Source organism: Antechinus flavipes, chromosome 6 (genome assembly GCF_016432865.1).
Source record: "Antechinus flavipes isolate AdamAnt ecotype Samford, QLD, Australia chromosome 6, AdamAnt_v2, whole genome shotgun sequence".
Classification (NCBI taxonomy): Eukaryota; Metazoa; Chordata; class Mammalia; order Dasyuromorphia; family Dasyuridae; genus Antechinus; species Antechinus flavipes.
The window spans coordinates 230,711,604-230,781,249 of NC_067403.1; the positions used below are offsets into that span (position 1 = coordinate 230,711,604).

Consider the following 69,646-nt stretch of genomic DNA (forward strand, 5'->3'; position numbering starts at 1 on the left):
ATGATGTTAAGTGTCTGAGGACAGATTTGAACTCAGGTCCTTCCGACTTCAGGGCTGATACTCTATCCACTGTTGCCCCTTATTTTTTAAATTATTTTTTTAATGCTTTTTATTTTCAAAACATATGGATAGATAATTTTTCAATATTGACCCTTGCATAGCCTTGTGTTCCAAATTTTCCCCTCCTTTCCCCTGCTCCCTCCCTTAGATGGCAAGCAATCCAGTATATGTTATGCATGTTAAAATATATGTTAAATCCAATATAAAGTGGGATTTTAAATGGTACTTGAAGGAAGCCAGGGAAACAAAGAATGGAGAGCTTTGGGGAGAGATTCCACGCCTGGTGGACAGCCAGTGAAAATTCCTGGAGTCTAAAAATGGAGGCGAGTCTCTGGATCACAAAATCCGTGGGGGGGAGAGGGGGGTTAGAGTGGGAGGAGGGATAATTAAGGTTAAGAATGCAATGCTATGGAGGGAGCGCGTGTTATGAAGGGCTTTGGATGCCAAACTGAGGATCTTGTATTTGGTCCTAGAGGTGATAAGGAGCTGCTGGAGTTAATTGAGTAGGGAGGTGACATGGGTGACTCTGTGCTTTAATAAGGGTGGACTAGAATGGGGAGGGACATGTGGAAGGAAATCCCCCCCCCACACACACAATATCCCAATAATCTAGGCATCTGGCTGTGGTAATGTCCATGAAGGGTACATTCAAGAGAGATGATGCAGAAGCAAAATGGCGGACCTTGTCAAGAGACTGGCTATGGAGGATGAGAGTGAAACGTAAAAGAGAATATCCAGGTTATGAGACTTGGTGGTGGGGGAATGGGGGTGCCCTCAACTGTGATAAGGAAGTTTGAAAGGGATAAATTTGGGAGAGAATGAATTCAATCTTGGACAAGTTGAGTAGAAGTTGTCCACCAGTACCCAGTTGGAGAGATCCAAGAAATATACTGGAGGTCAGTAAAGAAGTTAGGGCTGGATAAGTAGATTTGGGGATCTCTAGAATGGGGATGATCGTGGAATCATGGCAGTTGATAAGATTATTAAGTACTATGGAAGAAGAGGAAGAGGACCCAGGCTGTGGCTCACCCTGTTAGTGGGTCTGACCTGAATAAAGAACCAATCAAAGGGACTGAGACAGTAAGGGAAGGCAAAGGAGTAAACATTTATGTACTGTAGTTCCTACTATGTGCAAGGTAACACACTCGGCATTTTTCCTTTTATTAAAGCTTTTTATTTTCAAAATAGATGCATGGATAATTTTCAACATTCACCCTTGCAAAACCTTGTGTTCCAAATTTTCTCCTCCTTTCCCCTCACCTTCTCCCCTAGATAGTAAGTTATGTAATATAAGTAAAACATGTACAATTCTTTTATATCTATTTCTACAAATATGTTGCACAAGAAAAATCACATCAAAAAGGGAAAAAATGAGAAAGAAAATAAAATACAAGCAAACAACAACAAAAAGAATGAAAATGCTATGTTGTGATCCACACTCAGTTCCCAGTCTTCTCTCTGGGTGCAGATGGCTCTCTTCATTACTCTACTTCATTACTAACTGATTATTCATATATAGTAGTATAGTCCTTTGGAACTGGCCTGAATCACTTTGCTATTGAAAAGAGCCACATCCATCAGAATTGATCTTTGTATAATTTGTTGTTGCCGTGTATAATGATCTTCTGGTTCTGCCCATTTCACTCAGCATCAGTTCATGTAAGTCTCTCCAGGCCTCTCTGAAATCATACGGTTGGTCATTTCTTACCGAATAATAATATTCCATAATATTCATATACCACAATTTATCAGCCTTTCTCCAATTGATGGGCATCCACTCAGTTTCCAGTTTCTGGCCACTAAAAGAGGGCTGCCACAAACATTCTTGTACATGTGGGTCCCTTTCCCTCCTTTAGGATCTCTTTGGGATATAAGTCCAGTAGTAGCACTGCTGGATCAAAAGGCATGCACAGTTTGATAATTGCTCTCCAGAATGGTTGGATCTGTTCACAATTCCACCAATAATGTATCAGTGTCCCAGTTTTCCCACATCCCCTCCAACATTCTTCGTTATCTTTTCCTGTCATCTTAGCCAATCTGAGAAGTGTGTAGTGGTATCTCAGAGTACCTCATTTTTCATTTCTCTTATCAATAGTGATTTGGAGCACCTTTTCATATGAGTACAAATGTTTTCAGTTTCTTCGTCTGAAAATTGTCTGTTCATATCTTCTGACCATTTATTAATTGGAAAATGGCTTGAATTCTTATAATTTTGAGTCAATTCTCTATATATTTTAGAAATGAGGCTTTTTTTCAGAATCCTTGAATGAAAAATTTTCTCCCCAGTTTTTGCACTGGTTTTGTTTGTTTTTAACTTAATATAATCAGTATCTATTTTGTGATCAATAATGATCTCCAGTTCTTCTTTGTCACAAATTCTTTCCTCCTCCATAGGTCTGAGATAAACTATCCCATGTTCTTCTAATTTGTTTATAATATCATTCTTTATGTCTAAATCATGAACCCATTTTGACCTTATTTTGGTACATGGTACAATACCTAATTTCTGCCATACCAGTTTCCAATTTTCCCAGCAGTTTTTTTTTTTTTGCCAAATAATGAGTTTTTAATCCTAAAAGTTAGGGTTTTGGCGTTTGTCAAACAGTAGATTACTATAGTCATTGACTATTTTGTCCTGTGAGCCTAACCTATTCCACTGATTGACTATTCTATTTCTTAGCCAGTATCAAATGGTTTTGACGACTGCTGCTTTATAATATAGTTTTAAGTCTGGTACAGCTAGACCAACTTCGTTTGCATTTTTTTTTTCATTAATTCCCTTAAAATTCTTGACCTTTTTTTCTTCCAAGATGAACTTTGTTATTATTTTTTCAGGTCTGTAAAATAATTTCTTGGGACTTTGATTGGTATGAAATTGGTTAAGTAGATTAATTTAGGTAGTATTGTCACTTTTATTATATTAGTTTGGTGTACCCGTGAGCACTTGCTATTTTTCCAACTGATTAGATCTATTTTGTGTGGAAAGTGTTTTGTAGTTGTGTACATATAGTTCCTGACTTTGCCTTGGCAGATAGACTCTCAAATATTTTGCATTAGGTACAGTTATTTTAAGTGGAATTTCTCTTGGTATCTGTTGCTGCTGGACTTTGTTGGTAATATATAAAAATGCTGATGATTTATGTGGATTTATTATGTATCCTGCAACTTTGCTAACATCGTGAATTGTCTCTAGTAGCTTTTTAGTTGATTCTCTAGGGTTCTCTAAGTATAGCATCATATCATCTGCAAAGAGTGATAATTTTTTTTTTCTCATTGCTAAAGCTAGCATTTTTAATATAATATTGAGTAGTAATGGTGATAGTGGGCAACCTTGTTTCACTCCTGACATTATTGGGAGAAAAAAAAACAAAACTATTTTCTAGTTTATCCCCATTAAATATACTGCTTGCTGATGGTTTTAAATAGATGCTACTGATCATCTATTTATTCTTATACTTTCTAGTGTTTTTAATAGGAATGGGTGGTGAATTTTATCAAATGCTTTTTCTGCATCTATTGAGATAATCATATGATTTTTGTTAAGTTTGGTAATAATTTTCCTGATATTGAACTAGCTATGCATTTCTGGTATAAATACTACTTGGTTAACCCTGGGGATAACTTGTTGTAATCTCTTTGCTAATACTTTATTTAAGATTTTTGCATCAATATTCATTAGGGAAATTGGTCTATAATTATTTTTTTTTGTTTTCATCCTACCAATTTAGGCACCAGTACCATATCTGTGTCAAAATGAATTTGGTAGGAGTCCTTCTTTCCCTATTTTTTCAAATAGTTTATATAGCATTGGAATTGTTCTTTAAATGTTTGGTATAATTCACATGTAAACCCATCTATCTGGTCCTGTAGATTTTTTCTTAGGGAGTTGATTAATAGCTTATTCAACTTTTTTTCTAAAATGGGACTATTTAAGCAATTTATTCCCTCTTTTGTTAACCTGGGCAATCTATATTTTTCTAAGTATTCCTCCATTAAACTGAGATTATCAGATTTATTGACATATAGTTAAGCAAAATAACTCCTAATTATTGCTCTAATTTGTTTTTCACTGGTAGAAAGTTCTCCCTTTTCATTTTTGATACTAACAATTTGACTTCCTTTCTTTTTTCTAATCAAATTAAGTCAAGGTTTATCTACTTTGTTGGTTTTTTCATAAAACTCAGTTTTGTTTAATTCAATAACTTTCTTACTTTCAATTTTATTAATCTACCCTTTTATTTTCAGAATTTCCTATTTGGTACTTAATTGGGGCCTTTTAATTTGTTCTTTATCTAGATTTTTTTAGTTGTAAGCCCAATTCATTGATCTTCTCTTTCTCAGTTTCATGCAAGTCAGCATCTGGGGATATAAAATTTCCCCTAACAACTGCTTTGGCTGCATCTCATAAATTTTGGTATGCTGTCTCATTATTGTCATTCTCTTAAATGAAATTATCGATTGTGTCTATGATTTGTTATTTCACCCACTCATTCTTTAGGGTTAGTTTGGTTGGCAATTAATTTTTGGTCTATTTTCCTTTGGCCTTTTTGCTTGTAATTTTTATTGCATCATGATCTAAAAAAATTGCACTTATTATTTCTGCCTTTTTGCATTTGATTTTGAGGTTTTTAGCCCTAATATATGGTCAATTTTTGCAGAGGTTCCATATGCCACTGAGAAAAAAGTATATTCTTGTCTCCATTCAATTTTCTCCAAAGAGCTATCATACCTAACTTTTTTAGAATTCTATTTGCCTCCTTAACTTCTTTCCTATTTATTTTGTGGTTTGATTTATCTAGTTCTGAGAGAGCAAGGTTGAGATCCCTCACAGTATAATTTTATTGTTTATTTCTTCTTGCAGCTCTTTTAATTTCTCCTCTAGGAATCTGGATGCTATATCACTTGATACACATATATTTAGTATTGATATTGCTTCTTTATCTATGGTATTCATTACACACTCAGCTCTTTTTACAAATATCTCATTTGATCCTCACAACCACCCTAGGACTTAGGCATTACTAAGCTAGTTCTATTTTACAGGTGAGGAAACTGAGTCAAATACGGGTTAAGTGACTGGATCAAGTCAAGATGAGAGAGAGAAAATGTCTGAAGTTGAATTGTCTTCCTGACTTGTCTGGAGACTTCAAGCCAGAAAACTTGGAGAGGAAAGAGCATTAAAAAAAAATAGGTGATCAACAATGTCATTCATCAAAGTCCAGGGCCCAAGCAATGGTTTGACCAGACCATGAGGTCATAGTATAAAATAAGGCTGGAACAAAGGTGGAGTGGTCCCAGACTGGAATATAACAAATACCACATTAGGGAGTTAGAAACTTATTAGGAAAGCAAAAAAGGAGCCATTGAAATGCCTTGTTTGTAAGAACTGTTATAAACTGTTTGTAAGAAACTGTTATAAAGATAATAAATCGAAGACTGGCAGCTGAATGGACGAGGGACAAATGGAAAAGCTGATAGGAGGACCAGAAAGCTAAAAAAGAAATGTTTTACTTTTAAGCTTTCCTATTCTGTTCATCTGAGAGGTGTCTTCTGATTCCAGCCTATAATAAGGAGCAGGAAATTGAGTAGACAAATAAGAACAGGCTTGCTTGAGAATCTTCCAGGATCCCTGAGTCATCTTTAGAGTATGTTTAGTTATATTATTTGCCTTGGAATATCATAATTTCCTGGAAGATGAGACATATATTCAAATAGAAGCACAAAAACACATTCTGAAGTCAAATACAAATGTTTTGGGTTTCCCATTGCTTGTAATTATCACTGCTCTATTCTTTTAAGTATGGATAACTAAAAAGTTGACTCTATAAAGTAACACTACTCTCATTTCTTTGGTTTTTTTTGTTAAAGCAACTTTATATGGACTTTAAAAAAGTGACGAGACTAACAGAAACTGGACTAGAAATGACTGATTTTAAAGGCAAATCTTACCCCAAATAACTTGTTGCGAGTGTTTTAAAAATTATAGTCTTTGATGACTTTTCTTCTTGGAACATTCACCCCCAAAGGCTTTTTTGAAAAGCTCAGTTTTATTACAAAATGTCTTAGAAGTGTTTGTGTCCCTCAGTTCTGAAATTACTTGGTTCATTTTAAATGCAGTAGGTGGATATTTAGGAAGGACTATACAAATGTGTCTCCCTGCCATGGAAACTGTTCTTTAAAAAGCAAAAAAGAGGTGATGGTGGGGGAAGCCTGTTAAAAACGGTTCACAAATTTAGACCTGGAAGAGCTCTTAAAGCCACCTAGTCCAGTCCCCTGTTAGATGAGGAAAATGGGGTCCAGAGAGGTTAGGTGACTCGTAGAGAGAGGCTGGAATCAAACCTACATCTTCTGATCCAAATGCAGACTTTGTAATGTTACTTGTCTAGGATTCTTTCTTTCTACGGCCACTTGAAATGAGGCAGGCAGATACATTTTGGCAGAGGAAGAAGCACACATTATATGTGTCCTGCAAGAAAGCCGCCATCACCTGACACAAATCTGAGCTTCCTTCCTCCTCCTTCCTTCTAGCCTCCCTATGCTCTCCCCTCTTCTCCATGAACCAGGATGAATGCGCCATCATTTCCAAGATGAACCTAATTTCTGCTCAGTCACATGTGGTAAAACGAGGGAACCGCAGAACATAAATGAGTTCAAGGTCTCTTGCAACTTAGCTCTCCTGTACCTCTTCCTTATCAGTTTATTTACATTGTGCCCTTCCCCCAATCACAACAACTTGATTATAACATTAAAACAATTTATTAATTTAAACATTTTTTTTCTAGAAATGCTGGTTATAATTTTTCATTTACAAGGGAAAATACAAACTGACATACAGCTTTTTAGTATCAGACTAGTGCAATAGATAGACCAGGAAGGGCAAGGGGCAAAGGTCTCTTATCTTTGCCAGTGTGACACGCGCCTTTCCCAAAGACATTCATGAAAGTGAGGTGGGCTGGGGGGTAGAAAAAGGAAGGGAAGATGTTCAAGGATCACTTCTCCTTTTGTCCATTCTCTAGCTGTTTAAAGCTTTGGCCATCAGAGTCATGCGTAAATATCCTATCCTAGAACATCATGGTCTCTCCAGAACCAGAAACACAGGCTTCTTAAAAGCTACACTCACAAAACAGTGGAAAATTGGCTAATTATTAGGGTTCCTCCTAGCTTCTGAATAAAGAAAAAAACATTTGAAAGGGATTAAGCTAGGTAATTCTCCCCACTCAATCTATCATGGGGTCAAAGTGGGCCCAGATAACAAACCTGTCCAGGCTGGAGCTCACAACCAGGTTGATTCCCTGTACAATTTCTACAAATTCACAGCCTCTCTGGGTTCTCACAGCCAGCTTTTCTGCCCGTCCTTAATCCCCGTCCTCCTGGAATTTGACAATGGCCTCAGCCCCCTCAAAGGGCTGGTAAGGCACTTATTTACTACCTAAGAGTGAATTAAAGTTTTATTTGGAGGATTTTAAGAGATCTCTGATAATTAGAGAGCCAATGGGGTGTTACAAAACCAAGGCTGGGTAATTCTGCATGTGAGCAAACATAAATTAAATAGTAATTTGCTGCAAAGAGTTTCAGGTAATACTTAAAGAAAACTAGATCCCAGCAGTTATGTGGCAGGTTTATTTTATACATCATTTTATACATTTTAGAATCTACAAGCATAGATTCATATATCTATATCCCTATCTACACTTATGTGGTATTTTACACATATGCATCTATGTGTATATGTGCTAAGCCAGAAACTTCTAAAGCAGCGATCTCAAAAAACATGATCGATGGCCACTGGTGTGTTAATGTGCTTCATTTCATAAAAGGTCTGATCAGTTCTGAGCTTTTCTTACCATTTATGGATAAATGATTATTTTAAAAACATTCTTTGGATTTATAGGGTGTCTTTTCTTTAAAAGGCACAAAACATTTTCCCAGGTATATGACTTCCTTGCTCAATGTTCAGAATCCAATCCTTTGCTTTCATATGACGGCTTATCCAGTCAATATTTTCTCATCTCTCCTGATGCAGGATTTTGGGAACCTGGACACTTCACAAAATGAGTGCAAAAAGCTCCTCCAAGTCATTATTCATGACCAACAGCATTTGTTTAAAAGCAAATAGTTTACACCACAGTGATGTACAAAAGTATTTCTTCATGCAGAAATATAAATAAAACCATAAAATGCATTAGGTATGGAAAATACAAACTTTCTAAATCCATTTTAGAATCCTTTAATTACATCTTCAATATACATCCCAAATATAACTGTTTCATTTTCAATAGCAATGGAATTCAAGGGAACTGACCTCCAAGGAAGCCTCACTGAAAGTAAGCTCTGAAAATGTTACTAACCTTTGCTTACAAGGGAAATTAATTTGCAAATCAGTCAACTCTTTTCCCTTTGAAAGCAAGACGGCACTAAGTTTCATATTCCTCTGAGCACCAATGAAGGGAAAGTACTTGCAGAAGCCATCTCTGCCTGCTCCTCCATACTCACCATGGACCTATTTCAGTACTCACTTGGAGAATTTATGGGGTAGCTGTAGGGCAAGCTTGCAAAGATTGGGGCAACAATGTTTAAAACAATCTTCCTTTCAGAGAACTGCTGTAGAAGCACTGGAGTTATGCTTTAGTGCCAGGATCAATCCTACATGGAGAGGCAGGTTAGAATATAGGATATAAAGAATGTCCTTTGTACTACCTTGGAGTCGAATGTTCCCATTTTGCAGACTCCTTTTCAAATCTTTCCCAACCAGAATTACTTTTCTGTATGTGATTCTGATAGCTATTTTGAGAAAATAGCCTTACATTAAAACAAAACAAAACATTATTTCTGTAATAAAAATGAAGCATGATGACTAAGATGGAAAAGACGTGACACAAACAGCTAAATATCTCTTTACACATGTTCATTTTTGATCAAAAGATCTCCTTATACTATTTCAGTATGATTAAACTCATGGGTCTATATTGATTTGATTAGGTCTTCCAACGTACTGGCCATAAGGTACTACAGCAGAGTTCTACAGGAAGGATGAATGAAATTTATAGGAGAACTTAAAGAGGAAAGATGAGAGATAGTGAGAAGGAAATAAAAACACCTGTTGTCAGGTTGTCCGAGCATTAAACTGGAAGATGGCTTCCCAAGTACAATAATAGGTTTGGGGAATTTGTAATCACTACCACACTGGTCTCCATTAATAGTCAAAGGCTCATTTTTTAAAGGAGCAAAACTATGAGGTGACATGACAAAACAAAAACACCTCCAGATGACAATTTTTGTCATCTTCACAATTAAATTACATTTGCATAGCACAGTAGTTTACCAATTTTCACATTTGTATCTTGCTAATCCTCACATCACCTTGTGAGGGAGGGAAGCAATGAGCTGGGAAAGAAAGTAACACTCAGGAGGGTCATACTTTCCCAAGATCACACAGCTAATAAGGAGCATGGCCAAAAACACAATACTTAACAGAAAAGACATATCAATCTTGTTTTAAAGAATTTAGAACACATTCAGCTACTCAGGCCTAATGGAAATGGTCATCATGGAAATAGAGCACTGCAGTATTTTATTTAAAAAACAAACAAACAAACCTAACTGGAAAGGGCTTTTAAGGTACGGTATTTTTTTTCCCAAGAGATTAAAAAAAAGTGTTTCAGAAAGGGATTTAACTGTGGGCCTTGCCAATTCTATGATAATGAATTAAATGAAAAAAGTGAAAAAGATTTTTAAAAATTTTCTCCAGAAAGGTAAAATATGTATTAGTAAAACAGAAAAGATCCTAGGAACTTTGAGCAAAAAAACTTGTAAAATGTAGTGGGCAACTGGTTGGGCATGATATTTATTCTTTTTTTTTATGCTGATGGTCCAGGAGATTACTAAGCACAGGACTGGTTTATTTCAAACTGTTCTGGTTTGAAAATGATGAATAAATCTAGTGAAAGATTATAAATTTTGTGGCAAAAGCACAATTTTTCTAAATAATCCCTGGAGACTCATATTTCCCTTTTCACGTTCAACAATTCTCGCCAAGTTGGTCTTCATGATCTTATCTTCCCTATTCCCTAAGAAAAAAAGATTATCGTTATGTCACCAAAAAAAGGGTTGCTTAAGGGCAGAAGTAATTACTGACATGTAATTACCTCCCTACTCTCTCAGCCAACAACCCAATGTGTGACTTAGAGCAAGCCGAGGATAAACACCATCTTGGACGACTCTCCCCAAAGAGGAAGTGGCAAAAGGAGCTTATTTTAGCTGACCCCAGATGATGCAGAAGCATAAACTGGAGAGCAGCAACCAGTCTGTCAGTTAATAAAACACAAATACAGCCCATCTCTTCACCTGCCAACTTGTCAAATTAGGGAGTTTCCACTTTTTTTTTTTGGCACAGCAGGACTAAAAGAGGAAATTGGCTTGTTACTTAGCAGGTTCTGAATCAAGGTCAGCCTGAAGACCTGACCAAAAACATCTCTCCATCTTGGATGATGACTCCATCATCAGTCTCTGTAATGATCCTCATATACATTTAGGAAAAGGTAATGAGCGAAGAAAGAGCAGCCCCTAGAGAAGCAGCAGCCCAGCCAACAGGTACTTCATACACTGACAGAGAGCAGAGAGAACTGTCTCCAGATTTAACTGCCCAGTGTAAGCCTCCTCCTTCAGTGCTGTGATGGCTTCATGAGAACTGTCAGAGACAGAACTTAATTTCTGAAATCCCTTACTTTGAGATGTAAGGGGCCTTAGAAATGATCTAATTCAGGGATTCTTAACCTGGAGTGCATATGTTTGATTTTTTTATAAAATATTTTGATATCTGTATTTCAGGATAATTGGTTTCTTGCCACAGGGGTCCCTGCCGCTCACAGAAAGGTCTGACATACTGGAACCTCCTCATTTTAGAGAGGAGGAAACCCAAAGCCAAAATGGTTGTGGCAATCAAGCAGCACTTGCTTGGCGTCTCCTGGGGACAGGAAGAGGGTCACGGGTGCTCCTGAGCCAGGGAATCAGAGAGTGGTCTGGTCAAAGAGCAGATAACAAAGCAGTGAGGGAGTAGACCATGGGGGCCATGGATTATGTCGGAGACAAAAAGGGAAATCTACCCTTTTATTTTGCTTTTGGTACAACAGGGAAGGGGGCTTTCTCTTTAGCTTTGTTTCCCATCCTCCTTTTGTAACGATAAGTATCCTTGCTTTGGGGTGGGCATTAGTAAAATAAGTGATTGGTAGAAAACTTAATATAAAAATTAATTAGCCCCAGCTAATCAACATTTATCATTCTATTGTACTATTCTTTTCTGATCAGCAAGCCACTCTCTCTATTCAGCTCCTCGTGAGTCATTAGTTTGTATAAAACTCATATGGTAACGACTAATGTTCAGAACTAGATTTTGCTCCAACAGTCAAGATCCAATACTTCTAATACACTACTGAACACATTTAAACAAATAATCTATATGGGCCTCCACGGGCCCATTCCTTATGCCTGTCATTATTGTTCTAGAAGGATATGTAAAGAAATACTGAGTGAATTCAGTGTTACCTTTTTAAGCTTTTTCATTCAGATCCTATGGTTCTGATGAGGTGAGACAATCATTCCAAATAATGGACAATAGAACTGTCTCCACTCAGAAATTCCTACTTCCATTTAATGATTTCTAGGCTCCCTCTTAGGGGGATAATTGAAAAAATTATCAAAATTAATCTTAATCTGCCTTACTTAAAAAAAAAATAAAGTAACAGCATCATAAGTATATGACAAGGATTCAAAAAAAATCCTGTCATAAATATCCCAAAATAGCTTTGAATCACTGGTTTATATAACTGGACAGTGGATGTGCACTGTCCACACGTGCACGTGTGCAATCACAGGGGCTGTATACTTAAACAACCATAGGGGCTTGTATACTTAGTTCAGCATACTTAGGTGCAACCACAGGGGCTGTATACTTAAACAACCATAGGGGCTTGTATACTTAGTTCAGCAGATGATGACTAATGGGTATGCAGGGGTAGCATCTTATCAACAGAACTTAAAAAGATTCCAGAACTATTATCCATAAGGTTCTTGACACCAAAAAAGGCCAGTACAGAGAAGATGGAAAGCAAAAATGTTCTTATGTGTCTTCAAAGAAAAGTGCACTGAATTAAGTTGCAAGAATATTCAGCAATGAGTATTCAAAGTCTCTAACATTCACATGTGCAGTGGGAAAAGCCTTTTGTGAAGTTCAAAGTTCTTTATAAAAATACATATCATCTCAGTTTTAAACAAATCTAAGACTGCTATAAATGACTGTGCTTGCAGCTAGAAATTCCCTGGGAAAAAAAAAGCAGCAAATGGGAACTTTACCCCAGATCTCAAGAGCTAAAAGGTGGTCAAAATTTTGAGAACTCAAATTTCTATCTCTTCTTTCTGGGTAGGTAAGGCAGTAGTGATTATCAATCTACTTAAGTCTGATATCATCAAAATAACATGGTTAGAAGGAAATTTATGATTATCCAGAGAAGAAGAGGCTTTCAATTGCTTTACCATGGCTTTTGGATAATAAATAACATAACATCCTTTGGGTAAAGTTCATAGGAAAATCCTTTGGTGCTGATCTTCTGACTTGATCTGAGAAACAAGAAGAGACATCCTTAGACTAACAAAACAGCTAAAATACATTAAAGGCATCTCGGATTCCATTCTTTTGTAGAAGCAGACAAAGTGTTCATATCTAAGGGAAAACTGTTTCAATTTAGATTGTCTCAGAAAGAGTGAGGACTCGGGATAATGATACGGACTAAGACTTTTGATTAATGATTTTTAGATAATGGCACAGAATTTATGACCGAGTAATGAAATACTCTTTCTTTAAACCATTGTTTTGGTTTGTGTTTCATTGGTTAGAGGTTTTTAGAGAGCTGAGGCTCTTGAATTGACTTCACAGGCACCCAGAAATAAAGCCTAGAAGATACAATTGTGGCATAAGCCAGGTAAGGCGACCGTGGACTCTAGACGGTGTCTGTTTTCATAAGCCAGGGGCCATGCTCTACACCCCTGCGTCAGTACTGCGTGGCTGAAATCCCTCCCTCCGTAAGCTATTCATGTCCAAGCGTGTCAAAACCTCACAACGCACAAGTAAAGTATCATCTTTAATGAAGGTTCTTTGTCTAAGGGCTTGTAAGTGCATGAAAGTCACGTAGCCAAAGCCTTTGGGGTTCCGGGGGATGGTGGGTCTCTGGAAGGCCAGCAGATCTGGCTTGGCGTCCATGACCTCTTCATGATTCTGCCTCACCGGGGCTTCAGACTGATCGAGAATAGTAAGGCGTATCGTGCCCTGGAAGGGCCAGGGAAGATGGCTGTCATACTCACCTTGCATCGTGTGGACAAAAAGGGAAATGTAGTTAGCGCAGCGCTGAGCGCTGGGCAGCTGCAGTGAAGGCGCATGCAGAGCTTATAGCCGGGTTTGCCAGTGTAGAATCCAGGGCTGTGGATGACCACGGGCTTCTCCTCTTCTTGAGATTTCAAATGCATCCCAAAGTTGTTGATTTTCCAGATGTAAATGCCATTGCACTGCTGTGCCTCCATCTCAGCGATCCTATCCTCGAGGGTTCGAATGGTCCGTTTGAGGTCTCCTACGCAAGCACTCTGTGTTTCCATCTTGGCTGTCAGCTCTCGGATTTGATGGTCTTGCATCACAAGGCGACTCTCCAACTGCTGGATGGTTTCTTGGAAGTTCTGAACCTCTTGGTGGCATCCTGATGGGATCCGGGACATCCCCGGATCGAAAGCTGCAATGCTGATGTTCTGGATGGCCTGTGCCATCATGCGCATATGAGCCAGAGTATCCTCTTGCAGGTGGCGTGCCAAATGATTCCTCTGCATCTAGAACAAAAACCGATGATAGATGGAACAGTCAAACCAAAAAAGAATGAGGAAAGGGTTAATCTAAAAGAATAAAAGAGAAAAATGAAAATAATGAACACATCTATCACTCTAAAGTTTGCAAGGCATTTTATGTACACAACAACTTTGTGAGACGGACAGTTTGGTTATTATAAACTTTTATTTTAGAGAGCAGCAAAATGAGCCTCAAACCTCAAAGGTATTTCTGAATTCGACAATATCCTGTTGTCTCCTGAAAGCTGATAATTATGGTTTACTTAGAATTTCCAATGACCAAAGACTAGATTCTCTGAAGCATCTTGCTGAATAACATAAATGCCACAATTTAACAGGAAAGCATTTTTTTATTTTTATAATAGTTTTTCATTTTCCCAAATATATGCAAAGATAAGTTTTCAACATTCAGCTTTGAAAAACTTTTTCTCCCTTTCTTCCTCCCCTAGACAGCAAGCAATCTGATAGAGGTTAAACGTGTGCAACGAGAAGAGTTTTTCTTGATATTTAAAACAAAACTCACCTTCTCATCACACCCAAATGTACTGAATGTACATGGAATTGGAGCTGTTGGGCAATCTATATCATAGTGATTAGGCATCTGGAAAGAAACAAAACAAACCAATTTTCCTGCAAGAAATAATTTTCTCCAGACAGTAAAGATCACATTTAAAGTGACTATTTCAATTTCGAGTAAACCATCAGTAAACAATTTCAACATCAAACACTGCAGGTTAAATTGTATTGCGTCCCATAGTATTCCAACAAATTAGATTTTTGAGAAGACAAGAAACTCAGTCCCATTGTTGATATAGACTGCCCTCTAGTGGTTTTCAGAAGGAAGAGCCATGTCTGAAGGGACTGTAAAGTAACAGAAGAATCCACAGCTCTGGTGGGTAACAGGGTTCAGAGCCACCTAAAGCAGGACTGCTAGGGTCCAGAGCTGGGGACATTGCCAACCCTCTACCCCGTTTTGCTGCTCCTCCGTCCCTTCTGTCCACTGTCCCCAGGCTTGCCACGAGCGCATGGCCCTCTCAGCTCCACTGGCTAACTTCACACAAAGTTCCTGGCGCTGTGACAAATTCTAACGACACATATCCTGATTCTCATTCCTGATGCCCCATCTTGATGCTGTAGGAAGAGCAGACTTCTCCAAATAGTCCCTGAATGGCTGCTGCTTCTGCTCTAATGGCACACTCTACTTACAGGCTAAGGTTGGTGCGAGTAGTTATTTTGTGAGATCTCAAAAGTGATGTTTTTTTTCTTTAAAGAAAGAATAAATTCTGAGAAGAGAATTGGGAACTGTGATATAAGAAATGGGGAAAAATATGTAGTGTATTAAATGGATACTTTTGTCTTTTAGAAATAAACTCAAATGGTCATTTCAGCAACACAATCAATCAAATGGAAAAGTTGAGTTTTCCTAGTACTTGCTGAGCAAATTATTAGAAGATGATCTCTGCATTGGCAGATTTCATGCTGAATTGTCCCAAAGTCTTAAGACAGGAATGAGACAGAACTGTCAGAGACTCTGATCTACCATATTCCCATCGCACTTGGGATGGCCAGCATGATACCTAAGGCATACTTACGATGGACTAAGTACCAACTTCTTATTAGGCTTCAGGGCCTACAATTAACTGATAGCAGAAAGGAAAAGAAAGACAGGAAACTATGGAACTTGTTACACTTGCTCTTATCTTACACTTTCCTCTTCTCGGATGGATTCTATCTCTCTCAGGATACTTAGCAGAGCAGAGGCTTATCGAAAACAAAATTCTGAGTTTATTAACTTGAAGATGAGAATGCTCAGTGTTAATATCAGCCCAACCCTCTCATTTTACAGATGGTAACACTCAGGCCAGCTTGCCCAAGGCATGGCCTTGCAACTTCAGCCTTCTCTGGGCTCGTGCCTCTAGAGTTCTGAGTAATCCACAGAAAGTGATTGACACTGCTAGCATTCTCCACTACCCCCTGCTGTGCTATGAAGCCCCTCTACTTCAAATACTTGTGGATCTCTCATTTCCAATGAAGAAATCCATTGGATTTGTGAGAAAGAGGGAAATCGTTCTACCTGTTCGCGGATGAGCATGGTGTTGCAGTATTTACAGAAGACTGTTGCCAGTGGACAGTTCTGGTCATGGAACTACATTATGGAGAAAAAGAAAAAAAAACAAAAACAAAACAAAACATAAGCTCTCTTGTATCTTAATCCAACTAAGCAAGTATTTTCACCTAGCCCAAATTACTCGGGAATAGTAAGATTTATGTAGCACAAAATACTTTAATGGTTTCAAAGAATTTACTTTTCCATTTCCCCAGGATATTCATTAGGATATTCATAATACTGATTTAGCATTCTAGTTCTCTGAACAGAATACTGACCAAAATGCAGTAGCTCTTCAGCTTTTCCTTAATTACTAGCTAACAAGACACAACTGAGGCTGGTGGGATTTAGTATAAGCACTATTTCCAATTCCCCACAGACAATTCGTCCCCCAAATTTCCATCTTCAGCATGAAGCCTCCTAATGAAACCTTGTTTTATTAAATGGAATCATTCCTAGTATGAGTTTTGCTACATTTTATCTCCACTGTTGCAAGTCAAATCCCGTTATTAAATCCCCTTATCAACAGGAAGAATCTTCAAGTTTGGAAAATCAAATTCCATGCCTCAAATCAAACGATCTAAATCAGCATTCCATGTTGATTCTACATCTACTGATGTGGGGATGAGGAAGTTGATATGATTTTGCTCTAATTATGATGCAAGAGTGACTCTTCCTTAATATCTTCAGCAAGTCAGCAAATTTCATTTGTCTCATCGTTATGAAACAGAGGGAATGTAGAAAAAGAAAAATTATAATCAATATTTACATATTGCTTATTCTTCACCAGGCACTATATTAAAGAGCCTTACAATTATTATTTTATTTGATCCTCACAACAATCCTGAAGGGCAGGTGCTATTACAATCCCCATTGTACAGGTGAAGAAACTCGGGCAAAGAGAAGTTATGTGACAGGGTGAGGGTCACACAGCTAGTAACCAAGGTTACATTTGAACTCAGATTTTCTTGGCTCCAAGTCCTACCCTCTCTCCACTGCACCATTGACTGTCCAAGCCATTTTAGAGAGCAGCACCCTCTAAGGAACTATGTAACGATCAAGAGTTAACATCACCAGATAATGCAAACTATGAAAGTTAGTCTTGTGATGGGGTGGGTCAGGAGACCCAGAGTTTTAGCTCTAATTTTATCAATGATAACAGCCTCTCGGTGCTTTCATTCCATGATAGAACCCAGGTCAATACGTGCCTCTTTCTCTTCAAATGGCATCGGGGCAGCACAATTCACACATGACACTTGCCGCCTTGGACACTCCGTGAGCATATGATTGTGAAGGAGATATTTCCGAAAGGAAAGGTGGCACTGTGAGCATTCCGCAAGTGCAAACTCACAATGTGTCTGGTGATCCTATAAAAAAAAACAAAAGGAAAACTGATGACTCTCCGTCAATCAAGAATTCCACCTACCCTCAGCAAGCTGATTTACCTGTTATTCAGATATGAGAGAGCATGAGTATTGTGTAACCCAGAGAAGACCATAAAGAGTATGGCTGCTTTACTAAGTACTTTCAAACAGTAGTTCTGATTTTAAAATTCATAAACAAATGCAGATTGGCCAGGCACATCTATGCAGAGACAAAAGAGCTAGTCTCCAGATCAGAAGAAGCTGTGTTCCCACCTGGGTTCTGCCATACACAGGGCTGCATGGCCCCGGGCTGTAGGCCACTCTCCAGGACTTTATAGGGACCTGAAGAGCTGGAGAGAGAGTTCCTGGGCCAGGAATTCCTCACACCGAACCACCACAGGTCCAGGGTCTGACGCTATTATTCAAAATCCCAGAACAAAAGCACCCGCAATGTTCATAGTGAATGGCCTAAAGGAGGAGCTGCTCTAAGGAGCAGTGGAAAATTGACTACAAGTCATTAAACTTTGAGTGCAACATAAGCCTTGTAGTTAAGCCACTTATTGGCCCGAGTGGTATCACTAAAACTACTCTGGGTCAAAGCAAACGCCACTGGTACTTTCATGACTTGTTTTAACTCACAAGACATAGGGATATCCCGCCTCATTAACAAAGAAGTGCACAATTTAGGAAAGTGGCCAAAATGGGAGTCTGGGGATCAAGGGTGGCATCTGCAAGGCCTAGGCCAGCATGGCTGCAGATCGGACAAGAATATCTGGGGAAGGAAGAGGAAGAACCCTGGCTTTTCTTTCCTTGCTAGGTCAGATTCTTTCCAGGCGTATGTGGTAGCCCACCAACAACTGAAGAATTGCCAAGTAAACTGTTTTGGAAGCACGACAGAATAGCAAAGAGATTTACAGTCCACCTCTAGATGCCTCAGTTCCATCTTCAGCAGACAACCGTCATTTGGACATTTCACTGTAAGTGAGAGGATTTCCCGTTTAGCAAAATTGTCAGGAAATAGTTGATTTTCCAGCAGTATTTCATTGTCCACAGGGCATTTGTGACCCGCGTCTCTACAATAAATAGATGAAAAAAATGTGTCAAATTATCAGAGGGTAATTCAAACTTAACTATCATCCAACAAACACATATACTCTCAATTTAGTATCCATTATACAACATGGTATTGAATAACCAACTGTATTACCAAAACAAACAAACAAACAAAAACAACTATGGCAACCAGTGGAAACGGAGCAATCATATGCCATCTTCATGGTGTAAAGCAATAAGGGATTTTTAAAATCATGGGGTTGTTTGATACCATAAGCGATGTGGACCCTTTACATGAATAAACTCACTGGCAGACAGAATCTGGGCAGTGTAGGCAGCCTTGTTATTCAGTCACAACAAACCTAGTAACTAAAGGATATGCTAAGATCCCTGATTCAACTAAATAGGATCAGGGCATTTCCAAGAGTCCCACGTAAGGCTTGTCTAATCAAACTAGTGAGTTGTTTGGGGGCATTCTGATGACTGGCCATGCCTTAAAGATGATCCAAGCTTTGGCACAGGCAATGGGAGTGATTTCAAGAAAACCAACAGGAGGAGGAATGGATTTGAAGCCAGCAGGGGACGGGTAAGTTCTGCAGGTGCTCAATTTCACATAAATGTAGACAAGTCATTTAAGTTTTCCAGGTCTCAATTTCCTCATCTGCAAGCTGGAGGAGCAGAGTAAAGACTCCTTCCATCCTGTTAGACTTCACGGGATTATTGTGAAGAAAATACAGGATGAGCAGAGCCATTATGATTAGGGTGTGCATACCCTGGTGCCGGGTCTCACCTCTTATCCTCAGTCCTGATATTTTAGGACTTTCTCGTTTCTCGTGAAGGCACTTACCATTTCTGGCCTAAACTCTTTATCATTCTTGCCCAGCCACTGACTACCACTTCTATCATAAACTTTAAGCATACTCTTGATGCATGTTCTAGGATCCCTTATCTAGGCAGCATTGAGATTTCTTCATAGTGAATAAGGTGGTGCTTGAAGCATGAAATGATTAAGTATGGTATAATTAAAAAATTACATACAAATCACATAGAAAACAGACAGAGTATCTATACAAAATATCAAACCGTTACCTGGAGTACCAGAATTCCTTTCGAAAGAAACAGAATTAGATTCAGATGAGTGGATGCACTCCATTGGTTACATAGTGTTACAAGGGACCTTAAAGATCACACTGTATCCCCTCTCATTCTACAGATGAGGAAGCAGAAGCACAGTGAGACAAAGTGATTTCCTAGAAGTCATGTGAAAATGAAATGGTAGAACTGGGATTTGAATTCAGGTCTTCTAATGCTAAACAGTAGCTGGTGATGGTACAAGATGACATTATTTTTATGAGCACCAATGTGAGTACAAGCAGATAGCTGAAGTTTTAGAAGGGAATGTAGAAAAAGAAAATGCTCCAATTTCCTTTTGTGGGTTTTGCTTCTTTTTCTGGTCCCATCATGTGTTAAAAAAAAAAAAAATGTGTTAAAATTTTTTTTTTTTAAAGCTTCAGCTTGCCTTGCTTTCTAAGCCTGGATGACACCTGGTGAGACATCATACATTTCTACTTATTAATAAGAGGAACTCGATACCCACACCCTACTTCTATTTACTATGCACATTGCCTGATGGAGCATCAGGGGAATCAACAAAGGCAAAAGCTAAACCAACAAGCTTGGTTTCCTGGGAGCTTTTTTAAAGTAATGTCCTAACAGAGCATCTCAATTCACCCTGCAGATGCTGCTCAGGCTTACAGAGAGGGGTCCTGGGAAATATACCTGCCACAAAGTACTAAAGAAGTCATTGAAATTCAAAAGAAGATTCATTGCTTTAAAGTAGGAACCCAGAAGAGGTTATCAACTATTTATGGCCCCAAAAAGGTAGAGCATTAATTTGTACTTTACTTGTAAATAAAGATACCAGTTACTCAACTACTTCCCATAGATCTTAAAAGAATTTTGAAAAGGAGGAAGAAGAGGAAGAGGGGGCAGTAGTAGTAAATGTCATTGGAATGAAGCCATTCATTTTTTGTGTGTACATGTGGTAAGATTATCCCTTGTAATTTGTAGCAAACCATGGTGACTTATTCATCTATAGCTGAGTTTCTACTACTTTATAATTTTTATAAAAGAAACTTCCTAAAATAGTTAGAGATGCTTTTAGTATATAGAGATGCAGTAGAAATTAGTTTTCTTAGAAGGGGAACTTTAATGAATTCATAGAAATTCTATTTATAGCTGGAGTATCAATTGCTAATGAAAGGGTATATGGGTAAATTATTCTTACTACTGTGCATTACTAACATGGTCAAGCTGAGTCAGATATTAAAATTATACTGAAAGCTCATTTACAAAGAAAGCTGATTAACAATTTGATTTTTCACTAGTGCTCTAAGTTTATGGCTATTATTTTGTGTTCCAGTCTTGCCATGTTAGAAGAAAGTAAAGCTTTGGGGCAGCTTGCTGGTGCAGTGGATAGAGCACCAACCCAGAAGTCAGGAGGACCCAACTTCAAATGTGGCCTCAGATACTTAACCCATTCTAGCTGTGTAACCCCAATTGTCTCAGGGAAAAAAAAAAAAAAAAGTAAACTATGTATGATGATTTTTCTCTTTCTTCACAAGAAGATATGGAAGAAACGGTTTTATAAGCTGGGGGATATGGCAATTACCTTAACAACTGTTGCTGGAAACAGAATCCAGCTTTCTCAGCTTACTGTTCCATGTCCTATATTACCTATGCAACTTCTTACCCAGTAAAACTAGCTCTTGAGAAACTCAAGCTCTTTTCCATGTTTTGTTACCTTATTGACTTGACAATGCAGGCCTTGCAGAAGCGATGGCCACATGGGGTTTGCACAGCTTCCCGTAACGCCATCAGACAGATGGGACACTCATATTTGCTTTCAAGGGGAGGATCAAACTCCACATCATAGCCTTGAATCTCTTCCATCAGGGAGCTGGAAAGGTTCCCAGGAACGGGGCTCCCGTTTATGCTGTCCTCCTTGGCACCGGTGCTGCAGGCACTGGCCATGGCGGGGCAACAATCACTTTCCGGCTGGTTGCCACCACAGCTGTCTTCACAATTTAGCAGACTCATACTTGCTAAATGGCCACACAATTTCTCTGCAAAAATAGCAAGGAAAAAAAATGCTTAAAACTTAATTTACTTAGCATTTGTTGCCTTTAAGCAAAGAATTCATCCCTTCAAACCTCGGCTCAGATGTCGTTTCCCACCCCCCCCTCTTCAAACATCCCCAGGGTCCCCCAACTTCCCTTGGAGGCTTGTTTTTAGATATGCCTTTTCTCTGCTAAGTTTCAAGTTCCTTGAGAATAAGACTTTGCACCTCTGGATTCCCAATACCTCAAACACCCACAGGTACTTCACAAATACCAAATGAATGGTAATAAAGCGCAGTGGAGGGTGGGCTACGTTTGAAGGGGGCAGGCTTTCCTTGGCAGCCCAGCTCTGACCTTTACTGAGAGCCAGGTGATCCTGGGCCCCTCACTCACACTCTTGAGGCCACAGCTGAGGGGAATCATCTGAGATGACCCAGAGGTCCTGCTGGCTCTAACTCCATGAAGCTCTCTGTGATCGATAGCAGACGATACACAGAATTTACACTTAAACCCAAACCCAAACATCTCACAAGGGCCCTGAGTAGGGCTGCTATTTTCATCCTCATTCTGAGGCCAAAAACCCCTCAGGATCAGAGGATTAAGTAACTGGCCCCTAGTCACCTGGTCAAGTGTCTGCAATGGCCTCCTGCCTCGAGGCTGGCCCTCTGCTGTCCCAGCCCCTTCCCACACGGCCCTCGTCCTGCAGGGCAAAGACTGCTGGTTGCCCCGGTTCTCTCAGCCCTGCTCGTGTGTGTGTGCCAGAGCTTTACACATGCAGGCAGGAGCGCATGGTTGTATTTTTAATATCAAGACCAGGTCTCCCCATCTTAGCCGGGAGAGAAGTGGGGGATACTCCCGAGCCCATCCCCATCCCCGAGGAGAGAATCTTTATCTGCTTGCTTCATTTTGGGCCTAGACTGGCTCTTTCCTTCTCAGGCAGGCACCCAATGTCAAACATGGGGGGGGAGGGAGAGAGAGAGGGCGGTGTCCAATCAGCACTGTCTCCCAGCTCAGGACCAGTAGCCTGGGCAGCCTCTGCAGCTGGGGTTACAGGAGGCACTGCTACAGGGCCCACACAGGGCCCACACAGTGCTTATTAAAGCTTTTTACTCAAAGCTGACCTTGTGCCAACCCTGAGGATAAGAAGCCAACAGGAGAATGAGGAGAAAACATAACAATGATAAATAAGCTAGATCTAGCATCCATAAAACACAGAAGGATGGGGAGAGTGTGGGGGTTGGGAATCAGAGAAGACCTCTAGTAGAAGGTGACACACCTCTGAAGGGAGCATGGAAGCAGAGAGGGAGAAGGAGTATCTCAAGGGCAAGGAATGGCAGGCTGAGTCAAGGCGACAGTCAGGGCTGGTGTAGCTGGAATATGTTCTCAAAGAGGACCCTGACCTCAGGGAAGTGACGCCATGACATGCAAGTGACCTGGATTTAGCGGAAGCACTGGGCAAGGCCACCCGCCTCACTTTCCTCTCCAGAGCTGTCAGTTCATGGCTAGATACAGAGCAGGCGAATGGAGATGAGCGATTATAGACTTAAACGGTGTCTATGTCTGTAAAAATGTTAAGGGTCAATTGCTGATCTCTGAAGAGAAACTTGAAATACAGGTGAGCCCCTGGTGTCCTACATCAACTGCTATGAATAACTCATAATCCCTTTTTCAAAATGTCTTTCAATTAACTGAAACCTAGGAAACATGACACCAAGATTCTTTTTGAAGCCATATCCATAGTTCATCTAAAAACTTAAGATGTTATGACTTTTCACTCTTCTCATCTCTCTCCAGTGTTCTGAGTTAAGAAAACAGTCATCTGCAGTTCTAAGAGCCTTTAAGCTCACTAGTAAAATTATAAGTCACTTTCACCTTATTAAAAATATTTTACAGAAAGACTTTGTAGCTAAGATGAGAATATGTGACTTTATGAACAACAAAAACAGGTCCCTTTACCTCAGCAAAGAGGCTTATCAAGCTGGCAAAGCCTTCACTCCTGTCTCTTCCTCTTCCACTAAGGAAGTTCCTCCCAGAAAACCTCTCTTTAAAGAAGTATCTATCCAAGCCATACCCTCTTCAAACCTGACTCTGCCCAGGTTTCTCATTCTTCCAGCTTTTATTTTGTCCCATTAAATTGTAACCTTCTTGAAGTCAGGGATATCTTTTGGCTAGTACTGGTATTCCTAGGACTTAGCAAGGCTCTTGGAACAATCTTTGTAGTTAATATTAAGAAATGCTCTCTTGCTCCGTCAGTCTTTCTGTCTGGTGTTAGAAATCTGGAAGTTACAATTGTACCTTGTAAAAAATGGGAATGGGTCTAAATAGTGTATCTTTCTTGGATGACTTTTTTCCTTTGTTTACATGATGTTATACAATTTCCCTTTGTAAACAGCTTATTTGTTGCTGAGCAGATGCTTAGGAACTGGAATGATTTTTAAAAACAAGCCTGATTAATATTTCCTAGGAATCAAGCCATCTAGAATCATAGTTCAAATTAATCAAAGAACTCTGACAATCAAAATTTAAGCAAATGAATACTAAAATCCACTGACCACTGAATCCAACCCCTGTTCTATAGCTGAAGAAACTGAGACTCTGAGATAAATGGCTGGCCCGGGCCACATTGTCATTAAGGGTCTGAGACAGGGTTTGGACCCAGGTCATCCTGAGTCCTGTTGGGGGAAGAAAAGAGTAGTTACTACTGCTTAAATTTCTGCACAATTGATCTTTGGCTTCAATGGTTTTAGTTTCAGAGTCAAAGTTTTTTTTAGGAAAAAAAAAAAAAAAACCATAAACTAAGGTTTCTCTTTTATGTATATACATGCCTTTCTACAATACCCTGCTCGAATTTCATGTCATCTCTTTTCTGTGACTGAAATCAGTATTTCAAAAATTCAAGTAAAAATGTGATTTGCTTTAAATGTTTTTTTAATGAGTAAATAAAGCAAAATTAATAGGCAAAATAAATTCACAGTGACACGCTGCTAAAAAGCAACTGCTTTTAGCAGCCTTGTTAGAAACATTGTAGATGACTGCTATATATGACTTGTGCCACTCTTCGTGAAGAAATCCTGCTATTTCTTAAAGTGAGAATGGTAGTCTCCCCTCTTGAATGTATTTCTAACATTAAAGGACAAAATATTTTTTAACCAGCAAGACATATGTGGCCTTTTCTAGACTTTGGAGAAAATTACAAATATGCTTTAATATAATGACTAAGATAGCACTTTATAATTTACAAAGTACCATATATATATATATATATATATACACACCTCATTAGATTTTTTTTTAAAGAACAAAAAAGGGAGGAGGAAAGAATAAGCACAACTAAGCAATCCGGTAAAAAAAATCTGAAACCACTAGCAGGCCTCTCATCTCTCCAAAGGGATGATTTAGAGTACCTTAAAGTTTGCAAAAACACTTAGATACTACATGGACCACCACAATAACCAAGTCTGTCAGAAACATTAGTCAGTGGTTCTCAAAGTATGGTCTAGAGAACCCTGGGGATCTCTGAAACCCTTTTAGAAGGTCTACAAATTCAAAAATAGTTTTTATTTCCAATATGGTAAATATCTATAAATATAATCCAGATAAATAAAAACGCTTTGGAGAGATCCTAAATAATTTTTAATAGGATAAAGATACTGAAAACAAAAGTTTGAGTACCACTGCACTAAGTAATAGCTGTATTTTATGTATCAGAAAACTGAGGCTCAGGGAAATCACCCAGCTGGTAAATACCAGAGATAGAATCTGAGTCCATTTCTTCCTGAATCTGCAGCCAGCATTTTATTTACAAGACTAGCACTCATTTTCTTGAAATATAACTTTGAGGTAGTGTCGCTGATAAAATCCTAATTTTGAATAAATACTTGAAAATGAGTGCATTTTAATATTTCATACAAATTTCCCAGAGGGTAATGTCCCCATTTAATAATTGATTCTGCAAAAACTAACGGGTTGTTCTCGGTGTATGCATTCTTTCCTCCACTGGCACAGACTCCAACTTGTGCACAGGATAAGGCTGCAAAACTGACTTGAGGGCTGCTCTGTTTGCAAGATTGATGAGCCACTATTATTCCTGATAACACTCCCGGATGGAACTGTGCTCACCCTCAGACAGCATATACTTTGTCACTGGGCCCAGACCAGCTTTTCCAGTTCAGCAGGCGCTGCCAGAGCTTATTTTCTGATTCTATCTTTGAGAGCCCAGCATCATCTCTATGCCATGAGACCTCCAAAGATCGAGTGGGAGAGACTTGGAATTCATTTAATATAAATGAGAAGACAAGCAGCAATAAATCACAGAGCAGACAAAAGCTGCCAAATGAATATTTTAAAGTGCTTTTGAAGACAAAGATATTTCTCAAATTTCCTTGGAGTTCTAGCAATAAGGGTGCTGCCATCCTCTCCAAAAAACCCCCTAGACTTCAGAGATTGTGTTTTGGCCTTTTTTTGTAGACTCAGTGCTTTCCATTGTGGCTGATATGTAGCAAGAGCTAAGCAAAGGTCTGCTGACTATTCATTTAAGTCCATTCTTTCCTCCTCCAAATGTACATATTCAATGCATTCATCAAACAATTCATTTTGTTGGCAGTCTTGGAAAAAAAAAAAAAAAACCCTTAAAGGCTTTTCCCACAATTTAAACATCTTTTTTTTTTGGTGGCAAATGTGTTCAACAATCAGTCACAATTTGGTGAGGAGGGAGGGAATTCACAGTAAGTTTACAGCTTAAAGACATCAATCACATATTAAAAGAAAATACCCTAGTGACCCAAAAATTGTATAGATAAATACTCCTAGATTTAGGAATTAAAACTATGGACTCCCTCTGTCACTGTCTCCTTACTGAACACCAACTCTCTTCAGGGATAATGTCAAAAGGGCATTTGCTCTAACTTCAAAGAGAACATTGGAAAAGGAAACAAAAGTCCAACACAGAGCACTTAATTTCCCCATATGTTTGATTTCCTAGGTGAACACAGCGAGGAAATCATGGAAGCATATGCTACCAAGAAGGCAGGAAACAAGCATTTGTTAAACAAGAACTATGTGCCAGGCCCTTTAGGTTAGTACTTTATAAAAATTACCTCTATTTTCACAATTACCCTAAGAGAAAGGTGCTATTGTTAATTACCTCCATTTTACAATGGAGGAAACCAAGGCAGAAAGCAGCAAATGGTTCCTTTCCAAGTAATGTCTCCTAGTTACCTCTTTAAAGATATCACCTCTGTCAACAGAATGCAATCTCCACAAAGGCTGAGGTGAGGAAACTGAGGCAGACAAAGGTGAAGTCACTTGCTCTCCAAGTGTCAAGACCATATATGAATTCAGTTCTTCTGACTCTGGGCCCAATCTCAGACACATATTTGTTTACAACCTTGTAACAATTACTGAACTCCCAGCAGCCCATTTCCTCAACTATAAAAGAGGAACAATCATATCCTAGCATCATCCTCACAGGAGTACTTAAAAAATGAAATAAAATGTGTATAGTACTTTGAAACCCATGTGGTTCCATATAAATGAGAGCTATTATCATAAGTAAAATCCTGATCCCGTTGTTACTGTTTAGTCATTTCAGTCTTGTCCTACTAGTTTACCCCACTGGAGTTTTCTTGGCAAAGAAACTGGAGTAGTTGTTTCCTTCTCTGCCCTGAATGGCTCACAAATATGAGGGTAGATAACAACTCTCCTTTCACTAATATGATGGAACCACGGACTAGTGGGAGTTTCCTTTCCGGTTGGGACTCTGGGTTTGCAGCTTTGAATTCTGTACATAAGAAAGACTTCTTTAATTGGTTAGAAAGTCTGGAGGCAACCAATAGAAGTTTCTTTTGGTTCTACAATGTTTAGAAACACCTTCAACAAAATGTTCATACAACAGAGGTTCCCATTAATCACTAAATGTTTAAGTATCTAATAATATACATCAAGTTTCCCATAGTGGAAAGGGAAGAGGAAGAAAGAATAAAGAAAAGACACAAGATCTGATTCATTACTTCTAGAGCCACAAGTGGGGAGAAGGATAAGCAAAGATCAAGAAAGCTTCAAATAAGACTTTCAAATGTTGATTTTTTTAAGTCAAATCAAAGTTTTCACAGGATGTTAAACACACACACACACACACACACACACACACCCACCCACCCCTACCTGACACACAAAGCAAGAGACTGTAGGAAACAAAAGTGTAAACAATGCATTGTCAAATGACCATTAATTCTTTACATATTAAGACTTAGAGAAGCTATATGCTTTCACAGACATTATTCTTTGATGCAAGGACAAGAAGAGTTCATAAATATGTGCATTTTTAAGGCATTAAAGAGAGGAAATTAAAATTCAAAAGACTATATATAGGCTCTATACATAGGAATTAAAATACAGGAAACAAGAGAGAAGGAAGAATCACAATTGGTTCTCACAGTCAGTTTTGGAGAATAAAGTTTTCTTAAAAAATTAAATGTAAGGCCAACTGTGCCAAAATTAAAATTGCAATTCTAACATTCCGTAACATGGTGAAATGGAAGGAGTTGTTCTGAGTTTTGGTTCCAACACAAAAACAATCTGATCTCCCGGGGGGAGTCGATTTGCTCATCTGTAAAATAAAAAGATTGGACTCTCTGGACACTCCTAAAAGTCCCTTCTGTTGTTAATAGTTTACCATTCATGTAACATCTTATGAAAGGAGCATGATTATGGAAACATTTAATCAAATAAAGTATATGGGAGACCAAGGACACATTAAACTATTCTAGATTATGAATTCTGTACATTTATATGGCAGACACAAAGAACCTTACAAAGTGCTTTCTTTCCAACAACTTCAACAATCACTATAAGTAATAGATTTATTATCTTTATTTTACAAGTGGGGAAACCAAATTTTGGAAAAACTAAATGACTTGCCAGTTACAATCCTAAGTGTCAGAGTGTTCATCTGAAATCAGATGTTCAGACTAAGACCAAGAGTCTTCTCACTTTGTCAAAGTGCCAACCTCTCTCCAACTATCGGCAAAATACAGCTTCATAAACTGTCAGATCTATAAGGAATCAGAGACCATCTAAAAAGTTCCAAGAGTGAACTGAGCTGTGAGAGAGTTTAAGTTTAAGGTCTTAATGTTACATCTGGTATAAATGGCCAAGGCTATATAAATATAAATAAATAAATACACACATATGCATATGTGTGTATATATATGTGTGTATATGTGTGTGTAATATTCTCTTTAAAATGTAATGTTCTGTGTTGAGGTTTTCTTGGGGGTCTCTGTGAGCAGCCTTCGTTTCAGGTAAGTAATCACCACAGGTGCAGCGGATTAAGGTCCAAATCCTTTATTGTCTCCTTCAAAGTCTTGTCTCCTTCACTTGGGGCTCAGCTAGTTTTCTGGAGGTCTTCCTCTCTCCTTGGTTCCAAGAGCTTGAGCTCCCGCCTGCCTTCTCTGGCTTCTGAATCTCCCCGACTTCCAAGGGTTTGTGCTTGAGCCTCAGCCACAACAAAGGTGGATGATAGAATGAATCTGTCTCAGCCTCTGAGAGCTTCTACTGCACTTGTCTTTCTAGGTCTGAGAGCTGCTTGCTTATATGCTCCACACTGAGTACACACCAATCATTATATCCATTATATCACTAGGAAATCATTATTTGTTGGAGGATTAAATCAATGCTAAACTAGATTTAACCATCGTCTCCTCAATTCCACTTAGTACTTTGTTTCAAGTTCTAGCCCATAACATCTCCTGTGGGATCAGATCAATCATACTGAACCAGGCTAAATTAGATAACTATTGTCTCTATCAATTCCACTCTTAGCTCCTTGTTTCAAGTTCAGAGTTCTGGCCCACAACATGTGTGTACATATGTGTATGTGTATATATGCACACACACACCCATCAAGAAGAGTAGGACCATAACCCAAGGCTCCTGCCTCCAGCCCCCATGTTCCTTCTATGACGCCAGGCTCCCTTCACTACCCCAATGAAAGTCGGTTCAGTTCACAAAGAAGTTGGAAGTAACAACAGTTGTGATTTTTTTTCCTTTTACACTCCCCTTGGACATATTTGGTAATATGCCTTTCCCAAAATCAAAAGTAATACAAGAAACCTCAGGGAGGTCGGTGCAAGCGCTTTAGGTGCTTTCTGTTCAGTCCCTCCCAAATGCACAGTGGACTTCCCCTCCACCAAATACCAGGAACAGTACTACTGACCGAATCTGGAACCCTAAGGCTGAAACCCCTGCCTGCAGACCACGGGGAAACTTCCTCTGAACTCCGGAGGAGGCTCTCTCCAGGCCCCTCCGGAGTTAACCTGCCGGCCCCCGACTCGGGCCAAAGCGGGGAGGAGGTTGCAGACGTGCAAGTCGGGCTGTCAGACCAAGAACCCGCCCAAGCACAAGTAAACACGCGCCCCAGGACCGGCGCCAGCGGACACGGGCCCCCTGGGTGACTGAAGCCTCCGGAGAGCCCTTCTGGGACTGGGGCTCAGTTCCTCCTCCCGACGGAGATGCTGGCCGGGAGCCGGCCTCTTCTCCAAGCTCCTCTTCACAATTCCTCCAACCCGGGTCACTTCCCTCTGAGGCCGGCTGCCAGGTCCCACAGAGAGCCGGTCTGCAGGCTCCCTCCCCCGGAACCCGCCTCCCGTTTCCCTTTTCTTGGCTTCCCGGAGTCGGGGCAGAACAGGCTCATCCCCCGGACCTGACAAGTACTTGATTCTTCCTAGCCAACGGTTGACTTTCCCTAACACAAACACTGAAGCCGTCCAGCCCTGAGGAGTCCATCCAGCCAAGAGCCTTTCGGAGAGCGCCTGGTGCTTCGGGAGCGAGGGAGCCGCATGCGGGGGGGACCCCGGGCTCCAACGCCGCTTCAGGCGCTCAGTCCCTACGGGCCCCCACGGAGCACCGGCCCAATGTACTCATCTGGAAAATGGAACTGAGAATCGATACAAGACGGGAAGGGATCAGGCAATAAACATTTATTGAGCATCTACTGTGTGTCCAGCACGGGGTTAAAGGCTAAAAAAGAGAACGGGATCACAAGGAGTTAAAAAACTAACAAACCAAACCTCAATGCCCAAGTTCAGGGGGCTCGCCTCCTGGGGGGGGCCACGATGACATTACCATCATCACCATCATCACCGTCACTTTGCTAGGCCCTCGGCACTCAATCTCTCCCTAGAACCTCATCCCGACCCTAAAGGACTGCATCTCCGTTGGGGAAACTGAGGCACCCGGGTTCCGCGCCTTTCCCGGGCTCACAGCAGCGGTAAGCACGCCAATATCCGCGACACAGAAGAGAATCAACAGGGAAGCACCAAAACGAAGGGAAAGAGAGGGAGTCTAAGAAGACCCGAGTTCGAATGCAGCCTCATCCACTGCGTAAGCCACCTAACCCGCGCTGCTCTCAGTTTCCCCATCCGTAAAGGGGCTCCCCGAGGCTGGCCTTTAAGTCTCGGCTCTACAAATGCGAGCAGAGACCCCGGACCGCAGTTTTCTTCCCTCCCTCCGTCTCCGGCGCCTGGTCTGGGACTCCCCGAAGATGCTATTGGAGGTGCTACACGGCTCTCTCCGAGTCGTCTCTAGCCTTGAGCGCCCGGTACACAGCAGGTGCCTAATGCTTGCGGGTGACCCTCCCGGTTGGTCCCTCCTAACGTGGAAAGTCCTCTTCCTCCGGGGCTCGCTCCCCAGGGGAGGAAACTGAGGTACGGGGCGGGAGGGAGCCATTCTCCCGCTGCGCCACAGCCTGCCGGGCCCGAGACACTCACCTGCACTGCTTGGCTCTTTCGTCGCTCAGTCGTTCCTGGACGAAACGAGGGCGAAGAGCGCGGCCAGGGAGGAGCGGCCAGTCGCGGGGAGCGGGCGAGGCCCCTCCGGCCACCGCCACAGCTTCCGCCTTCCCAGCTCCTGGGCCAGGCATGGGAACGCGACTGCGCCTGCGCCGGTTACGACGGCGTCCGAGAAGGGTCGCGCTCGCTCTAGCGGCGCAGCGCTCCCTACCGTCGTGGCGGTCCTCGGGCAGGCTGCCCTGCACTCTTTCCACCCACGGCCGCCGCCCAGGCGGGATTGCCCGGGTGAATTCCTTCCTTGCGCGTCCCTGGTCGACGCGTGGAAAGCGAGGTGCGGTCTGGGACTTTGTGAGGAGAAGAAGAATTAGGAAGTGATCCCGACCCCAGAAGCAGCAGGCGTCCCAGTCACATGCATGAAACTGATGGGAGGGAGGGGCAAGGACCCGTGATTTCTTTTTGGAGGGAATTCCCAGGTGGCGTCGCGGGAGAGACTCCCCGTGGTACTTCCTCTTTGTTTCCGTTGCTAACCTTTCCCCTTGTATTGTTCTTGTTATTTTTGTTATCTAACCCTCCAAAACAGTCTTTTAGGAGCCCGGCACAGAACCGAATTAAGTAAACTGATTCAGGAAATATTGCCGTCTCAGCTATACTAGCCCGCCCTACCCATGAACCCCTGATTCTGCAGTCGTTACATTTTTAAAAATCCCATTTCTGGTCCACATCACTGCAAAGAGTTTTGAGATACAAAACTTAATCTAATAGAATTTATTTGTTCTTACGTTCTGATGAACTGATCTCTCCTTCCCATTTACACTCCGCTCCCCACAAGGGCTCTTTTTTCAATGGAATTTCTTTCCCTTTTCCACGAGCTGCTCTACCCAGAAACTTTGCGCCTCCTCCAGGACAAACTCATCACCACAAATGGAATCAGCCTGGAGACTTACTTTAATGTCCCTTAGTATGCTCAGCTACCTCACCCCACTAATTGGAACGTTGAATGGTGGAGCAATAAACTCCCAAACCTTCCTTGATGAAGGGCTCGGAACTTTTCAGCTCCATTCTCCATTTCCCAGAGTTTCTTTTTCTTCTTTGTATCCGCAAATATGTGTCTCTGGCACATAGTAGGTGCTTAATTTTATATTTTATTTATATGCTCACAATAACTATCTAGTTAAATTCATAGAAACCCTTAGTGAATCTCAGTAGATACAGTCCCAAATGTTTTATGGCCTCTTATATTATTTTGAATGGAAATTCCCTTTGTACTTCCTCCTACTGAGTTTTGTTTGTCATATAATAAGAATGCTGATGATTTATACGGATTTATCTTGTATCCTGCAACTTTGCAGAAGGTATTAATTATTTCAATTAGTTTTTTTTTTTTTTTGACACTTCAGAGTTTTCTAAATATACTATCATATGATCTGATTGGAAGGGAACATGTTATTGTAAATGGTTTATGTAGTATTGGAATTAACCTTTCAGCATGTGGTAAAATTCACTTGTAAATCCCTTCTGGTCCTGGGGAAATTTTTCTTTGGAAATTAATTCCCTACTTGTCCAACTTCTTTTTTCTAAGTTGAGGTGATTTATAAGCAACCCAGTGATATTTTTATCAATCTGAGTATTTTATGTTGTTTGCAAATATTCAACTATTTTCTCCAACCAAGTTATCAATTTTGATAGCCTATAACTGGGCAAAGTAGTTTCTGATAATTTCCTTTATTTCCTCTTCCATTATTGTAAGTTCTCCTTTTTTATTTTTGATATGAATAATTTGGTTTTCCTCTCTTTTTAAAAAATCAAGTCAATTAGCTTACCTCATTTATCAATTTTTAAAAACCAGTTTATTTTATTTACCTGTTCAGTAGATTTTTTGTTTTCAACTTTATTAGTCTTTTCTGAATTTTCCTAATTTCTACTTTGTTATTTAGTTGGGGACTTGTGAATGATTATTTTTAAGCTTTTTAAAAAAATGTAATCTAATTTATTAATTTGTTTTTTCTTTTTGTAGATGAAAACATTTAAAGGTATAAATTTCCCCATCTGAAGTATTTTAGGTATATCTTATAAATTTTGTTTGTTGTCTCATTATTGTCATTTCCTTTGATTAAATTTTTGATTGCTCCTGTAATTTGTTCTTTGAATCACTGTTAATTTTTAATTTCCAAATACATACATACACATAAATATTTGCCAGTTACATATTTAACAGTTTTAAACATTCATCTAAAATATTAAGTGCCAAATTTTGTCCCTTTCTCCCACTCTTTGAGAAAACAAACAATATATCAATTATACATGTGAAGTTACATATGAAGTCATGCAAAACATATTTCCACATTAACCATATTCCAAAAGAAAACATACCACAAAAAACTAAGAAAACAAAGAAATATCCTTTATCTGTAATCAGAATTCATTTGTTCTTTCACTGAAATTGAATCAAATAGGTGATCAGAATGGCTACATCAGTTAATAATTCTTAAAATATCGCTGTTACTATATACAATGCTCTCAATTCACTTTGCATCAGTCCATATGACTTCCCAGGTTTTTCTGAAACCATTCTGCTCATCATTTGTTCTGGCATAATAGCATTCCTTCACAATCATACTGCAGCTTATTCAACTATTAACTAATTGATGGGCATTCAGCATCCCCTCAATTTCCAATTATTTTTCACCACAAAAAGATCTTCTATAAATTTGTTCAGTCATAATCTGACTCTTTGTGACCCCTTATGGGGTTTTCTTGGTAAAGATACAGGCGTGATTTGCCATTTTCTTAATCATTAGATTAAAGCAATCAGAATTTAAGTGACTCGTCCAGAATTATGATCCTAGGTCATTCTTACTCCAGGCCTAGTGCTCTTTCTACTGAACCTTCAAATATTTTTGTATAGATAGGTGTTTTCCTCTTTTCTTTGATCTCTTCTCCATCTCCTTTTTAATTCTTTTTAAGGTTCTCTAAAATAGACTTTTTGTTACATTATGATTTAGAAATGATGTATTTAGTATTTCCAGTATTTTTTGTTTATTTGAGTTCTTGGAGTGCCCCTTGAAGCAGCACATAAATAAAGTATGACCAAAAAATTGGTTTCTACATACATATCAAAGCTTTTTTTCCCCTTCTCTTTGACAAGAAGAAGGAAAAGTAATGAATTCTATTTTGAACAGGAGTTAAAATCAATTGTAGAACATGCATTTAGGAAAAACAGGCAGTTTGGAGATGAAGAGCTAAAACTCCATAGAGAGGTGAGGGTTGGATAGATAGTTTTGTTAGTCATCTGTTTAGAGACTATAGCTGAATATGTGAGAGCTGGAGAGAGAGAGAGGTGAGAGAAAGGAGGAGAAGAGAACCAGACAGAGGAAGAGAAAGAGAGGAGGGAAAGAGAGACACAGAGACAGAGACAGAGATAGAGACAGTCAGAAACAGAGACAGAGAGAAAGACAGACAGAGACAGACACGGAGAGAGACAAAGACAGAGGAAAAGAGGGAGGGAGGGAGATAGAGGGAGAGAAAGAGAGACAGAGACAGAAAGAGAGAGGGAGAGGCAGAAATAGAGCTAGGTGAGGGCTAGAGAGAGTCACACAGAGAGAGGCTAGAGACAGAGACTGGGGCAGGGGGAGAGGGAGGGAGAGACAGAAAGAGACAGAGAAAGGCAAAGACAGAGGCAGAGACAGATAGAGAAAGAGACAGAGAGAGGGGCAGAGAGGGAAAGCATCTCTTGATGAGGGATCATGAACCTGGAACTGGCCTATGATGTCTTTACTTTCTCTACTTAAGCAGAGAACACAATTAATTGGATGGGAAGGGGTAACTCCTGCAGCTGGTGCCCCAGGGTTCCTGGTACCTCCTGATGTTACCACCCCCTGCTGAGCCACTCCTGGATGGCCCTATGTGAGCAGGCTCTGCTGAGTGTCCCTCCTCACTGGTCAAATGTGCCCAGAGATGCTCCACTGGCCTTAGGGTCCCTCCGGGTTCCTGCCGGTCGTTCCCTTGCTTTGACAATGCAGCCAGCTTACCAGCTCCTGCCTTCAGCTGGGATGCTAGCACTTGGCAGGAGAGTAGGAGTAGGCGCTGTTAAGCCCTTTTAAAGACCAGAGCTAAGAAACTTCTCTGCCACAGTTCTTTTAAAGAGGCAGAGTGCTGACACATCTAATCAGTGGATCAGGGAGAAAATCTGGGGCTTTTCCTCCCAAAAGGAAGGTTTTTCTGTATCTCCATCCATTAGCTGGAATAGGTCTTTACTCTCTAGAAGGTGATCATTGTTCTCTGACCCAAGCTCTTTGGAGCTCTAAACCAGAGTCCCCCCAGTTAATTAGCACCTTGAGGTTTAAGCATGTTTTTGACATGGTATTATGTGGTTCCTAAGGGTCACATCTCAATCAGAAGCCTCTCTCTATCTTTGGGCCAGAAAGTAAATGTTTGATTTCCAAATGCTAAACTGCTCTCATTTGTCATCAGTTTTCTTCCAGAAAATTGCTTCTAGGGCCATCCTCAACCCTGAACTTTTTTTTTTTAAACAAATGAATAAGAGGTGAAGACATATTGAAACAAATCTTAAACACAGGAGTCAGGGCCATTATTTTCCCCCAGCCTAGCCATTTTCCTGAACTTTCTTAAATATATGTTATCCAACTATCTTTGAGTCCTCTCCAGTAAAGAGAAAAATAACCAAGTTAAACTGAGGAAGGAGAGGACTTCAGCAATTCAACTATAAACCTTAAAGACAACTAAATCTTCTAAGCAACAAAAAAGGAGGGAAAGGGCCCTTCAGGCAAGGAGACCAGCTTGTGTGAGGGCAGAGGGGTGAGAGAAAGATGAAATTCCAAATTTGGATAACAGAAAGTAGGCCTGAATATAAAATGCAGGTGAAAGACAGGCTAGAGCCAGATTGTAAAGGGTTTTAAATGTCAAACTGAGAAGTTTGTATTGGATCTTAGAAGCAATAAAAAGCCACTGAAGATCCTTGATTAAAGACTTACATGGTCAGAGCTAGGTTTTAGAAGGACTCTTTTGGAGGTTTTAGGGAGATGCATTGAAAAGGAGAGAGACTAGAATCAAAAAAGAATCAGATAAGAGTCATAATTGTTATTGGTTAGGAGTCATGATTGTTATTGGTTAGGAGTCGTGATTGTTATTGGTTGTCCTTCATCCTCCAAGAGGACCAAAATGACATTACTATGATATGTGCCCAATCTTGGCTGACCACTACAACCTCGGAATGTTCTGCCACAGGTCAGACACAAATAGTCCCTGTGAACATTTGGGGTGCCTTCTCTAACTTTGAGTGTTTTGCTTTTCTTCTAAGCTAATTCATAGATCAGGAGACAGCGGGGAAAGGCATGAATTGGGGGAGAGAGGATGGCTGTGTAATTGGAACAAAGGGTTGGATAAAAATAAATGAGCATGTTAAGGTAGACTTGCACAGAGAAGATGAGAAAGAAAAAGAGTTTTTGCAATCGTTGTAAGTCTGGATGCCAGTAAGTCTGCTGGTATTTTCATTAGAAATGAGAAAGGAAGGATGAGATTTGGAGAAGATAATGAATTTCACTTGGGAAATTTTGAGTTTAAGCTGTCCTCAGGACATTTAGTTAGAGACGTCTAACAAATAATGACAGATGGAGCTAGGTTAAAGAAATAATGGTTCTAAATAATAGTCAACTGCGTAGATATAATCATTAACCATCCTCCTCCCCATCTCCGTCAGGGTTCAGAATTGGAAGACTTCAGAAATTCAGCTAGACAAGAGGTCATCTAGCTTCTGCATATGAAGATCTTCAGTGAATGAGTATTCACTACCTACTAAAGTAGTCAATTGCATTTTTAGGTAACTGTGATTATTAGGAAATCTTTCTTTAAGTGTATTCAACATCTGCATTTTTGTGGTTTTAACCTATATTCCTCCCCTCAGTGGCCAAATCAAATAAATTTAGTCCTCTTTTTAAAAAGAAAGATATATATTTTTTATTTCATAGCTTTATAGTTACAAGTTATATGTATGGGTTATTTTACAACATTGACAATTGCCAAACTTTTTGTTCCAATTTTTCCCCTCCTTTCCCCCACACCCTCCCCTAGATGGCAGGATAACCAGTAGATGTTAAATATAATAAAGTACAAATTAGATACACAATAAGTATACATGACCAAACTGTTATTTTGCTGTACAAAAAGAATCAGACTCTGAAATATTGTACAATTAGCCTGTAAAGGAAATCCAAAATGCAGGCAGGCAAAAATATAGGGATTGGGAATTCAATGTAATGGTTCTTAGTCATCTCCCAGAGTTCTTTTGCTGGGCGTAGCTGTTTCAGTTCATTACTGCTCCACTGGAATTGATTTGGTTCATCTCATTGTTGAAGATGGCCAGGTTCATAAGAACTGATCATCATATAGTATTGTTGTTGAAGTATATAAGAATCTCCTGGCCCTGCTCGTTTCACTCAGCATCAGTTCCTGTAAGAAGAAAGATTTTTAAAAAAATCAATCTTTTGTTTTTTACATCGCCTTAATTTCTCCTGTGTCCCTCAATTTCATCCCTCTTCAACTCTTCTCATGTTTGAAGATTATATCCTTCCTCTACTCTACCCCATCTGGGTCTTCTTTTCTCCAGCCTAAATATCTCATTCTGTCAACTGCTTATGGTTTCCAGGATTGATAGTTTCCAGAAACTATGCTTTTTCTGATTGTATTTTCTGTATTTTTCCAACTTGACAACAGTTTTCCTAAAATTTGGCCTACAGTTGGAGAGTCAATATTCCATATGTTGTCTTATCAGGAAAGAGTATCATATCCTTCATTCTGGAAATAATATTTCCATGATACCTGCCCAGAGTCTCTTTTAAATTTTGAACTGCTGTGACTTCTCCCCAAAGTGACATAGAGATGACCATGTTTTCTCAAAAGCCTTGTTAGGAAGAATACAAACCCTCCTCCTAAGCTGGATGCTCGGAGCCCCCATGAATTGTATGTCTTTCAGTCCAGGACCAGCTAGCTTTACTAAATCCTGGAAAGCTCATCACCAGAAGCTTGGCCAACATAGAACAATTTTGTTTTTCTCTTTGGCCTCCATTAGTCAATAAATTGTCTGCCAGCATGTGGAATGGGTTGTAATTTTGTCAGCAAAGGGAAGACCTACACAGATGAAGTCCCAGATCCTTGAAGTCTGTCACACTGTTGGGTTTATAGTAAGATCAAAACAAAACAAAACAAAACCCAACAGTATGTAAATGTCTCCTCGTGGCTAGGCACTGGATAAAATGCCATTTAAAGCTATCACTTAGTGTAAAGGCTGTCTCTGAAAGAATAACTGATTTAGGAGCATTCCTTACAGATAAAACTGCTGATGAGGGGGGAGAATCCTGTCTTTTGGTTTGCTGAATCTGATTAAATTCAGCTGAATTGCTGAGGACGGAGGTATTTTTCATTATCTGTTCTCTAGATTTAGATTGGTTTTTACAATTAATCAGGGCTTTATTGACTTTCAGCATTGTTTTTTTTGTGGACAAATATTTAGAGGAGTTATCCAGTTTAATCCCCTCATTTGACAGTTTTGAGGAATTGATGCCCTGAGAGGAATGTGAGGAACTGAGAGGAATCTGAGAGGAATGGTTTATAATCATCCAAAGTGCGTGACAGAGCTGTGATATGACCCTAGTTCAAATGTAGAACCAAGAGAATAATTTGCAGCTGTGTGGCTCAGTAGGCAGAGCACCGTCCTGAGCCAATTTAGGGTTTCTTGGGAGAGATACTGGAGTTGTTCACCATTTAGAGCTCATTTTGCAAATGAGGAGACAGAGGAAAGTTAAGTGACTTGTTGAGGGTCACACAGCCAGTAAATGTCTATATAGGCCCATGTGTGTGTATAAAGGCATATACCTGTATCTATCTGTCTGTATCTCTGCATCTATCTATATTCATACACTCATACACACACACACATATACACACACACACATATATATACATACATATACACACACACATATATTGTTGTAGGTATTAAATGGGGTAAATAAATGTAAAACCCTTTGCAAACCTAATACTTGCTAGCTATTATTATTATCATTTAACCTCACCAGGTCTCAGGATTTTTTTCTTTTCTTTTCTGTGATGTAGATTTGATACCAATAGTGTTACCAACCAGGTTTTTGTACGGCTTAGATTAGATAATATTTATAAAATGTTTTTCAAGTTTTAATACAATAGATAGGTGGAGGAAGTTTGGAACAGGGGAAAGAAACTACTACTTGAATTCAAATCCTCTCTTTCAATGCTCATTACTCAAATAAGTTCCTTGCCTTCTTGTACTCCAGTTTCTTCATCTGTAAAATGAGAGGGGGCAGTGGGTGGGAGGAGGATTATGTGCCCAGTGAAGTCTCTTACAGCTTATACTAGTTATTGATAATAACAAATTTATTGTGTTGTTTCTATGTCCCAAGAGTTCTAAGTAGGCCGCTTAGAAATGAAGTTTTTGGTATATAACCTGTCTGCAAGTTGGGAAATGTCTGTATTGGGGATTTATTGTAAGCCTTATATAAAGTAAATAAGACCCTGGCTTAGTCTATAGGGGGACTGAGGATTTTTACAAATAGCAGTCCAGCCTTTATCTTGGTCTCCTATATAGAAATTTGCTTCAAGACCACAAAGCCCTTTCTTTTGCTGGACTGGTGCTGCAGCTAATACCTTGAAGGGGTTTTAAAAAGAAAAGAATTTTAAATCCCAAATTGACTTTTCAGTACTCCTCAACAAAGACCATTTGACTTTGATGATTTAGGTATGCTGGAGCGGAAGCAGTAGGCTCACCATGGGAGCTCCTCTGTGAGGAGAAACTGCATTATGACATTACAGTGTTTATTTTTTTTTACAGCAACACCATCCTTGAGTCCTGATCAACTGCTCATACCTACCTTCATTGCTTTATAGATATACATCACATTCTTTGAAGTGAATTTGAATCTTGAAGTTAGAAGACCTCGATTAAAGTCCTGTTTCAAACATTTTCTAGCTTCATGACTTTGGACAAAACATCACTTTTCTGAGCTTCAGTTTCCTTGTCTGCAAAATGAGAATAATAATCCTTGTATCACTTGTCAGAAGGGTTTTTGGTTGATTCAGTCACCAAATTCAGTCTAAGAACTGAGCCACTATGATAATGCCAGGTACTTGGTACTATGCAAACAGCTCTTCCCCTCTAGGAATTATGGGAGTGTGGGAAAGAACATGTATCGGAGAAAAATATCAATCAATCAAAAAGCACTTATTAGGTTCTTATTAAAAACCAAGCTTTTGTTGTGCTAGGAGTAAAGGAAAAAATAGTTTCTCTGACTTCAGAGAACTTACATTTAAAGGTGAGGTTGACATATAAATAAATAGGTTAATATAACCTATTATGGGTGAGGTGAAAGCTAACAGAGAGAAAGTTCTACAAAAGTTGCAAAATATATATAAAATAAATACAAAGTAAAAGTTAACAACTCCATCCCACACATCCAGTATTACATTCCAGGATGATTTGAATAATTGCCATTGAGAAAGAAATAGAATCGTTTAAAAATACAGGTTTAACCAGAGTGACTTTTACTCTGCTGGCTTGGTGTGACTGTAGGTTTGACTCACAAAAAAGCTCCATGGGTCATAGATCTAGAAAACTTCAAATGCTATTTGGTTCAACCCCCTCAATTTATAGATTAGAAAAGAGGAAAGGGAAGTGACTTGCCCAGTGGTATATATAGTACACACTTAAAAGGGGTCAGAAATGGGATTTGTGCCCAGGTCCTTTATTGAGCCATTAATATTTCTGCTGTATCTATCTTAATAACTTTTAGCTATAGGCTGACTCACAAAAAGAGCTGTAAATACTTCCCTATGAATCAAAAGTCAGTAGCTTCAGTTCCATGGCAAAGCAGGGAAGCCACAAATGGTGACTTCAAAGAGAGAAAGGCATTTTCCTCCTAGGGACAAAACTCTAGGAGGCTAGAGTTTTTGCCTGCAATCATGGGAATCTGTGGAAGACCGTCCATTCTATCTATAAAAATATTTTTCTTGTTATTTACCTTTTTATTCTATTTATTTAAGATTTATAAACATTTATTTAAGGATAAGCCTTTGTTTTCAATTATCTCTTCAGAGGTATCTTATTCCATCCTTCCCCAATACTTTCCAGCTTCCTTTTAAAAATATATTCTTTTCTTCCATTATAATACAAACTTCTTGAAGGCAAGAATTGTCTTTTTGCTTTTATTCTCATCCCTAGAGTTTATTACAACCTCACAAAGTGTTTAATAAATGATTAATAAATACATTAATAAAATAAACAATAAACAATTATTTCTTACCTTGACTTGCATTGTCTTTTTTTCTGTTTAACTAGACGATTTAGTCTGGACAAAATCATTTAACCAATGTGGGCTTCAGTTTCCACGTTGGTAAAATGAAGAAATTGAATTAGATGATCCTTAAGCTTCTTCTCAATTCTTCTATATAACATGCAAGAGAACATTAGGAAAGATCTTCACCTGTGGAGTTTGTAGCTCATCCTATTTGTCTCGAATTTCTTTTTCTTTGCCAGCTGATGTGTTGGAAAGGAAATGTGACATAATTTATTGAGGTCATAATATTTAAAGCAGGAAGGGAGCCTAGATAAAGAAAATGAAACCTTGATAATGAAATTCTTTTGCTCTCACTCAATATCCTGAACTCCTTATGACAATTTTTAACTGTTAGGTTTGATAATTCTAGATTTACCAGGAGTCTCCTTGAATCTCCCTGACTTCCAGGTGCAGTTATTTTTCTCTTAAAACCTCGGGAATAGACTAAAACAGCATGCTGCAGCTCCTATGGGGAGTTTCCTGAAATTGTGCACTAGGAAAGGGTCCTTATTGGCCACTTTCTCTCTGTCTAGTGACACTGACATAGACATTTGCCCTTCTCTACTGTATTCAGGAAAGATGGTGTGGTGCAATAAAAAGAACATTTGGACTCAGAATTAGTTTGGTTATACTTAGTTAGGGGGTACTGGTCTAGAATCAGGAACTAGCTATGTGACTGAGCAAGTCACTTATTTCTCTGTGGATCAATTTCCTCATCTAAAAATAGGAAAAATAGTAGAATCTATCTTTCAGGTGGTTATTGAGGATAAAATGAGATAATAATAGAGTATTTTGCAAACTTTAAAATACTTATGTAAATGGCACCTATTTATATCACTTTTGAGATAATGATCAAAATATCTAAACTCTCACAGAATTGTTTTATTGACTTAGTGGGGGAGGAGGCTGAAATCTTTAGAATTTTTATTTCTTTTATTTATATCTTTTGTTTTTATTTTATTGATTTAATTTAAAAATTCAAGTTAAACTTAAAATTTGTGTTGGTATCTTTTGTTGGTTCCTCCCTCCTCCCCTACCCATCGAGCCACAATTTCTGGGTTGTTTTAAGAGCTAAGTGGGATAGTAAATGCAAAAAACACTCTTGAGAAGCATAAAAACATTATACACAAGTAAAGGATAATTGTCACTTACTGCATGTACCTGTCTTTTACTCAAGGTTTTTAAGATGTGACAAGTATTTCTTTTTTTTTTTTTTTTTTTTTATGAGGAATGCTATTAATTCTCATTTAGGGATGCTTAACTTAAGCTAAGTGGTGGGAAAGTGGGGATCATGACAACTATTCTGAAATATTTCAAGGACTATCTGTCTTGAGGAAGAGGAATTATTCTTGCTCTACTTGGTCCTAGAGGGGAGAATAAGAAGCAGTGGGTGGAAGGTGCAGAGAGGTGGATTTATGCTCCATGCTTCATAGATGAGAGCTATCAGGCTCTAGAGCTTGGATAGTAGAGCTCTCCAAGGTAGTTTTAAGGATGTTCTTAAACAGAAGCTGGGTGATTCCTTACCAGGTATGTGTGGTAGAGGAGACTCTTGCTCAGCTAGGGGCTGACCAAGCTGGCCACTGAGGTCTCCTTGACACTGAGAATCTCTGAATTTTTCTGTATTATTACTTAAGCTAACATCAGCATTAACCATGGCCATATTCAGATTGCTGATTGAGAAATCATACTATTTCTAAACCAATTGAAGAATTAAATCTATGTATTTGTTTATTCGTGAACATGTTTACTCTATAGTTTACTCCTTCTTCTCTCCCAGCCAACCTTTAAATCTTCTCCTTCTGGCCATCCCATAATTAGAGGTTTCCCTGCTCATTAAACCACAAGAAGGATTATAGATTTAGAGCTAGAAGGGGCCGCAGGTGTCATTCCACTTCCCTCTCCCAGAATTTTAAGAATAGGAGCTGAGACCCAGATAGGTGAAATGCCTTGCTTGGGGCTACAATGTAGTACAATGATCAGAATTTGAATCCTAGACCTTTGATGCCATCCCCACCACCACACCATAGTGCCATGCCCTCACCACAAAAGGAAATGCCAATGGGAGAAACCAGAAAGAGGGAATTGTATTTTGTGATGGATAGAGGGGCAAGAGGTAAAGAATTGGAAACAAACTGAGACCCAGATAAGTTGTGATTTGTCCAAAGTCATACAAATAAGGGCAGGGCATCAATCTGATTAGATTTTGACCTCGCTTTTCTATCTCCAAATCCAGTGGTTTTTCTTTGGATTATACTCAAATACCAGGAGACTGCCTCCCTACTTTGGATATCCCATACTTTGACAGCACATATTAGACAATGTTTTTAGTGAAATGGTTTGCCCAGTTACCACACTCCCTCTCTTATCTCAGAATATACAGGTAGAAAAGTATCAGAGCCAGGGTTCACATTTAGTGGTTTTTTCCTACTAATCATCAGTATTTTATAGGGTTTTATGATGGTATCCTTGATAGCAATAAAGAAAGTGAGAGGAAGGGTGGTTTTTGGGGGAAAGAGAATGAATTCTGTTTTTGAAATGTCGATTCTGAGATACCTATGAAACATCCATTTTGAAATACAGTTGATAATGTGAGATAGAAGCATGGGAGAGAGATGGAAATGGATAAAATAGATCTAGGTGTCATTAGCATAAAGATGATAATGGGAACCATTAAAGTTTATGGGTAAGTAAGAGTGTACATGGAGAGAAGAAGAGGACCTACTACAACCTAGATGAACAAGTTTCTTTTTTTTAGGTAAAGAATATTTACTTAAAACATGCAAAATGACTAACATGGAAATGTTTACATGATTGCACATGTAAAACTTATATTAGATTACTTACCATCTCAGGGAGAAAGGGAAGGAGGGATAGAATTTGGAACTCAAAACTTTTTAAGAAATATTAAAATATTGTTTTAACATGTAATTGAGGAAAACATCAATATAAAAACAACAACATGCATGCTGAATGGCATAACCTTAAATTGCTCAATACTGATTTTCTTTTTTAAAAAAATTTATGATAGCTTTTTATTGACAGAACATATGCATGAGTAATTTTTCGACATTGACCCTCACAATCACTTCTGATGAACACGTTTCTAAATTTTTAGTTCCTATTTCTAGTTCTAAATTTTGAGATCCTATTTAATTTAAAGTAGTGCTAAAACCACCTCAAATATGATAGCAAAAGCTGATTGTTAACATTTTAATATGAGGATATACACTTCAGCCACCCCTAAATGTTACAAATCAGGACTTAATTTATTGTTGTGTTGCTTTCTAGACTTAAAAAAGTGATGCAAAAAATGTTAATAATGCAGAGTAAGCTTAGAAAGTATGTCCTGTCTTTTCAGGCTGGTTGTTAAACATTTACCAGTACATTGTTGATTTAAAGTTTAAAATGTTGAGAGATTAAAATAGTGAAGTGCAAACTAGCCCCAGGGGAAAGGAAGAGTTGGTTTTAAGTCCTTCTGTTGGCAATACTACAATGTTTCTCTGGGCAAGTCACAGTAACCTCTCAATGCTTCAGGCAATTCTCTGAAACTACACGTTACTGGCATGGGTGCATTAATAGAGGGAATTTCCTTTACCAATATGATTAGTGAAATCACAGCCTTGGTCCAATTTGTCATTTCTTTTAAATTTGTATTTTTTTCCAGAGCCAAAGTTTCTAAGAGAGTGATTTGAAGGTATTAAGGATGTTTGATTCAAAAAAGAATGATTCAGGGAAGATAAGAAGCAGTTGGAGACCTAAGCTTCAAGGCCAACCTTTATCTGTGTGATCTTGATCCCTTAGCATCCCTCTCCCAAACTTCAGTTCCCTGCTCTATGAATGAGAGTGCCAGCCTAGATAGCCTCTGAGACCTCAGCCCAGCTCCTTAAATACTTAAAGGGAATTATGTAGAAAAAAGAGCAGACTTATTCCAACTGGCCACAGGACAAATCTAGGAGCTATGAGTAGAAATATCAAATGGGAGCTTTTTTACTTGGTGGAAAAAACTTGTTAACAATCAGAGTCATCTCAAAGTGGAACGGGCTGCCTGGGAGAGAGAGAGAGCTCTCCTTCAATGGAGGTCTTTAGGAAGAGGCAGGTTGGCTAATTGTTTTAGTAAGGATTCTTGTTTTAGTGTGGATTACCCCAGCTGGGACCCCTTGCACCTACCTCCATGATTCCATGAAAATGGAGACCATAATTTCACATGGTCTTCATGTCTAGTCTATGGATCCATATAACTCTCCTCACTCATTTACAGACTGAGACTACTTGGCAAGGGTCAAGCAATAATAATGAAAAAAAAAAAAAAAGGAAATTAATTTCCATTTTAGTCAGGGAATCCACCAGTGTCTCTCCCAGTAGCCTTAGCCAGAGTTTTTCTCCCAGAGCCTAATAATGCAGAATTTTCTCTTTCCACTTGGTGGTGCTACTTGTTCAAGAAACAGTCCGCTTGCAGACTCCTCACCCATCTACAATGCTCTAAAATTGCTAGGAAAGAGCAGCCACCAGTGCTAGTGCAATTAATAAAGCATTAGAATTTTTGCTGTCAGAGATAATCCACATTAACTTAACGAGGAGGCAGTGTCCAGGATGGGGGGAATTTGGTGGTGGGAAATGGAAACAGGAATGTGGGGGTAGCCGGTTAAATCCCTAGCTCTCCACTCCCTCACTGATGTGCAGGAAAGTTTGAATCACCAGGGCACTGACCTGATAATTATCTGTTGGGGTTCTGGCTTTACGGGGAGAAGCAAACCAGACCAGTCTGTAAAGGGGATTTCCACTGGTCTGAATCAGCTTCATGTCCTGGAAACATCTGGAGTCAGAGGACTGCTCTTGGATCTTGAGTTAGCTCTTTACTATCTGTGATCAGTTTCCTCATCTGTAAAACAATCAGGTTGGATTAAAGTCCTTTCTAGCTCTAAGGTTAAATGAAGATTGATATTGTAGGGACTCCCTTGTAACTATATTTCAAATAATATTATTGTGCTTTATGTTTTATCTTTTGGGATGATATATGTGAATAGGAAATAACTATAGAAATTTTGGGGAAAACCCCAGATGAACTCTTGTTTTTGCTCTAGAAGTTTGTGACCTCTAAGGTTCCTATGACCACTACAAAGTTTATAATTCTATTCATTAGAACTCAGGAGATCCAACTGGCATTCTGACTTTGCCACCAATTAACTATGTATTTACAGGATATAGAATCAGATAGATAGATGATAGCTAGGTAGATGATATATAGGTTGTTAGATGATAGGTAGATAGATAAATAGTCAGAGAGATGATAGAAAGATAAACAAATAGGTAGATAAACAGATGATAGATAAATAGGTAGAAAAGATAAAGAGATGATAGGTAGATAGATGAATAGATATGTGAAAGGTAGAGAAATGATGTTAAAGGAGAAGGGAAAAAGAGAGGATGAATGAGGAGAGAGAAACAGAGAGAGATAAAGACACAAACCCAGAGACAGAGACAAAGAAATAGAGAGACAGAAGAGATACATACACAAAGACAGAGAGACACACAGAGAGGATAGGTAGGTAGAAATTGTAAATGATAAATAGATAAATAGACAGATAGATAGACAGGCAGATAGATTGACAATAGGTAAAGAGAGAAGTTAGAGAGTTAATAGGTAGATAGATGAATAGATATGTGATAGATGATGAGAGAGACATACAAAGAGGATAAGTAGATAGGTAGAGATCATAGATGATAGATAAACAGATAGATGATAGGCAGATAGGTAGAAAGAGAAATGATAGCTAGATGAATAGATATGATAGGGATATGATAAGAGAGATGTAGACATAGAGAGAGATAAAATCAAAGAGAGAGACAGAGACAGAGACATAGAGAGAAACAAAGAGACAGAGACAGAGAGAATAAGTAGACAGGTAGAGATAATAGATAAATAGACATACAAAAGTTGTAGAGACCTTATAGGTCATGTTGGTCATTTTATGAATGGGGAATCCTGAGGCCAATAGAGGTTATGTTGTTGACTCATTTGACAGATACTGTTGACCAGAGAGTTTAAGGGATCTGCAGAGAAAAGATTTGATAACAGGTCTTCTAACACTGAATTCAATGGTGTTTTTTGCTAACCATGCAGTGAGTTCCTTCATTTCTCCAGAACTCGTTTCTTTTCTCTAAAATGAAAGCATCAGAGAACTCAGGTTCTTTCAGCTCTAAGATTTTGTGATGATGGAGCATGGAGAAAGTGTACTAGCTCGATACAGTGTGTGTGTGTGTGTGTGTGTGTGTGTGTGTGTGTGTGTGTGTGTGTAGATACAATCACACTGTCCATAGACTGCATCTGTGGGATTATGATAAGCTTGGAAAATGCAACAGTGATGAGAACTGCTCTGCTGGTGTGTGAGATTTTGATTGGTATCAGCAACTGGAGTTCATTGCAGTCTATGGGGAAAATATGTTTGAAAAAGGTCTCTGAAAGGGCTACTGGGTAGATAAATCCTGGGGACTTGGGGTTGGGAGGAGTAGCTGGGCAACAGGAAGGCAGGGGGTATGGGCCTTGAAGAATTGCTCTCGTTAAGGGTCTCTCAGCATTTCCAGGATTATCCAAAGCTAATAACTCAGCTCTGAGGGCTTTGCTTCTGGCTGAAACTTGGCACTGAATTTCCCAGCCCACAATGTGCCCTTTTCCATTCTTTGTCTCCTGCTAAATTTGGCTCTTGTCTGCCGGCAGGTTTTTATTTTTAATTTCCTGGGAACAGTATGGTGCCCGTAGGTAGCCTGACTTTGCTGGTATACAGAGGAATTCCAGGTTTTCTCCGGGGGGGGGGGGGAAGGGGCTGTCAGCATCCACTAATCTATGGAAATGTTTTGAAAACCACATCCAGGGAGTGCAGTGGCCAAGCCTTGCTGGCTAATTAAGGGGTTCCTATTTGGAGTGAGAAGACAAGTTCAGCTCCCAGAACCAGCTGAGTAACTTTAGGTAAGTCCCCCAACTTTTTTGGTCCTGTTTTCTCATATGTAAAGTGAAGGAGGTATAAATTGGCCCACTGCATGGAGAGCTGACCTCAGAGAAAAGATCTTAGTTGGGATTTTCTCTCTGACACCTACTGGCTTTGTGACCCTGGGCAAGAAACATACCCTCTCACTGTGCCAGCCAGTTCTCTAATGTGTTAAGCTGCAAAGCACTTGCTGATCTGTGGTAGCTGTACCAGTTCCTACATTGTAAAATCACAATCTAGCCTTAAAAATGAATGGGTTTGATCTTTAAGGTCTCTTCAATCTCTGGCAGCATATGAATGATGCACAACGTTTGAAGTTGGGAGAAATCATTTGGTCTAGAGATTCTTAACCAATTTTTTTTTTTTTGTATTCTGGACTTTTTTGGACCATCTGGAGGAAATCTGTGGATTCACTCCCTCTCAGAGCAATGCTTGTAAATGTATAAAATAAAATACAGAGACTTAGAAAGGAAATCATTCATTTTTAAATGCTATCATCAAAATATATTTTTTTAAATGCCTAGGTTAAGAACTCCTGATCTAGTCTAATGATTTCATCTTACAAATGAGTAAACTGAGGCTCAGAAATAGTAGATGACTTGTCTGGGATCACATAACTAGTTAGTAAGAGGGTTTGAATTCTTCAGGACAAAATCCAGAGATCTTTCAGGCATATTAAATAGGGGATTATTGAGGTTCATTTAATTTAAGATGACATTTCTCCCAGGAATACAGTTTTTAAACAGAATTCTTTTTCAATCATTCAGTTAATCTTTAATATGTTGGCTTATCTTCTTTCCAAAAAGAATCAGAACCTCTATAAGAACAAATGTTAAGATAAAATTTTTTCACCTTAAATAAATTCATATTTTTGGTTTCTAGACCAAACTGGGGAAAATTCCTATGAATAACTTTTCTTTGAGGCAAAAAATATTTTTCATTATTTGATATTCTTATCTAAATAAAATACTTATAAATATAACAGCTCTCTAGAATGAATATAATTTGTTTATTTTAACGAATTTTGACTTATATGAGACTTTGCATATTCATAAATGATTTGAGATAGAGATGAAGCTGCATATATATACACATATGTATATATAATGACACTTTTTTAGCTTAATTTGTATTATCGACATTTTCTCTATCACTTCCTAAGTTTGGACAATAAACAACAATAACAAGCCTTGATTCGTAGCATTTGCTAATTTCTGAGTCATAAATGCTCAAACTAAAAGTTTAACTATGAACTTCCACTGTTCTGTTTAAACTGGCTTTAGCAAGCCCTTGGGGAGAATTCATATATTCTTTGAAATTAGCTGTGTCTTTGTATTTCAATTTACATAAGAGGTTTGTATATCTTTAAGAAACCTTGATTGTATCTTCCACTGAAGGTTGTAGGTACATCAAGGAGTAATTTTTCACTATATATAACATTGTGTTGTAAAATATTGTCTTTAAGTGAGTCTTTGAGTGTCTCTGTTCAGATTTACAACCATGTGTATGTAGAGTCAAAAAATTCTCTGATTTCAGTAAGACATTAGAGTCAATCAATCAGTCATTTAGTAAGCATTTAGCATGTATGAAGCACTGAAGGTATAGTGAAAAACAAAAACATGTTTGTTCTCAAGAAACTCATATTCTTTTTTTCAATCAACAAACATTTGCTGAAGTTCTACTACGTACCAAACACTGTGCTCATCACTGGAAATATAAAGAATGAACCAATTCTTGCTCACAAGGCACTCACATTTGAATGGGATGTTTTCATTTCTTTTTCAGGTCTGTTGACCATGAGGGCTCTGTATTTTCTTGCCTTAATTGTTTTGTCTACTTTAAACTAGAGTAAGCTGGGTGGAAGCAGCATCCTGAGATAGATGGCAGAGTCACATAGCCAGAATGGAATTCCCCTATGTGGGGACCAAGATATGGAAATTTATTATATCATGATGGGCAATTGCAGGATCTACTACTAAATTTTAAAAGAATAAAGCAAAGACCTCTTGAGCATTATGGACACCTTTTTTACAAAGGATTTAGGAATGAGGAAGAGAGCAGTACAGGATGAGAAGGAATGGGAGTGTGGTATTATCTGCACTAGGAAGGGAGTCTCCACATTGGATGGATTGGAGTCTTGCAGCATGATATAATAACATCTAAAATAGGCATTCTTAGACTTTTTTTGTGTGTCATGGAACTAAAGAGGTTGTAGGAGCCCAATTTTAAAAATTCAATTCAGCCAACATTTGTCAAGCACCTAACTGTGAGCACGTGTAACAAAGACAAAGACAAAATAATCCTTGCCTTCCAGGGGCTACCGTGTGTATGCAAGTAAACAACTACCAAGAAAATACAAAGTAATTTCAAGACTGCTAGCCACTGGGTGTGATCCCCTGAAGGAGAGCTCAGGAGGATCTAGGGATTTTAAGAGAAGAGAGGGGAAGAGTGAGCACATTTCAGATATGATGGAGAGGGCTTCTGTAAAGGGATGGAGGCAGGGAATGGGATGGTATATGTAAAGACTCATTTCACTAGAGTAGGATGTGTTAGAAAAAGAGGAATAGGAAATTGAATTGGAGAGGGAAGTGGGAACCAAATTAGGGAGGATCTTTAGTTTTGAAGAGTTTGTTTTTTAATCTTCTCAAAGATTTGAATTAAAGAATATAAGAGTAAGACTTGTCTTTTAAGAATATCACATTGGTTGCTGTGGGTTACAACAGAGAAACTGGAAGCTGGGAAGCCAAATAGGAATTAACAAGTCTTCCCAAGACAGTGTATCTCCAAAGTCTTAGAATCAAGGGGTCCTCAAACTACGACCCGCGGGCCAGATGTAGCAGCTGAGGACGTTTATCCCCCTCACCCAGGGCTATGAAGTTTCTTTATTTAAAGGCCCACAAAACAAAGTTTTTGTTTTTACTATAGTCCGGCCCTCCAACAGTCTGAGGGACAGTGAACTGGCCCCCTATTTAAAAAGTTTGAGGAGCCCTGTGAGCAATTTTAAGTTATCTTGAGATTCAGGGGAGATTTTGTAAGTATGTTCAACAGTAAATGAATGATTGTTGCTTTGGCTTTCGCAGAGTTGCCCGGTTTGTTGGGTTCCCTTTCTCAGTAAATAGAAGCTAGAACAAAATTAAAAAGTTCCAAGAAACCCACTGAGAGATTAGACCTGCAGTACTGACCTGTTTCCCAAGGGGACCCAAAGCAGCCCCTCTGCAGGGCTCCCACAGAGCTAAGCTTCCTAAAGAGCCAGGTGCCAGCTGGAGTTGGGACTCCCAGCCTCTGATTGGCTGAGAGTAATTTGTGGTTAACCCCACCGGGGTACGGGGAGGCTGGAAAGGACAGCAGAAAACTAGATAAATAACACAGCTGCAGTTTGCTCTATGGAATAGGTGAGAGTGAGATGGAGAAAGGCATTGTGTTCGCTTCTAAGACACCATATTAGCAGCTGAATCACAGACTGACATCAGCCTTTACCAGGCAGCTCCTAGTGGAAGGTAATACTCTTTTCTTAGGTTGTGGATGTGATGTTCCACTTATCTCTTTTTTATTATAATTTTCTTCTTCTCAATAGAAATAGATGAATTGTTATTTGGAATGGTGAGGCATTATAGGGGAAGGCCCACAGTTCCTTTCTAATACCCAAGGGACTGAGACTTGACATAAAGAAAGGGACAAGAAATAGTTTTGGCTCCTTATGGAGATGAATTCTATTCATGATTGTTGTCTAGTAGAATGCTGGTATACACAGGGTGTCTAATGAGTATATATTGATTAGACAAATAAATGATCAAATAAATTAATTGGGTAGGGATGAATCTAAGACTTTGTAGGTAAGTACTACTTAATCTTAAACTGTAGGGAATGATGAACTTCTATGGAATCTCAGGAAAAGGATAGCAGTTCCCATCTATTTCTTTTCTTTTCCTTTCTTTTTTCCTTCCTTCCTTTCTTTTCTCCTGTGGCTGTGCTACTATGTGATTTTATTCAAATTACATAAATTCCCTGGAACTCGTTTTTCTCTTTTGTGAAGTGAAATGCCTCAGATCATTGATTTAAGGCTGAAAAGGACTTCATATGTTATCTGGTTCAATTCCCTCATTCTGCAGATAAGGACACTGAGGCCCAGAGAGATGAATTTATAAGCTTGGAAGTAGTAGAAGAATTAGAATAATGATGGTCCTAGAAGTAATAGGGTGCCATGAGTGTTTATTAAGTAGAATCTGAGTGTGATCAGACTTTTGCTTTAGGAAAATTATTTTAATGGCTGTGGGCAGTATAGTCTTATAATTGGTGTTCTGCTTTGGCTCTTGTTAGCCTAAGTTAACAAGGGTAAAAAGTGATGAAGAATCTATATTTGAAGGTGTTCAAAATAATCATGTGCGCATTTCTGCCAGTTACCAGTGGCTTGACCCTATGGTAATGTACATTTGCTCAAAAACTTGGATAAAATAGCTAAATAGAGGATGTCCTGATCAAATCTGCAGATGTCACAAAATTAGGAGGGATGGCTAATACATTGCATGGCTAGGAGATTTGGACCAATCTCATGTAATGAAATTTTATAAGGACAAAGATTTGAAAAAGTCAGTTTCATAATTAAGAGAATATAATTTAAAATATTATTAGAGACAGATTTAAGCTACTAACACTTAAATTTAATTTTGGCTAACAACAGTAGTGGCCTTAATTAGCACAGGCTCCCTCCACAGATAGTGGGTTCCTCTCCTAAAAAGTAAGAAATGATCATTTGAGGTGGTATTTTGTAAGAGAAATGTTCTTGCAGTCCTGATTTGGTTTCTTCCAACTATGATTTGGTGATATCATAAATATAGTGGATTGTAGCTTACACATGACAGAAGAGTGTATTGGGGTCAGAGGATGCAGATTTGAATCCCATTTGTCCTAATTACCATTTCTCTTTGGCAATAGTGATAATGATCATTATAATAACTAACATTAGCATAAAGCATTTATACAGTACTTGAAGGTTTGCAGAGCATTAACATATATTAGTTTATTTGTTTCTCACAGAAATTCTTTGATGTAGGTGCCATTATTCTCCCAATTTTACAGATCAGGAAACTGAGGCAAAAATTAAATGACTTTTCCAGGGCCACATAACTAGTAGACAAAAAGTGTCTGAGGAAGGATTTGAAGCCAGATCTCTGTGATTCCAAATCTGTCATTTTATTCTTTGTGCTATCTACTTGTTAACTTATTTCTTTTCTGAAAATTGATGTATTTAAACTGAATGATCTTTAAGTTTTTTTTTTTAATTTTTAATTCTAAGACTACTGACTTTGTTTTTATATAAGATTGTCTCTCATGTACAACATGGAGTCATGGAATTAGAGCTGAAAACCATCTTTGAGAACATCTACATTTCTTCTTTCTTTTTGGGGGAGTAGGTGAGGCAATTGGGGTTAAATGATTTATTCAGGGTCATACAACTAGTAAGTGTTAAATGTCTGAGGTCAGATTTGAATTCAGATCCTCATGACTTTAGGGCTAGTGTTCTATCCACTGTACCATCTATTTGTCCCATGGGATCATCTTATTTTTACAAATAAGGAAGCTGAGGCCCAGAGTGGTTAAGTCAAGATCACATTGATTTCAAGTGGCAGAGCCAGTGTCCTTTCCCTCAAAATCCAGGTTCCTTCCCTACACTATGCTGATTCTCATCAAATTTTACATACTTCAAAAATATTAACAGGCTTAGCCAGAAGTCTGCTAGTGTGCTCTAGATAGGGTTGTAGAAAAAGCAATGGAAATAGAATAAGACAAGATTGGGCTCTGCTCCTCTTCCTGCCACTGAATATCTTTCTGATCTTAAAGAGCACTTTACATTCTCCCAAACTCCATTTCTTTTTTCTATAAAAATGGGGACAATACAGGGTACCCCAAAAGTCTTAGTGCAGTTTAGAGTTATTCAAGCTCAAAGTAAAGTTCGTAGGAGGAGTTAAGGAGACAGATTTAAGCTACTAACACTTAAAACTGCACTAAAACTTTTGGATTATCCTATATATTCATCCTAATTTACTATCAGATTATTGTGAGGATCAAGTTTGATCATGCATGTAATCATAAAATGCTCTAATAATGTGCATTATTTTATGGCATTTTTGTGTAGCTTTCTGGACCTGTAGTTGGAAAGGACCTGCACTCAAATTTTGCCTCTGTATATTAACTATGTGACCTAGGAAAAGTCACTTAATTTCTTTATACCTGAATTTCCTCATCTGTATAATGTAGTATAATGAAGTTTAAAGGGTTGTTGGGAGGCTCAATTGAGATTATATATGTGAGGAGCTTTGTTAGTTTTAATATATGATGTGGATGTCACTTTATAGTGATCATTACCTGAAAGAGGCTAGGAGGGGTACAAGCCAAAGGGATAGAAAATGATTGTTTCAGGAACTGTTAAGTGGGATTGGAAAGGGATGCCCAAAACAGTTGTCACCTGAAGCTGAGGATTGGAGTTGAGAAACATGAATAAAGACAGGCTCTGAGAGTGTGACAGACTGTGTTTAAGAGGTGAGGGAGGATTTTGAAATCGTTCAGGGTTTTCTGGAGAAAGCATGTTACCCTTTTGCAAGGAACATTCAAAGTGTAGATTTCTTTTAAGCATCTGTAAGAGAATTGCTTTTAATTAAAAAAAAGTTTCCATAATGCATGGAAGATCGATTAAATTTCAGTAGTTTAAAGGAACAGCTTGAAAGTAAACTACTGGTAGATCTTGGGAACAGCCCTTTATTCTCACTAAGAGGTATGTGAGCTTGAGGCTTTGTCTCTCTGATGATCAAAATCTCTAGTCAATGTAGTCAGTTAATTCAATGAAAAATACTTGTGGGGTAGCGAGGTTGCGCAGTGGATAGAGCACTAGCCCTGAAGTCAGAAGGATCTGAGTTCAAATCTGACCCCAGACACTTAACATTTCCTGGCTGTGTGACCTTGGGCAAATCACTTAACCCCAACTGCCTTAGCACAACAACAACAACAACAACAACAAAACAACAACTAAAACAAAACAAAACAAAAAAACTACTTGTAGGATAGAAGTGGTTGGTCACAATGGTTGACCTAGTACTTCAGAATGGACACAACTAGAATTTTAGGATAATGATCGACAGACAGTTCAATTTAATTAAATACATATTTAATGGTCAATCTAGTAGCTCACGATGTGCATGACCTGAATCTTAGGACATGGACTGATAGTTCAATTTAACTCAACACGTGCTTATTGAACTCCTACTATAAGCCAAGCATTATGTCAGGTAGTGGGGGAAATACAAAGATCAGTTAGACATTATATTTGCTCTTATGAAGCTTATAATCAAGTGGAAGAATTTGACATATACACAAATGCATATACTTTCAAAAAGGTGTGATTGGAGAAGTGTAGAAAAAGTATAATGTAAAAAAATATATAATGTAGGGACTATGAGAAGGGAAAACTCAGCTAGGTGGCACTATGGGATGGAGGCTGAACTTGGAGTCAGGAAAATCTCAGTTCAAATCTTGTCTTAGATTCTGACTAACTGTATGGCTCTAGTGTCTCTCTCTCTCTCTCTCTCTCTCTCTCTCTCTCTCTCTCTCTCTCTCTCTCTCTCTCTCTCCCCCCCCTCTCAATTCTCCTGTCTATAAAATGGGATAATAATATCCCTTGCCTCCCAATGAAGATCAATATGTAAAGCTCTTTGCAGATTTTAAAGTGTCATGGAGATATTAAGCATTATCTTTGATGGGAGTTCTAGGAAAGGTACTTGAAGGGTATAGAGTTTGATAAGTGGAACTGGTGGGGACAGGGGATTATAGGAATAGAGAATGATACATATGGTGTGAAAGGATATCAAGACGGAGAAGTAAAGAGAAGATGTTGAATAAGTTCAACTTGGCTAGAGGGTAGTTTGTATTTTAAGGAATAGTCTACAATGCTTAATTAGGAGAAGAAGTTATTGCTTTCCCACTTATAAACTAAGGGGATCTGAAGCTAAAGGGTAAGGGATAGGGATCATTAGGTCAGCCTCTATCCCAATCAGGAGAATTCTTTGGTAGGTATTTGCTGTGCTATTGATGGCATGTCACAAGGCACTTGCTGGGGGATCCTAATCACAGAACAATAACCACTCCTCCCTTATTCCACTTTAAAGAAAATCAAGAAAGAAAAAAGAAAAAGAAAACCTCACAGTAATAAACTATTTGTCAATTAGATAACAATTGGGTGGAGCCATGCTAACTCTTCAAAGGCTCATCTTGGTGGAGTATTTTCAAGTGGAAAATTCTTCATAGGGCACCACAGAACTCAGAATATGGCACAGAGCCCTCCAAGTTGGAGGAATCCAGGGATTTTTTATAGCCAATGTAGATACAGCCTTCTAATTTACATCAACATTCTTTAATTAAAATTGCAAGCATAATTACAATTCATAATACTTATTAGCTTGCATTCATAAAGCTCAAGTTGGCTTCATCCTTTCACTTGGTGAATAATTATTTTCTTTGGGTCTGTAGTTTTATCTCCTCTTTATGGCCAGTTTGGAAGGAATAAACAATGAAGCCCTTGAAAGTCTGTTTTCAAAAGCTGGAAATGGAATATCTAGCTAGTGCAGTGAGGGGAAAATCAATGTGGAGAATAATAATAACAGCAGGGATTGATATAATGGGCTAAAGTTTGCAAGAGGCTTCACATACATTATCAGTTCAATCCTCAAGCATTTATTAAATGCTTCTTATATGTGGACTGATTTGAGCCACTTCGACAGCCCCTAAGGGTAAATACAACAGGTGGTCTTTTTTTCTTTCTCTCTCTCTTTCTTCCTTTCTCTCTCTCTCTCTCTCTCTCTCTCTCTCTCTCTCTCTCTCTCTCTCTCTCTTCTCTCTTTCTTTCTTTCTTTCTTTCTCTCTCTCTCTCTCTCTTTCTTTTTCTTTCTTTCTTTCTTTCTTCCTTCCTTCCTTCCTTCCTTCCTTCCTTCCTTCCTTCCTTCCTTCCTTCCTTCCTTCCTTCCTTCCTTCTTCCTTCCTTCCTTCCTTCCTTCCTTCCTTCCTTCCTTCCTTCCTTCCTTCCTTCCTTCCTTCCTTCCTTCCTTCCTCCTTTCATTCCTTCCTTTCTCCTTTCCTCCCCTCCCTCCCATTTTCCTCTCCTTACCTCCCTCCCTCCAATGACTTTTGCAGAATCTCACAGCTAGTGAGTGTCAGAGCCAAGATTTGAACCCAGGGGTTTCTAGTCTGGCATTCTTGGTCCATGACACCAGGAAAGAACAGGAATTAAGGCATTTTTTTTGTAACTGCCTCTTTTTGTTTTAGTATTAATGTAGTAACAGCTTTTGTGAAGTATTTGGCAGTAAAGTGATCCTTTATCATCCACTGCACCAATTTCTACCTGATCTGATCTTCTCCATTTGTTCCCAGGGGCCCTCATACTTGCCACCATGGAAATACCAGTGGCACCTGGTCGAGGACTTAGCTCTGCCCCAGATGAAATCCAGCACCCGCATATGAAATTTTCTGAATGGAAATTCAAACTCTTCAAAGTGAGATCCTTTGTGAAGCCCCCTCCTGAAGAAGCTCAGGGGCCAAATAAGAACATGGGAGAAGGCCAGGCGTCTCTGGAAGAGACCCCAGCGGTCATAAGCAGCGCCAAAATTCTAGCACCAGAAAAGCCGGCCATGATCCAGCCAACATTCTCAGCCCTTCCCAAGTCTTTGGAGAAGCCTGCTGATGTTGGAAAGGCTCGGGAGAAGGCAATTCACCTGGCCAGCCTCCGGCAGCTTTGCCGTATCTGTGGTGTTTCCTTTAGAGCTGATGGACAGAATAGGAGATACCCTGTCCATGGTCCAGTGGACAATAAAACTCAGGGCCTCCTTCGAAAGAAGGAGAAGAAATTCACCTCCTGGCCAGACCTGATCGCGAAGGTTTTTAAAATTGACGTGAAAGGGGATGTTGACTCCATCCACCCCACCCAGTTTTGCCACAGCTGTTGGAATATTATGTATGCGAGGTTCAGCAATGCCCCCTGTGAGGTACACTTCCCAAGAAACGCTGCCATAGAGTGGCGTCCACACACCCCAGCCTGTGACAGCTGCCAGGCAGCCCGCCGGGGACTCAAGAGGAAAGGCCATCAGTCCAATCTGTCGCTCAGCAAAAAGTTCAAGACCGTGATCAAACGGACTGGGAGAGTCCATCCTTCCAAGAGTCAAGTCCAGCCTCGAAACAGCAGCAAAGATCGGATGAAGAAGATTACCAACTGCAGCAAGATGCACTTGAGCACTAAGCTGCTAGCTGTGGACTACCCTGTGGACTTTGTGAAGGCCATCTCATGCCAGATCTGTGAGCACATTGTGACTGACCCAGTGGAAACCACCTGCAGGCATGTATTCTGTAGAACCTGTATTTTGAGGTGCCTCAAGGTCATGGGCAGCTATTGCCCTTCTTGCCAGTATCCCTGCTTCCCTACAGATGTGGAAAGCCCGGCGAGGTCCTTTGTGAACATCCTCAATTCCCTGCTGGTGAAATGTCCTGTGAATGATTGTGACAAGGAAGTCAGCTTTGAAAAATACAACCAGCACATCTCCAGCCACAAGGAACCGAAAGCGTCCTACGTGTACATTAATAAAGGTGGCCGGCCCCGGCAGCATCTGTTGTCCCTCACCAGGAGGGCTCAGAAACACCGGCTGAGAGAACTGAAGATGCAGGTCAAGGCTTTTGCAGATAAAGAAGAAGGCGGTGATCTGAAGGCAGTGTGCCTGACTTTATTCCTGCTAGTACTGAGAGCAAGGAATGAGCATCGGCAAGCGGACGAACTTGAGGCTATTATGAAGGGCAGAGGCTCGGGCCTCCAGGCAGCTGTGTGCTTGGCCATTAGGGTCAACACTTTTCTGAGCTGTAGCCAGTACCACAAGATGTACCGGACTGTAAAAGCCATCACCGGGAGGCAGATATTCCAGCCCTTGCACGCCCTTCGAAATGCAGAAAAGACCCTCCTGCCTGGATATCACCCGTTCGAGTGGAAGCCCCCTCTGAAGAACGTCTCCGCTCGCACAGACATCGGCATTATTGATGGGCTTTCTGGCTGGGCTGCGTCTGTGGATGACTACCCAGTTGACACCATTGCCAAAAGGTTTCGTTATGATGCGGCCCTGGTGTCTGCCTTGATGGACATGGAAGAAGACATCCTAGAAGGCCTGAAATCCCAAGACTTGGGGGACTACTTGAGTGGCCCTTTCACTGTGGTGGTGAAGGAGTCTTGTGATGGGATGGGAGATGTGAGTGAGAAGCATGGGAGTGGGCCAGCTGTGCCTGAGAAAGCCGTTCGCTTTTCCTTCACTATCATGAATATTACCATCACACAAGATCAGGAGAGTGTGAGGATATTTGAAGAATCCAAGCCCAACTCTGAGCTGTGCTGTAAGCCCTTGTGCCTCATGCTGGCTGATGAGTCGGACCACGAAACCCTGACAGCCATCCTGAGTCCCCTCATTGCAGAGAGAGAAGCGATGAAGAGCAGCGAATTGCTGCTTGAGATGGGAGGCATCCCAAGGACTTTCAAGTTCATCTTTAGAGGAACTGGCTATGATGAAAAACTTGTCCGGGAAGTTGAAGGTCTCGAGGCTTCTGGCTCTGTCTACATTTGCACTCTCTGTGACGCCACACGGCTGGAAGCTTCCCAAAATCTTGTCCTTCACTCCATCACGAGGAGTCACGCAGAGAATCTGGAACGTTATGAAGTCTGGAGGTCCAACCCCTATCAGGAGTCAGCAGAAGAACTGAGAGACAGGGTGAAAGGGGTCTCAGCAAAGCCTTTCATCGAGACAGTCCCTTCCATCGATGCTCTCCACTGTGACATTGGCAATGCAGCAGAGTTCTACAAACTCTTCCAGCTGGAAATTGGGGAAGTTTATAAGAATCCCAATGCATCCAAAGAAGAGAGGAAGCGATGGCAGGCTACCTTGGACAAGCACCTCCGGAAAAAAATGAACCTGAAGCCCATCATGAGGATGAATGGCAACTTTGCCAGGAAGCTCATGACCAAGGAGACGGTGGAAGCAGTATGTGAGTTAATTCACTGTGAGGAAAGGCATGAGGCCCTGAGGGAGCTAATGGACCTTTATCTGAAAATGAAACCTGTGTGGCGCTCAACATGCCCAGCCAAAGAGTGTCCAGAATCACTTTGCCAGTATAGTTTCAACTCACAGCGCTTTGCAGAACTCCTGTCTACCAAATTCCGGTACAGATACGAGGGGAAAATCACCAATTACTTTCACAAGACCCTGGCCCATGTCCCTGAGATCATCGAGAGAGATGGCTCCATCGGAGCATGGGCCAGTGAAGGGAATGAATCCGGTAATAAACTCTTCCGACGTTTCCGGAAAATGAATGCTAGACAGTCCAAGTGTTATGAAATGGAGGATGTCCTGAAACACCATTGGTTGTACACTTCCAAATACCTCCAGAAGTTTATGAATGCTCATAATGCTGTGAAGAATACCGGTCTCATTATCAACTCACAAGCAGGCTTTGAAGACTCTTTAGGGCTAGAAGACTCACTGGAAATTCTTAATTCAATGGAATTCTAAATTGAGCAAATTTCTAAGCGTAGGTTTTCCAAACCAGTCTGTCTCTGGCTTTGCAAGGGTCTTCTCCCTCATGTAGTATCCTTCACTTCTACATGTTTTGGGGATCACCATCCCTGAGAAGTGGTTAGTTGTCACGAGGGTCAAAGATAGTGTAACAGCATCTAATTAATGGTTGAATAACGGGTTGAGTATGTTTGAAAGGATTAAAAGGGAAGCAATGGCTGTTAGTCTTTTGAAGGTTCAGTAATTCAGGTCCTGAGTAGTTACAGGAGATGAGAGATGGACAAGTTTGTCCAAGTGACATGGATGTCAAGGCTATAAATGCAGAAGAGGAATCCATAAAACCAGTCAGGAACTTCTTGTCATTCCCACTGGTTACATTTTATTTGTGGTAATCATTTATGATAATATCATTGTACTATTATTTGCATTATTATTACTATAGGCTATTATTATTTTTTCTGGGTAGTCAATCTTCCTATGTGATATGTTGACTTTAGTCAACACAGTTCCAAAGAATTGTTCAATTTCACAAAATACTAGTTCTTTGTATTTGCCTAGCTAGGAAGGATCTGCCTTGTAGTCAAGAATGTAAAGATTCAAATCCTGCCTCTGATTCATAGTCACAGTGTCCCTGGCAACCTAAGACTTTCAATTACAGATGAGTTACCAATCAGCATCTGTGGAGGAAGTTCTTCCATTAGGAATGATGAAATCACAGGCCTGGGTCACATTTTTCTAGTGTTTTATGTTTTTGAAAGTGTTTTACCAAATATTATACCATTTGGCACATATAGTCTTAGCATGGTAGAGCTGGAAGAGACTTTAAAAACCTAGTCTGAGCTTTATATTTTACAAATGAAGAAAATGAGACCCAGAATGGGAAATTGACTACATAACGTCCCAAGGCTAGTTGTAAATTCAATGACATAGAGAGAAATGCTATATTTTAAGACTGCCTTTACAGAATGACGTTGATTAAAAGTGTGCCTGTATTAACCAGAACATTGTACAATAAAAGGGATGTCTTTCGTCCCAAGGGAAATTCAACCCTATTAACTCTACATTATGTCCATAAGTCTGGAGTTTGGGAAGTCATGTACAGACAAAATTTGCAGTTAAAAAAAGCATTAAACTGTCTCATGAAGGGGTAGAGTTTTATGGAAACTCTCAGTTCCAAAATTTGGTTAAGAATGGGCATCTAAGAAAATGTAGTATTTTTGGTTGGTTGGTTGGTTGGTTAGTTTTTTAAGTAATCCAGGCAATCTATAGTATCAAGAAGCATTTCTGGGATTTCCCAAGGTCAGGGAAGCTTTTAAAAAGTGAGATTGCTCCCTGGATATAGGTACACAATAAAGTGCTTTGCTTTGAATTTGACTGCCAATTTTTCCATTGGAAACATTGTTCAGTTCACTAAAGTCAGGCTTAATATGATGTTTTCCTTCTATTGTAGAATGCTGTTTCTATTATCTCCTATTCGCTTTCTATAGGGTTAAATTTTTACTCATATATGATACTCTTATATTTTTTTCTTTCCTATGTTAAGTAATTACTTATCAAAATTACCATGACATTGCCAACTTTTCAACAGGCAGGAGTTCTGAGACTGATTTACATGGGCTTTACCTCCTGGAGTTCACATTTTTGGATTAAAATTCTGTGGGTGAATTTGCAAGTTTGGGACCCACCTAGTAATGAATGGGAATTAAGCTGAAGAAAAGGCCATTCAAATCTAGAGTCTTTTCAGTTGTCTAGAAGCCCATTATTTGTGTTGTTAGTTTTTAAAAAAGAACTAGGCAATTTGTAGTAGGCATGGAATTTTATGTTAGTGATTTATAAAGATGTTAGTGTTAATTATGATTTTTTTCTTGAAATAAAAATGCTTAGTGGCCATCCTCTTCATGCTTTACACACAATATATCAGAGTTTTGTAATGTAGTTGTCAGCGATGGAGCAGTAGCATTGTCTACCACTATTATATTTTTGATGCCCTTCCAGGTCTTGGACCAGGAGGACATTTCTGACTTTTCTGATGGATGGTGTTTTCATTGCTTTTGATATACAGTGTGTAAAAAAATTATATATTTAGTATATGCATTTATTTTTACATTGAGAGGCAGTGGGGTATAGTGGATAAAAGGCTGGCCATGGCATTGAGAAGACATGGATTCCGATCACAGTCTGGGTATTCTCCCAGTGTCCTGGGGAACATCTTTGATTATGTAAGTTAGAGATGAGTTGCTGATCTGCATGGGTTAATGGAGATTCCATACTTAGTGTTCCTCAAGCACAGTGAAATTGTGGGCCTATCCTCATTTTTCCACTTCCTCATTTTTTTAAACTTTGCATTTTCAATGAAAACTATTAGCTTTGCTTTTTAGACCCCATTGCAAAAAAAATATTCATTTTAGTAAAAGTTATTTGATCTCTACAGCAATCCTTGAAGCATTATATAATCACATAGCCACAGCCCTCAGTGGTATACGGTATATTAGTTTGTATCTTTGTCCCTTTCCATTTATGGTGTGTTACATGACTATACATTCTTTCCAATATTAAATTCTAGTTCTCCGACTCTGTGGGAAACTCTTTTGAATGCATGTGGCTAACAGTGTGATTTATAGCCCAACTTTTCCAATAATCTGCTAATCAAATCACATTTTTGCTAAGCCCGGGAACATTTGGCCAAGGGAACATTTCCATATGCAGAAAGGCTACAGATACAGTTGTTGAGTCCCTATTGTTGAGATTGCAATATCCTCCACACTTGTTTTCTACTCAAATTTTATTTTTAACAATGCCTCTTGTAAATGCAATAACATACTCCGGGGAAATTCACCACATTGAACAGAGCTGCTTTTTGAAGCATGTACTGGGACTTGGGAAGGGTAATGCATTATTCTCTGAGCTCGCTCATCAACCCACCAAGGCATACTGCAGAGACCAGTGATAATGCTTGATGGAAATTGATGAATGCTTGGCATGAGGTCAAAAAGTGGTTTGGGATTAATAAACATGTACAGAGATGCTAGAGCAGGAGAGACATATGTCTTTTTCTTCTAGGTGAACTGAAATTTTGTCCTGTCTCAATTTGTTTTTGCAAGATTTAGATGAAGATAAAGATTTGTCTGGTTGAGGGTTTGGGTCTCATATTATATCCAAGAGAATTCAAATTCCATACACCTTCTAGGCAAGGTTTGTAAACAACAGCTAGACAGCGGTCTGGGGAGAAAGGAGCCGACCCTCATTTGGATGCAAGTGATTTTTGATTGCAGAGATTCATTGTATCTTCAGTCATTTTGGGGGAGATGATCTGTTCTTCCAATTTTTAGGTCCTTTGAGGGCGGAGAGATACTCATTTTACCTTTCAAGATTCAAACTTTTTTTTCTGCTATAGTAATCTGTAAGAATACCTCAGGTGATCATTTGCATGTGATTGCAATGGACTTCTTTTGTAGGTTTGCGAAAAGAAACCATTTAGGAGTTTGTATTGGGGTTTCTTCCTTAAGCATTTTTCTTGGGCTTGTTTTAGAGAAGGAAAACTTATTTACATGCAATGAATTCAGTGCATTGGATTGGGGGAACCTACATTTACAGCCTGAGCATTTTTCAGTTAAATAAAATGAATTTACAAGTTTGGTTTCTCTGTATTGTTATCATTGTTGCTAAAAGATTTTTGTTTGAATATTTGAAATAAATGTTTGAAGTGAAAAAAAGTGAAGCATCTTCATTTGTCTCCAAGGGATAATACAGAAATGCCCAGGCAGAATACGTGTCATTAAAAAAATAAAAATAATCTTGGGAATGGAGGTGGAATATACATTAATATTTCAGTTTGCTTGAACCTGAAAGTGGAAAGAATCTGTGATTGTGTCAGTGAAGGGAACTCCCAGAGTGGGAACTCATAAGCAGCTGGTGATGTATTTGAAAGAATGATGGACTTAAAATCAAGATCTTAGAGCAAATTCTGCCTCAAGCACTTTTTCATTTGTGTGAATTGAGGCAAATAATCTGACCTTTTGATTTTTCTTTTTCCTCACCTATAAAATGGATGGACTCTAAAGTTGCTTCCAAATCTAGCTCTACAATTCTATGAAATAACTATACAGGATGCTTTAGGTAGCCCCAGGGTGAGCTATATAGTTTGTAAATGAGTTTCCCAGAGTCACATATCTAAGTGTCAAAATTAGAGATCTGAACTCCAGTTTTTTGAGATCCAAGCCCAATAGACTTTTTTCATTGTGGGACATTAGCCTGGGTGTTCAGTTAAATGATATTTCAGCATGATTTCCTTGATTTTCAAGGCAAAGTTTGGTTACAACAATCCTACACTATCACTGGTTTAGGATGTTTAGCAGTATGCTTGTTTGAATATAGTATTTAATAGAAACAATATCCTTTTTCCAAGGAAAAATGAAGACAAGTCTAATCAAGTCAACAAGCATTTATTAAATGTCTACCATGTGCCAGACCTTGTGCTAAGTTCTAAGGATATAAAGAAAAGGCAAAATGGTCCCTTTTCTCAGATCTAAGCAGACAATGGCCTTGAGAATAGCAGACTGTGGAATAGGAGTGCAGAGGAAAGGAAAGGGAAGTCCTGGTATTTAAAATAATCTATCTTATCATAAATGGGTTCCTGTGATTGGAATATTGGAAGGAGGGCTGCCATTTTGAAAAGATATGGTTAAGTATACATCTATATTTCACCTAGTAACTCAACCCTGTTTTAGATGTGTGAAAACTTTTGAGTTCATCTCTAGGACTGCCTTTGAGTGAAATCTCAGCTGTGAAAGACATTTTTTTCCCAATTATATTGAATCGTTTAGTTCTAATATTTTGTGGATTTGTATGTGAGTGTCTGTAAGTGTGTACCTTGCCTCTTGTAGTGGGATTGTATATGATAATGTGGCCCTAGAAAGCTTAATCCCAGTTGTTGGATTTTTTTTCATCCAGGGATAGGAAGAGAGAAAGGAGGAAATTGTTGTTTAATTTTCTTTTTTCACTTTCATGGAGGCGCTCACACTAGCCCTGCCTCTGCCCTTATATCAAACCAAAATCTGCCTCTTTGTAACTTCCATAGGACCCTATTTCTAGAATTTCAACTAAACAAACTTTGTGTCTCTTCATAAATGCAGCCCTTTAGATACTTGAACATAGCTGTCTTATCCCTTTAGTCTTCTCTTCTCCAGCTCCTTCAGCTAGTTCTCCTATGGCATGGACTTGAAGTCCCTTACCATCTGGGATGATTGTCCTTCTCTGGCCAATCCTCAGATTCCCAATCATCTTTCTAAAAGGAGGCAGGTAGAACTCAACATAACGTTCCAGATTCTGGTCCAACCCCAATCTCCTGAGTCTCCAGTTTCTTATTGCTTTCCATCCCTATCTTTCTTGAATGCTGACTGTAATTTCAAAAGAGGTTTTGGGGATTGGAGATGGATTTTGTTTAGTAGATGGAGAAACAGTGAGTGGGAGTGAGTTACTTGAAATCCAGGAGAAGATAGAGGGATCATTTCCAGAAGGTCTTGGGCAAATATTAGCTAAATTACTTCCATAACAACTAATTTACCACTTTATCCAGTTGATTCATTGGTTCTTGAGAGATCAAGAAAGACAAATCTCAGTGTAGGAATCTCTAGGGAGATAGTCTAGGATTAGGACATGGAATGTTAAAGAAGAAACCCAGAAATCATGAAGTCCAAATGAAGCCTATAGTTACAGGTTCAGATTGTTTAGTGGTATATTTGTATTGAATACTATTAAAATAGCATTTTAATAGAAACAACACCCTTTCCCCAAGGAAGAATCCAGGTAAACCTAATGAAGTCAACAAGCATTTATCAAATTTGCCTAGGATCACTTGGATTGGGGGATCACATACACAGAGATAGAAGCGACCTGAAAGATTATCTACTCTAACTCTCATTATGTGCACAAGACCTAAACTAGGATGACAAGAAATTGGCAAAACTGGGACCAAAATTCTGGCCATTGTCATATTTAGGCCAATTTTTTTTCCTAAACAGAAAATGATCTCTTTTGAGCCAAACAGAAGACTTTCTCTTTTTTAAAAGTGTATTAAGGATGTATGAAAGAACTGTACATGTTTAACATATAATTGGACTTGCTATCTAGGGGACAACCAGCATTGAATCCAGATTTTCTGAGCCAAGTTGCATCTCTTTTTCTGCCTTACTATGATCAACAAGCATTTTTAAAGTACTTTCTATGTATCAGGCATTAGGAACATAGAGACAAAAAGTGGTTGGTCCTAGTCCTGGAAGAGTTTACATTCTATTGGATAGGGCAACTTATATAGACATAGAGATAGGCACAAACAAAGCATATACAAGGAAATTTGAGAAGAGAATGCTTCAGAAGTTGGATGGATGGGTGGGGAAATGGCATTGGGCGAAATGCCTAGTGAATAGATTGGTTCTGAAGCTGAGCAATAAAGAAAGGCAGGGACCCCCAAGGGGTGGAGGCAAGGGGAGAAAGTTTTCCAGTTATGGGGCATGAACAATGTAAAGGCATGGAGATGATGGGAGAGATGCCTTTGGTGCCAGAGGATTGAAGTTCAAATCCTACCTGTGCCATCTGTTCTTTGGGTGATTTTGGACAAATTGTCTAATCTTTCTGAGTTATATTTTCCTCCTCTGTAAAATCAAGGGGTTGCACTGAAATTACCTCTCAAGTTTCTTAGAGCTCTAAATGAAATAAAATTAACTTTGAATTTTCCTACTCCCTGTCTGTTTATACAGCTTACATGGGTTATATTAGTCTATTCCAGCCCAGGTGGACATGGTAAAACAAATGCCTTTGCAATTATTTTTAAAAAACCTAAAAATTAATGCCTTAAAATCACATTTTTTCCAAATATATTTCTTTCCTCTATTCTTCTCACATTTAGAGGACTATCCCTTGTTTCAAAGAATAAAAATTTTAAAAAGAAAAAAATAGCAAAACTATCCAACTCCATGGCAGCTAAGGTGCTGGACTTGTAGTCAAGAAGATTCATCTTCCTGAGTTCAATCTGGCCTCAGACTCTGACTAACTATGTGATCCTGGGCAATTTATTTAACTCTGTTTGCCTTAGTTCCTTCATCTGCAAATGAGCTGGAGAAGAAATGGCAAACCACTCTAGTATCTCTGCCAAGAAAAGTCCAAATGGGGTCATGAAAAGTTGGATCAGATCGAAAAACAGCTGAACAACAACACGCCCTTCTTGGCTGCCGATGAAGACCAATTCTATCTTGTTGAGGCTCCCACCATGTATGCTCATCCATACTTTTAGTACATTATCTGATAGATCTTCCAGTAGCTCTTCCAGCAGCTGATATGTTAATACCTGTTGATGCCCTTGAGTAGCATCCCCATATTGGTACACACCTGCTCAAACCACATCATGTCATCTTCCTTCAAACTGATGCCAAATCTGGGTCTGGAGCCACAATCAGCTTTTCTGTGTTCTTCAATTCACCATTTTTTTTTTTAGCACAGTATTATTCCATTACATTCATGGACCACATTTTATTTACTTCTTCCCCAAATGGGGACATCTACTTTGTTTCCAATTCTTCGCTCCCACCAAAAAAGTTGCTGCTATCAATATTTTGGTGTATATGGATCCTTTTTTTTTTGTGTCCCATTGCATCATTTTCAATGTGACAAACTTTTCTGTTATGGGAACTAAGTCATCCTACTTTTGTTAGCAAATAAAAAATGCATTAAAGAAACCAAAGTGACTGACATTTATGCGATATTTCAAAGGTTACAAAACATTGTGTATAGTTCAGAGGCTGCTTGGTACAGTAGAAAGGAAGGTAGACTCGGATCAGGAAATTTGGGGTTGTTTCAATCCCAGGTCTACTTTTTACTTCCTAGTTGACTTTAGGCAAACAGCTTCACCTCTGGAACTCAGCTTCCTTATCTGTAAAATGAAGGAGTTTAATTTAATGACCTCTAAAAATCTTAACCAGCTTGGATTGTATGATCCTATGTTTTTATGGGTTACCTATCAAAAACCTTTGAGGTATGTACTTTAGATGTCGTCCCCATTTAACAGATGAACAAATTAAGACTAAGAGATGGAGTCACAAAGCTTCTGAAGCAGGATTCAAACTAAGGTCTCTTCTGAATGTCATTTTATTAATGACTAGGACAAAATTCCATCTGCATATGTCTGCAGCCTTTCAGGAAGGTACCGTGAATCAAAGATCAATCTTTGTGTAGGGCTCTTGACTCCCATGAATTCTGTCTTCCATTATCCATAAGAAGAGAATGACCATTCAGATGGGCTGAATATAAATTCTAGAAAATCTGTTATCATGTATCTCA

The 69,646-nt window shown here is 39.2% G+C and overlaps 2 protein-coding genes across 2 annotated transcripts; one reads left to right on the forward strand and one right to left on the reverse strand.

Annotated features, from left to right (window-relative positions):
• Positions 1-1,211: 1,211 nt before the first annotated feature.
• TRAF6 (TNF receptor associated factor 6) lies at positions 1,212-33,204 on the reverse strand. The gene is given in 8 exon segments (XM_051967667.1): positions 1,212-13,476; positions 13,479-13,926; positions 14,465-14,542; positions 16,016-16,087; positions 17,257-17,415; positions 18,335-18,485; positions 21,269-21,590; positions 31,352-33,204. Coding segments are annotated over 7 exon segments (1,590 nt in total). The 5' UTR covers positions 21,565-21,590; positions 31,352-33,204; the 3' UTR covers positions 1,212-13,090.
• A 24,964-nt stretch (positions 33,205-58,168) lies between these two features.
• RAG1 (recombination activating 1) lies at positions 58,169-61,312 on the forward strand. The gene has a single exon (XM_051965687.1). The coding sequence runs from the start codon at positions 58,169-58,171 to the stop codon at positions 61,310-61,312; it is 3,144 nt and encodes a 1,047-aa protein (XP_051821647.1).
• The last annotated feature ends 8,334 nt before the right edge of the window (positions 61,313-69,646 follow it).

Bases quoted from the DNA above. Each gene is read 5' to 3' on its own strand.
- RAG1 (XM_051965687.1), top strand. From the start codon at position 58,169: ATGGAAATACCAGTGGCACCTGGTCGAGGACTTAGCTCTGCCCCAGAT.